We start from the raw sequence: 60,948 nt of genomic DNA, 5'->3' as shown, positions 1-60,948 counted from the left end.
AAAAAAGTTACAAAATGGCAGAGAGCCGTTTGGGTAAAAATCATTGTTTCTTTTATAAAACTAACGGTCAACAAAAAAACAATGTACGGGCCCCACTAACTTACGCCAAGGACCGTTGCAGTCTTGGCTGGTGTAACAACCCGACTTATACCGTTAACTTTTGTTAAATACTTAACAGTCGTTACTTAAATTCTATGATTTTCTATGTAATTTCTTTTAAACATATAAGGATATACTGTTTCAATATGTGCTACATATTACTTGACTTAGAAATATGCGTGAAACTTAGAAAACGTTAGCCGGCGCTACGGTTAGTGAAAACCGGAAAAAATGCCTTTTAAGACAACGAAAGGTACGGTTATTAAATTTTAAAAATTATTTTATAAAATTATTGAGTTTTAGGATTCCTTTTAATTATTGGAATTTTCCTAATTTAGAACCTGAGAAAATTAATTAAAACGTTCGATCAACGTTTCGGGTTTTGGTTTCGGTCAACGACACTTAATGGGTTTACATAGGAAATTATCTAGCAACAATTTAAAGTACATGGACTCCTCTAGACCCCTTTTGGTCAAAAATTCCCTCCCACCCTTGGTCCATTCGGCTTTATTTGGCCCATTCGTTTTAAGTTGCCCGACTTTCTTATTTTTGGTTAAAACTCACTAAAACCTCAAAACATAAAAAGCTTGATACGTATTATTCTCCTCTATTTTCTGGTCGTGGGCAGCCCCTTGAAGTCACCATCACCATCGACACCTTCTAGCTCCAAGAACACCATCCAAAGTAGCTTGATCGTTCAATAGATTGCGAATCCGTGCTCCCGTCGTCGTCTTCTACGCGATTGTACCATCAATTTTGCTATCTAGGGTATAATTTTTCAAACCCTAATCTATTATTTACTGATTTCATACATATTCATAGTGTAAAAAAAGCAGTCTAGAGCTCGATTCCTTGTATGTATACTTGATTTTAATCGTTCATCTGTCCGTTTAATGTTTTGTTGATAAATTCAGAATATGATTTGTGTGATACTGATATAAACATGTTATTTTTAGTTTATGAATTGTATTTAATTGAATAGATCTCGAAAAATAACTTTTCGTTTAAAAATCGCATGATTTCGATTCACGGATCGAAAAATATGACCATTTTGTTTTCGGTATGAAATTCGTATTTGATTTTGATAATCTAGAAAAAGTATTGAGTTATAACCAGGTCATGAAAGGTTTATAATTGAATTCTTCGTGAAAAAACATTGAAGTTTCATGTAGATATCATGTAATTTCGTTGTGCGAGTCAAAAGTTGTGATTAAAAAAAAATACGTTTTGTGTAGATTGAAAATGGTCGTTTTTGACACGATAAACGATGTGTAACTGGAAATCTGGGTTGATAGAATTGTTGGCATCGAAAACTTATTGAAATTGAACTTAAGAACCGAGTCGTTTCGTGTTGTCTTTAATCCTATTGATGTGCGAGAAGTGTCGTATAAATTGTCGTATAAAATAATATGGAAAATACCGATTAAAGATTTCTACACACTAACGGGCAGTGTACCCGATCGTGTAGTAGTATAGTAACTGGTTTAGTTCCGTGTATCGTTCCAAGGACAGTTGTATTAGCCAAACTAGAATTAGAAACTATATTATGATTAACTAAGTAAATGAAACTTAAAGGTACAAGTTTTATGTTTTGGTGGCCATTTAACGATTTAGCCAAATCAGAGAAGGTTAAATGTAAAAACAATATTTTTGGTCTTTTAAATTTATAAGATGAAAATAAATGCAAAGAAAGCAAGTAAGATAGTTTTAATTTAAATCAAAGAGATGAAATGTTCATCTAGATATTTTACCCTCGGTATTGGATGTAAGTTTTGATATTAAGGCCTGATTGAATAATTATGTGTGTAAGTTATCTAATAGGTTCACTAAGAGTTCTCTTGAATAAACACGCAAACACAATCACAAGATCAAGGGTTCCCTTTTCACTATGGTTCTTGTATTTGTAATCAAATAACTATTATAAGCATGCTAATCACCTAAATCGACCCGTCAAGAGTTCTCTTTAGCGAGTACTCAAACTAGAATTACTAAGTGAGGGTTCCCTATTACTTAGACCTTTTCGTTTGTGACTAGTTGATTAGCTAGATCAAAGACTTGAATAACAATTGTCTTTGCGTTCGCTCTACACAATTCATTCCTATTTTGTTTAACCATTTTAATCTAGTTTACCCCCTTGGTCCGGTTTAGTAAACAATCAATCTAAGACAAGTTGATTGTAAATCAATATGATACATCAACAAGAGTTCTCTTTATCAACAACATATCAATTAACTAGATACAAATGATTTTAACAGCAATAAGCATGGTTCTTAATTCAAGCTTTAATCTATCACACATAATACATTCAATCAATAAGATTACATCCAATACATTGGTTATTAATCTAGACAAACATTATAGAAACTAGCCAACAATCATGGTAACAGACAACATAACAATCAGATTAACAACTGAAATCATTGTTTTAGAACAAGGAATAACCTACAAGAACAAGGAGTTCTTGGATGATGAAGGTTTTGATCTTTGATGTCTTGATGTTGAGCCTCTTCCAAGAGCTTGGAGTTCTCCAATTTTGCTCCTAAAAATCGTCTCTGTACTCTCTGGTTCGTAAGTTATGAAACAGTCCCTCAAAACAGTAGTTTTAAAGTGGAGAAAGTAGGTAAAAAGCACAAAAGTCAGCTGAAACCTACTACGGGACGGCGTCCAAAAAGGCTGGACGGCGTCCCGTCCTTAAGAGCTAGACGGCGTCCTATAAATCCAGGACGGCGTCCTGTTTCAAGATGCTGGACGGCGTCCTATAATCCTGGACGGCGTCCAGATATGCTGAAATCCACTGTTTCGCTTTCTTTTCAATCCTCTTTTATTTGGACGAAGCCTAACACCTTGGAAGCTTTGTTTTACCATTTTAGAGCACTAAATAGACCTTAAGTCGTATCGGGATCAACCAATGTCATAAATCATCAAAACTCTTTGTAAATCACTCTTCCGATACAAATTTGCGCATCTTGGATTATCACTTGTAGAAACGCCTTCTGTGACGACCCGAAAATTTTCGACCAAATTTAAACTTTAATCTTTATATTATTCCGACACGATAAGTAAAGTTTGTTAAGTTAAATCTCAAGAATTTTAAACTGTGTTCATACATTCATTATAACCTCGACCAAATTCCGACGATTCACGAACCGTTATATATAAATAGATATGTATATGTATATATATATATTATAACTTGAGAATATTAATAAAGTATTAAACATATAATACTTTACACGAACGTATTTGTTTAAATATGATTTTCGACGAAATTAAAAAAAATATATTAAATGATTGAATTATCAGAAACATTGAATTATGATTACAAGTCTCTGTTGAGAGGTCCACTATGATTTGAGAAAATCTATTCTTCTTAACGATAATCAGAATAATTTGTAAAGCTATTTATAAATAAAAACAAAAAGTGTCATTTACGAAAGTTAGACAAAAGTTAGTGGAGAATTGATTTCCATAAAATTCTATTAATCTATTTTCAAACGTACAAAGACGTTTTCAGTTTGAAAAGAACTTTATTATTAAAACGTATATAACTTTTATAAATATCTAGAATCACTTTTGACAACTCATTACTTATTAGTATAATAAATATAACGATATTTATATTTTATTTCATTAAATATATATAACGATTTAAATTAATATTATATATATTTATACGCGTATTATACATACATAGTTTTTATACTTTTACTATACTTTAACTTTACCTTTACTTTACATTTACTTTACCTTTACTTTACTTTAACTTTAATAATTCACTTTAATAATTCATACTTTAATAATTCACTTTAATAATTCATACTTTAATAATTCACTTTAATAATTCATACTTTAATAATTCACTTTAATAATTCAAAAATCTATTATAAATAGAATTCAATAGGTTTCATTATTTCATAGAAACTTGAAAATATATTTCTCTAAACTCTCTCAATCGATTTATATATATATATATATATATATATTTGCTCTGTATTATTTCAAGATATTATTAGTATACATAAAATATTACGACGGAGTACTGTCCGAGTGATTTCAAAATAGTTTTTTTTTTAATGAGTCGAAGCTAAGGAAATTATGGGTTATAGCTATGGAGGTGATGAGTATGGTTCATTGGTATGCTCGTGAGGTCAATCTAGTGTTTATCATCTCCGTTGCGTCTACGTACTTTCCTGCAATATTGAATCTCAATATTGATACGTTCGTGAATCCGAGGCCAACCTTGCACTTGTTAAATGACGTTATACGTATTTTTACTACGAAATACAGTATTGTGAGTTTCATTTGCTCCCTTTTTAATTGCTTTTGCAATATATATTTTTGGGACTGAGAATACATGCGCTGTTTTTATAAATGTTTTACGAAATAGGCACAAGTACTAAAACTAATTCTACGTGGGTTTAAACCAGAAATATACCATTAGCTTGGTAACATTAAACTACTTGTCTATGTACGGTAGGCGCGAATCCTAAAGATAGATCTATTGGGCCTGACAAACCCCATCCAGACTATGGGATGCTTTAGTACTTCGAGGTTATTTTAAACACACTTGATTTGGTGTACTTCAGAGGGTAAAACATGAACGTTAAGGCTTGTTACCAGGTGCCTACAACTTATAGAATACTTTTATACACTTGCGAGTGTACATATATTTATAAACGAAAATCTTGTGGTCTATTAATATATTGAAATGATTGTTATGATAAACCTATGAACTCACCAACCTTTGGGTTGACACTTTAAAGCATGTTTATTCTCAGGTATTAAAGAAATCTTCCGCTGTGCATTAGCTCATTTTAAGGATATTACTTGGAGTCATTCATGACATATTTTGAAAGACGTTGCATTCGAGTCATTGAGTTCATCAAGATTATTATTAAGCCAATTATAGTTGGATGTACTATGAAATGGTGTGCATGCCGTCAACTTTCGTTGTAAAGAAAGTTTGTCTTTTAAAAACGAATGCAATGTTTGTAAAATGTATCATATAGAGGTCAAATACCTCGCGATGTAATCAACTATTGTGAATCGTTTATAATGTATATGAACGGGTCCTTTCAGTTGGTATCAGAGCGGTGGTCTTAGCGAACCAGGTCTGCATTAGTGTGTCTAACTGATAGTCGTTAGGATGCATTAGTGAGTCTGGACTTCGACCGTGTCTGCATGTCAAAAGTTTTGCTCATCATTTTTGTCGAAAATTACCTGCTTATCATTCTTAGTCTAGACACATCTTATTGCATTGATTGCATGAATAGTATATAGACAAAATTCATATCTTAGCGTATCTGCTAATTCATATCTTAGCGTATCTGTTACTGTAAACTTTGCCTGACATATTCAGTAAATTCCTCCGTAATCTACGAAACCTTTTACTCTATATAATTAGAATACCACCCGATAGCCGGAAAATCATTTCATATCGAAAAATTCTTTATTCAATCGTACGAAATGGAATTCGTCATTAGTTCAAGTCCCTCGGATTCCGAAATGGAATCCCACTCAAGTTCCGAAAGCAGTGTGACCGGAATGGATCAACCAATTAGTCATCATCTATTCTAGATGAATTGGGGATGGATTCGTAGCCTCCTTAATCATTGGAGACAAGAAGAAGGTGATCCCTTCCATCCACCACATTGCCCTCTTGGCGAAGAACCTGAAGCACTTACCGGCGAACCTATCCGAAACACCATTTTCTCTCTTATTTCTAGAGTATCTCGTCACGATTACATACTACACCAAATTCTAGATTTTATTTATCCGCTCGTCCGAACCGACAATCACCCCGGTGTAATAGAAGAAGTCAACGAGCTTCGCGCTCGGGTAGTGGCTTTGGAGAATATGGTGCAAAGGTTACAAACACCAGCAGCAGCACCAGCAGCATAAACAGTACCACCATCAGCAACACCAACAGTACCATCACCACCACCAACAACAACAACCACATCCCACACCGCAACATCACAATCTGTATCTCAAACATCAACGTCATACGCCCTGTAAATATCCAGGAATATCAACAACAACAAACGATGAAATATTAATTCATAAACTTCATTGAAGAGATATCTCTGCGGCAGTTATGTAATCTCCAAAATCTTAGAGATTATTTAATTCTGACCGTAAATCGGATGAGTGAACGGAGATGGTAGAGTAGAAACTTTGATCGAAAATGGTGTACGATTTATAAGCTAGATTTGTTTTACCAACAGCATCAACAGGACCGTAGCATCATCAATACAGTCAGTGCCGTCAGTATCGCCAGAATCAACATCACCTGTAACATCACAAACTCTGTCAGTTCAAGAATCATTGTGGACATCATTACGAATCAACAACAAATATATTGTATCAACGAGTTATGAAGTATTAACTCATTTCCAATCGAAAGATTTATATGTATATTTTATATGTATAAATTTTTAAACCATAATAAATCTTCCCGTACTAAGCTATTATGTGTGAATCTTAACTACTCAGTTAATTCATATTACAAATATGCAATGATGTACGTCCTTCGTCCGCAACTTAAACATCGTTAATTACAATCTCTGTCTCAATTCAATAAAATTCCAATTCAATAAAAATCAAGTGTATTATTCGAATATATGTTTGATTTTACACTTTCATCATCGATGTACTCGAAACTTTTCAAATAACATCATTCGTACCTTGCGAAGTTCATAAGAATTTCACGAAAACCAACAAATAACAAAGTAATGATTCATAATTTCAATATTATTGAAGAAATACTTATGCAATTTATAAAGTTTTAGGGATTACTCAATTCTAGTTCCAACCATAAAACAAATGAGTTTAATTTAATATTAACTCATTAAATCTATATTACATCTAAAGAAAATATACACATATATTTTCATAAAGACTGTAATAAACTTATGTTGTACAAAATATTAATTGTGAAATTTTTTTTAACGGGTAGGTAATACCCGAGAGATATATAAATTCACAATTAATATATTACATTTTTCGAAACTGATTCAGCAATCATCAACTATACTCTCTACTTTCACAACAATATCCATTCTTTCATATAAATCAAAACAATCATACTCATTCAAATTCAATTACATATTCTGATTTTGAAATCGCATAATTCAATTCGAAATATAACCAGTATCATCACTCTTAGATTCCTATATCTTTCAAAGCTATACTTTGACTTCAAAACTGTGTTAGAACATCATATGTATTAACGATTACAATATGTACTCAAACCCTTTGAAATTCCTGAAGACACTTCAACTAAGGAACAATTGTGATGATGATCCAACCACATGTTACCCACAGTTATACACCTGAAAAACTCTCAAAACCCAAGTCATAGTTCGACACGTATCCGTGTTAGACCCTTTGGCATTTACTAGCTAAAATAACTTTTCAATTCCGTTTCAAAATAGACAGTTTTGTCACAGCTCCAGCAAGTTAACTTCGACTTCTCAATCAAAACAGTCATATTATAACCTCAATAGATACGTTGCCCTTTCGCCAACGTTACCGGGGAATCGTTTATATTCACCACATTAGCAATAAACTTACCAACAACTTCACTGATCTTTGACTTTCAAAAAAAAAAATCATTATAATTATCGAAACCCTATCATATACTCATTCGTACCTTATAACAAGAATTGCCATACCAATTATTGAGAATCAGCAATCAGTATTTTGAAACCTCGCAGCATGTCTACATCAACAATTACATATACACACAACGTCTACCTCCAAGACTTACATTCTTTGAATGAGAAATTTCTGAAAAACATCCTAAACTGCGAACCAGTTCTCGAAATTTTGAAAAATGCTGATGAAGCAGCAAAAACTGTAAAAGACCTTAACAGTAAAAAGTTAGATGATAAAGGATAGTATATTGGCAAAGCTCAGAAAAAGAGAAGCTTTGGAACTGGAAAACGGATTGAGCAAAGTATGAAGGAGGCTGTGGACAAATCACAAAGGCTGAACCTGCCTTCAAAGAATCCAAATGATTCAGTACTTGCTGAAGTCATTAACGAATACCTTGCTCCTGACTCTAAACCCCTGCGGACAATATCCTTCATCATCCTCTGATATTAGACATTCTAAGATATCATCGTATCTTTCATTATAAATATCATCCATACTTCTAAAGATATTTTTATAATTATTCTTATCTGAAATCATTTACCTCTTCGCGCTATCTGTATTATATCATAAAAGAAAATATTTTAGTTTCTAAATTCTGAAACATTCGAGTTTAAAATAGGAATATTCTTGAAGAAGTGTTGGGAGCTGAAGCATGAGTTAGTATAATATAATGACACTTGATCAACGTGATTATATTACAGTAATTCATGCTGAGTTTCTAAATGGAACATGATGATTCACAGATCATAACGTCATCATGTGCTATGTTACATGACTCTTGTATTCTCTTTGATCTCTAAATATCAAGAAAATATTTCTTGATGATTCGGCCTTTTCCGAGGTATTCTGGTAATTTGACAAGTCAAGATCGTGCCATTACAATTTTCTTCCTAGAAAATTAACAATGTTCATTCCGAAATTTATATCTGCGAATTCTGGACCATTACAAGCGGTGCTTAATCGCAAGAAGAAGAAACGAAAGGACAAAGCTCCGAACTAGAAATGGGAGTATAAATCATAGCAAATAGAAGAGAGCATTAACTGTGGATGACAATGATTATAGAAGAAGCAAGGACTTTGAAATATAAGGGAAGATATAAAACCCAACAACAACCCAGAAATCACAAACCGTATATATCAATGCATATAGCAATATAAAGACACGGGAGAACTAAAAACACTATAAAACCAAGAGTATAGTAGAAGTAAATAGATTTTTCCGGAGGCAGATGAAAAAGAAGAGCGACAGATATGAAAGTGAGGAGTATATCAAGAATCAGCACTGGATGAAGCATATTGACAAATACTTTAAAATTTGAGTTGAGAAGGTGTGAGTTGTAAGAAAACAAAGGAGGTGGATTTATAGTGAAATATCCGACAGAGAAATCAAAATGGATTATCGCATTAATTCGAAGAGGAACATAATTTCCTTAATCGCCGAATAATCAAATCCAATATAGATTACAAAGATTTTCTTTTCGGAGATCAATCGTGATGACGTCAAAAGATACGACGAATCACTATTATCTTATTTCATTCATTTACGATAACTTCACTCACATGCTTCGTGTAATCGAATTATTTTATCCATGCTTCTTGAACATGATAAAACTCTATAATCGTTATAATAACATTCTCATTGTTAGTCATGACGACCTCTATCAAATTTCGGGACGAAATTTCTTTAACGGGTAGGTACTGTGACGACCCGAAAATTTTCGACCAAATTTAAACTTTAATCTTTATATTATTCCGACACGATAAGTAAAGTTTGTTAAGTTAAATCTCAAGAATTTTAAACTGTGTTCATACATTCATTATAACCTCGACCAAATTCCGACGATTCACGAACCGTTATATATAAATAGATATATATATGTATATATATATATATATATTATAACTTGAGAATATTAATAAAGTATTAAACATATAATACTTTACACGAACGTATTTGTTTCAATATGATTTTCGACGAAATTAAAAAAAATATATTAAATGATTGAATTATCAGAAACATTGAATTATGATTACAAGTCTCTGTTGAGAGGTCCACTATGATTTGAGAAAATCTATTCTTCTTAACGATAATCAGAATAATTTGTAAAGCTATTTATAAATAAAAACAAAAAATGTCATTTACGAAAGTTAGACAAAAGTTAGTGGAGAATTGATTTCCATAATATTCTATTAATCTATTTTCAAACGTACAAAGACGTTTTCAGTTTGAAAAGAACTTTATTATTAAAACGTATATAACTTTTATAAATATCTAGAATCACTTTTGACAACTCATTACTTAATTAGTATAATAAATATAACGATATTTATATTTTATTTCATTAAATATATATAACGATTTAAATTAATATTATATATATGTATACGCGTATTATACATACATAGTTTTTATACTTTTACTATACTTTAACTTTACCTTTACTTTACCTTTACTTTACTTTAACTTTAATAATTCACTTTAATAATTCATACTTTAATAATTCACTTTAATAATTCATACTTTAATAATTCACTTTAATAATTCATACTTTAATAATTCACTTTAATAATTCATACTTTAATAATTCACTTTAATAATTCAAAAATCTATTATAAATAGAATTCAATAGGTTTCATTATTTCATAGAAACTTGAAAATATATTTCTCTAAACTCTCTCAATCGATTTATATATATATATATATATATTTGCTCTGTATTATTTCAAGATATTATTAGTATACATAAAATATTACGACGGAGTACTGTCCGAGTGATTTCAAAATAGTTTTTTTTTTAATGAGTCGAAGCTAAGGAAATTATGGGTTATAGCTATGGAGGTGATGGGTATGGTTCATTGGTATGCTCGTGAGGTCAATCTAGTGTTTATCATCTCCGTTGCGTCTACGTACTTTCCTGCAATATTGAATCTCAATATTGATACGTTCGTGAATCCGAGGCCAACCTTGCACTTGTTAAATGACGTTATACGTATTTTTACTACGAAATACAGTATTGTGAGTTTCATTTGCTCCCTTTTTAATTGCTTTTGCAATATATATTTTTGGGACTGAGAATACATGCGCTGTTTTTATAAATGTTTTACGAAATAGGCACAAGTACTAAAACTAATTCTACGTGGGTTTAAACCAGAAATATACCCTTAGCTTGGTAACATTAAACTACTTGTCTATGTACGGTAGGCGCGAATCCTAAAGATAGATCTATTGGGCCTGACAAACCCCATCCTGACTATGGGATGCTTTAGTACTTCGAGGTTATTTTAAACACACTTGATTTGGTGTACTTCAGAGGGTAAAACATGAACGTTAAGGCTTGTTACCAGGTGCCTACAACTTATAGAATACTTTTATACACTTGCGAGTGTACATATATTTATAAACGAAAATCTTGTGGTCTATTAATATATTGAAATGATTGTTATGATAAACCTATGAACTCACCAACCTTTGGGTTGACACTTTAAAGCATGTTTATTCTCAGGTATTAAAGAAATCTTCCGCTGTGCATTAGCTCATTTTAAGGATATTACTTGGAGTCATTCATGACATATTTTGAAAGACGTTGCATTCGAGTCATTGAGTTCATCAAGATTATTATTAAGCCAATTATAGTTGGATGTATTATGAAATGGTGTGCATACCGTCAACTTTCGTTGTAAAGAAAGTTTGTCTTTTAAAAACGAATGCAATGTTTGTAAAATGTATCATATAGAGGTCAAATACCTCGCGATGTAATCAACTATTGTGAATCGTTTATAATGTATATGAACGGGTCCTTTCACCTTCATTATCCTCGATTCTAGAGCATTTTACACGATATTGCGATAAATATATATGATGTTATTGAGCAATATCACCTATACAGTTTTTAAAAGTTTGATGAGTTTTATATAAATGTTGTAACTTTTCACGGAAAATGATCGGGATGTGTGCACCCGACATCAGAATTCTGGGTTCACGGTTGCGTGCGCCTCAAAAAAATAATAAGTTTAGGCTTTTGAAACGACGTCATTTGCATACTTCTTGAATTAGTTATGAACCTTTAAAGCTTATGAAATCTATAGTTTTATTATAGAAGCCGATGGAATTTATGTGAAATGTCAAAATCGTATCGATCGCCATGGTCATTAAAATGCGAATTAACTTATGAAAAAATCATGCAGCAACTTTGTGACAAGGAGAAGCTTTCGGCTCTAGTCATTCGCTAATCCAAGTACCAAGGATGTTTCTGAAAATTGCTAAAGTGGGCAGTTTGGTCATTTTTGCAACATTTTGAGTTTTACATATTATTGACTCGTTCAACTACCGAGACTTGTACTACGACAATATAATTATATAATAAACATGTATGGGTTTTAAAAGTCATTTTTGGGCCATGTTGACTTTTGAGTTCACTGTTGACTATTGACTTTTTGAATAAGACGTTTTAAATTGACTTTTAAGATTGACTTTTTAAGTGACTTTTGTTAACCTTTTGTGTGTCAGACTCAAGCAATAGGATTATGTTTACACTATGACCCAACCTGATCGATATACACCTGGCCAACTTATTACTCTATGTTGAGTACCCGATCACCACATTCATTTCGAGTTTGCAAACTTGATACGCTTGCACCCTAAGGTGAGTTCACAGTCCCTTTTTACTATTTTGGGTGAGAAATCATGCATGCTTTTACTGTTTTACGCATAGACACGAGTACAAATTACTTACATTCTTACACATGAGTTGTAACCATAAATCCCTAGCTTGATATCGTTAATTAATGAGTTTGGTAAACGCGAACTGTTGTGAATAAATCTATTGAGACTGACAATATCCACCCGGGTTTAGTCTAACCTTTGACTACCGGTCATAAACGGGTGCATAATCGTTTGACCTCTAACACTTGGGTTACGAGTGTCTTGTATACGGGTGTGTGGTAACGTTCCACAAACAAGTTAAGCTTCAATATTGGGTGCTCATTATTTAGAATGCCTTTACAAACATTTCTTAACGATGAAAATCTTGTGGTCTATATCTAATAAAAATGTTATTCAAACCTGTGAATTCACCGACTTTATGTTGACCCTTTTAGCATGTATTTCTTAAGTACTTAACTTTTGCTTCCGCACGCGCATATAGGAGTGAGCATGCTACGTCATAGGATCATGGCGCCATTTTGTTTATGCAACTTATTTAATTCGTATTCTTTTTACTATTGGTGCTTTTATTTAAATATTGGTACTGTTTTGTGACGGTTTAGTCATACTTTCTACTTTAGAAAATCTTCTATTTTGGTTTGAAACTCACTAACTTTAAAACCTTTTGAATAAACGAATGCGAACTTTGCGAAATATCTCACGTAGAGGGCATAACCATGTAATGGGAACGTTTGTTAACGGTTGCGTCAATAGCGATTTTGATGTGTCGTCACAAATGGCTTGGTTGTTGACGGTGTCGCTCCCTACCCACGCCACCAAGAGGCGCCGCTCACCTGCCCTTACTCACCATAGATAAGGATCAGCCTAACCCTCATTGATTACTGTCCAATTTGTCCTGAAATGTCTTTTCACCATTTTCTTAAGGTATTCTGGTCATCTTTCATCTACACTTAGGTGTTGTTTGTTTTTCTGTCTGCAGATCTTATTATGTCTTATATCTTCGCGTCCGCAGTCAGTTTATTTTTTTGAAGACATAAAATAAAATAATGTCTTATTAATTCTGCAGCCTCGCTGACTTAGAAATATGATTCTAAGTGCTTTAAACAGAATTACGTTATTTTACATACATAAAAACAAACAGTCTTCACTATTCAGCATACAGACATTTAGACTACATCTTCTTTACAGACATGGTGCGCAGATCTTCAGGCTAAAACATCTTAAAAAACAAACAGGAGCTTACCTTCACATACGTTTGTTCTTACGTCCTTCTTGGAATCAACGTTTCTTCACCCTCACGCTTCCGCATGTGGCCTTCATCCCCGTCACTTAACCTATGTGTCAGTTTCCTCCTCAAACGCAACACGGTTTTTAACTTACTATTTTTTATGCCGCTGATTGTTTCTGCCGATGGTTGTTCCGACGGTTGTTCTGGTGGAATTTAGGTGTCGGATTTTTATTAGGGTTTCTTTTTTGTTCCGGTGTAACGACATCAAGTCAACATATCCACTGATTATCAAAGTTTCATCCTTTAAAATTTGTTGCTGCTACTGTTATTATTATTATTATTATTATTATTATTATTATTATTATTATTATTATTATTATTATTAAATAATTTTTATTAACGACAACATTTAGAGTTGTCATTAACGCGCTTAAAACATTTGTATTATTAGGCCATCATCATCATAAAGTTAATACCCAAGTGTTATGTACAAGTATTTTAAACGTATTAATAACAATTTTAAGGGGCTACATTTAACAAAATCCATGTTAAAAACGCAATATCTTTAGAATGATGTGTCTAAAATACAAGAGTAATAATAGCATGGGGTCTCTTAAATCTGATGATAAGTGAGAAACTTTCAGTTAATTTTTTTTTTTGGAAAACCTATAAGTTAAATAAAGGGATTTTTATAAATTGTCATTGATTTTAAAAATAATGTTAATGTTAAATTGATCTAACTAGTTGTTGAACTCTCGCTTCGCGCCGGGGTTCGGCTTTCAATTTATTTTATTGCGTTTAGTTTGTAAAATTATTTCGTGGCTAAAGAATGATGTCGTTGAAGCGCAACTCGAGTCGAACTAAAAGGTATAACCCGTGAAAGATTTAAATGTTATTTTAAATTAACAATATATGTTCATCTCCGCGTTTAGCTATGTAAGTATCGACTTTTAAAAATTTAACGCAAAATCAACGTGTATGAAAAGTACCACAAATATTTAGCGTTTTTAAAAAAGCGTCCGTTTTGCGTATAGTTAGTGACATTGTGTTCCTAAAATTATTTCGAGAGTAACGATGGTGTCGGAAAAATTTAACTCGTTGAGAGCGAGAAGATATGACCCGTTGAATATTTGGGTGGAGCTTATTTAAGATTTTTTATGAAAATAGTTATTTGACACTTTACCCCCCCGTTTGGGGGGTTGATTTGAATATTTGAAAAAAGTGTGGAAGTCTTTGTTGGTGTAGTGATTTAATTAAAATTTAAAAAAAAAAAGAAAGGACGAAAATACCCTTAGTTACTATTCACCTTTTTTGTCTATTAGATAATATAGTAACAGTAATTAGACAAACCTAAACATTAACCAGATTCACTTTGTATATTTCACTCCAATTACGCGCAACTTTTATGTTTATGAAATTAGGTCTATATCCAATTTCTCATAGACAAGTTTGGATGTCACCACCCACCATACATTCCATTCGTCATTAAATTACAATCCGACTGAACATATCGTCCTAAACTCACATGCTAAAACCCAAAAGTGTATGCTCTATACTTTGTGGTCTTGACGTGTGATGAGCTTTAAGACACTCAAGAATCAGAGTTTTGCGAGGGTTGCAACAAGTTTAACAAATTACCCAACACGCCAAAGTACTTAACTAAGTTTTCAAAGCATGTAAAATAAAATTGTTATCTACTAATATCGCTTTTCAGATTAAGAGTGTGTTTGATAAAACTGATTGATTAAGCATTGAATGGTTTTTAATCTGAATGATTCAAAAGTTCTGAACGAAGTTTTTCTGAATGACAATAACCTGTTTAAAAATCATTTTGAACGAATAATATGAATGATATAAGATTATCTTATTAAACTTTGACATGAACAAAAATTACAACATAGTTATTTAATAAGTGTTCTTGATATAATTATGATATAATATAAAGATAATATTATATAAACTTTATGTGCTAAATGGTTAAGATAGTATTCCAACTCTGAATGATTCAGCACCGAATGTTGAACTATTCAGCACCATTTTTCATTCTGAGGTTAGAAAAACGCGTTAAATACTGAATGGTTCAGAATTCAACGTTGAACTATTCAATTAAGAGTTAAACAAACGCACCATAAGATTTCACTCCCTTGATAATTAGCTTTTCAAAAAGATTTGAGATAAAAAACCAGATATACAAAATTTTACAAATATATTTCGTCCAAAACGTTAAGATATCAAAAGTTTTTGCCATAAAAAACATCAATCTAATAAGGAAAAAAAACCGTTAAAAACAATCATATTATTACAAATATATTTTTGGCTATAAAACCATCACTCTAATAAGCAAAAAACTTACACACCCTAACACAAACCTTTTTAACGAATATATACTCGTTAAAAAGGTAATGGCTCTAGTTATTGAGTCGACAGCAATCGTCGATTTATTGGCGACTTGACTGACTCTTTGAGCCTAAATTAAATTTCAGGCAAGATTTAAAAACCATGGAAATTTGATTTTACCATTTTCATGGCATCACAAATTTATTTTTAATTTTATTTTATTTATTTTTTTAAAAAATTCTTACTTATTAGCTGGAGGTCCACTCGGAAGCAATCTCTCTATCCGTTGAATAGAGATAGGGATGATTTTCTCTACTTTTGAGAGTGTTTTCACTTTGGGTGGAGAGATGACTTGTCTTTATTTTCGGATAGAGGAAGGATCGTCTACATCTCACTTCCCTCATACACCACTTATCTGGTATTGGGTTTTGTTGTTGTTGTATACTCGTTAAAAATGTTTGTATTAGGTTGTGTAAGTTTTTTGCTTATTACAATGATATACCCTAAACCAAAGTTGTAAAAGTCACTAATAGGGGAATCGTAAGGATCTTAGCGGGGACGAGTTAAGCGTTTACCAAAGTTGACATTTAGTTATAGATAAATTAAACATAGGGGTAAAATATTATATTACCCTATTAACCATCTATAGTTACATATATACTAACCAAAATAACATAATATTTGGCATACTAAATTTGAGTATTAAAACTCTCATATTTACCCATTTCATTATAAAATTCAATTTTTATAAAATCATAAATACAATATAAAAACTAAACTTTAAACTCAATACCTTAAACCCTAAAACCTTGAACAATATAAACTTTAAACCCTAACTGTCAATACGCTCTAAACCCTAATAAACTATAAACTCCAAACCCTAAATACAATATAAACAAACCACAATGGTCAATAAACCCTAAACTCTAAACACTAATGGGTTGAAAGTTTATTGACCATTAAAGTTTAGGGTTTAAGATATAGATTTTAGGTTTTATGATTTAGAGTTTATATTGTATTTAACGTTTTATTAAAATTAAATCTTTTAAAAAGATGGGTAAATATGAGAGTTTTAATACTTAATTTGGGTATCTAAGAATTATTTCATTTAGTTGAGTATATATGCAATTATAGATGGTTAAGTGCGAGATATATGATTATTAGTTGAATATATGTGATTATATGTGGTTAAAAATATATTACTTAAGGCGTTTTTGAGCAACTTGGGACATGCCAACCCGAAAACCAATGTGTCGGCCAACTATTACAACGGTACCCTGATTTGAACCAATAACCACGTTATTAAAGAGGCACCTTAATACCGGCAAGTTAAGAGGCGAAGCCACTTGATGAGGACTGGTCAATTGGGTTGGGCATAATAACATAGATTGGGGTAGAGGTAGTTATTTTCATTCGCAGTAACTCAGTGTACACAGTCTGCTAAAAACCAAATTAAGAATAGTAACGTGATGAAAGGCCATGAAAGAAGTCTTGCAAGATATTGTTATTGTTATTAATTTTGGGGTGGGAGGAGGGTGGTACGGAAGGAACGGACACCGCAAACGCCTCCTTATCCGGGGTCCCCTAAGGAATGGCTGGTTGGATTGAAGGAATTCATACTCCCGGCCGGAGAGCCTCCAAGACAAGGAGGTGACGATCAACCATCCACTCTCGAGCCTCCTGTGGCAACATTGTGGGGTGTCAAAGGCTGTTGCCCCGTGGCCAACTCAGAGGAGCCGAAGTTCGACGTTATTCTTTAAAAATATAGTAAGTGTTATGTGGGGGACGATACAGGAAGCAACCGACCTGCTGTGGCGGTAATGCAACCTTCATTTTTCTCATTCATGGAGTTGTATTTAGTACATGATTTTACCTATGCTGAAAGGAGCTTACCAAGCCACCCACTTGAGAAGTTGGTCGCTAGCGGCGAGGAAGCGAAGCTGTCGCTCCGCCATCCATTCCAAGTGTAGGACCCAATATATTGTTATTATTACTTTTTGGGGGTTGGAGGGCACATTTTCTTAAGAATTTGTCAAAATACACCATTAGTTCAAACGTGTGACCGGTATTTCTAAGACCGTGACAAGAAAAAACTTTTTAGGTACCCATGTATTGAACTCGAACGTGTTCCATCTCGAGTTCGGGTGCAACAAGACACGTTCGAGTTAGTTCTTTCGATGAGCTAGTCGCAAACTATTTTCCGATCACCGGGAATCACATGAATTCGCGTTAGAGCACATTAGTGGTCTAACTCGCTCGAGTCCAGTACTCTGTCACGTAATACTTTTCCAGTTACGATCTTGGAAAAAACAGATGAGTTAAACCAAATTTTGTATACATTTAAAGGAATGGTGTATTTTTAACAAAAAAAAAAATTAAAAATTAAAATGTATTTTTAAAAAAAAAATTAAAATGTGTATTTTAACCAATTTTCGTATAATACTAATTCGTATTATAGAGCGTATAAAACTTAAAAAAGACGAAAAGTCCATTTGCCTATACCAAAATATATGTCGGCTTTTTTAGTAGATGGTAACTTGGTTATGTTTATACTTGATACTTAAAATAATTGATTTTTTTGACTTGATATATTTAGGTATTATTTTGTATTATCAACTATATAAATGTGTGGCTTCGCCATTAGCTAGGCCAATGCCCATAGGTCATATCTATAGTTTCTATTAAAATCCTATAATGATGATGTCATTATTAGTCTAATTCTTTTGTTAAAAATAATTAAAAAACAAAAGAAAAAAATCTAAGCATGATAGGTGATATCATTAATCTAAATAATTTTGATTTTGAATTAAAATTAAATCTTATTAATTAATTATTATTATTAAATCTTATTAATAATAATTATTTTAATTATTAAAATTAAATAATTTTAAATTATTTTAATTAATTATTTTGAATTGAGTACGAGAAGGTATAATAGTTAGGTAGAAGAAAACCAATACTAAATTTATATTTTAATTTACACTTTTAAAATAAAATGACAACCAATATTATCTCTTATGATTGGATGTGAATTGTTTAATATACATTTTAGGTGTTTGATGAAATGTTCAGCTGACGAGTTTCTTAATCGGACTCTGTGGTTCCACGGGTCATTAAACTAAATGACTTTAACATTTACGTTCACTTAATACCTAAAACATATCATTAAACTGCTTCGTTTAAACAAACCCGTGATTCCACGGGTCATTTCACTAGTTATAATAATCTAACTAGTGTTTTAAATCTTTTCTTAAAATAACCCGCAAGCCCTCTTTTAAAATCTCATGCCTAGATACTTAACTAAAAAAATATCTATAACTTACTATTATTATTCTTATTTTGTATAAAAAAAAAAAAAAAAAAAAAAAATGTCAGTAACTTATAAAGGTTTTCTTTAATATAATAAAGGAGTATTCAATAAAAAGCTAATGATAAAATCAACATTAAAACTTATAGATCCATGATCTTTATCTATTGACAGGTTGTACACTGCAACTAAACCTAGCAATTAGGTCGGGTTGGGTCTAGGGATGGCAATGGATCGGATATGGGTCGGGTGACGCCGTATCCACATCCATATCCATTTAAATTCTGTTCAGCCATATCCATATCCATATCCATTTAGTTTCAGGTCATCCATCTATATCCATATCCAGTGGATTAAGCGGGTTAATGGATATCCAATGGATATTAGAATTTTGTTATAATATTTTCTAATATGCGATTAAAATAAAAACGCAGTATAACAAAAATGAATATAACATGACATATTAAAATCTATCCGTAAGAATGTGTAATCTTTGTCGAAGATATAACAAAAATTGTTAAATTAAAAATTAAATATGAAATTTGTAAGTTTGTTTTGTTATATATACGTGTATTATTGTAATATATTATAGTTATTTTATTATAGGGTTTAAAACATAATGTAAATCTAACGATAAATAAATTTGTAATAGTATATATGCAAGCATACATCTATATTTATGTATTTGTATATGTATTTCGGGTGGTAATGGATATATCCATGGACGACACTTTTCATCCATGTCCATATCCATCTAGGTTCATCCATATCCGTATCCATATCCATTTAGGTTCATCCATATCCATCACGAAGCGGGTGGATCGGATGGATATCCATCGGATCGGGTGGCCATTGTCATCCCTAGTTGGGTCGGGTCGAGTCGAAATAGGTTTGGGTCCAAACAGACCGGGTCTAAATGGGCCAGATTCTTTAAACATGTCAAACGGGTAGTTTCAAAAGTTGGGTTGGTCAGGTCGGGTCGAGAACCATTTATTTTTTGGTGGGTCGGATCAAGACCTATTTTCTTCATAAAGCTTTTTTCTTTACTTAAAGATCCGTCTAAATGGTTGACCAGCTTGTTGACCCTTGAAAATATATATATACTTAAATAAAAGTTTCCATTCATCATTTAGCATGTAAAGGATGGAATGTGTCAAAAGAATTGAAATTCGAAGGAGTTTGAATTGATTAATTCCATATATGATATGAAAAAATGTGTTTTTTTATTGACATGTAATGAAATTAAATTCCATCTTACAAAATAACTAAAAAGTTGTACAAAAAACTTTTACGTTTCCAATTTTCGTTTTCATTATCATACTCGCGTTTCGATTTGAAGTTTTCAAGTTCGAGAATCGAAAACGCGAATGAAACACACTATGAAAATGCGCAAAGAAAGAAAGCTTCGGAAACGCACAGTGAAAATGGGATGCGAAAACTCGCTGCAAAAATTCGTTTTGAAAAAGCGCTTCGAAACGCGCTGCGAAAACGGGGCGTGAAGACGCGTGCCGAAACCCACAAAGAAAACGCGCGACGATAACGAGCTGCTATAACGCGCTGCGAAAACTCGTGTGGAAAAAGCGCATCGACAACCCGTTGCAAAACGCGCTACGAAAATGGGCGGCGATAACGCGTTGTGATAACGCGCATCGAAAAAGCTCGTCGAAAACGCGTGTTGAAAACCGAATGCGAAAACCGAGTCAAAAACGCCGAAAACACAATGCCTAAACGCGCGTCGAAAACTAATGAAATTTGGAGCATTTTTTAGCCCTACCAATTGAAGCCCTAAAACCTAGGGATGAAAAAAAATAATACTAAAAATGCAAAAAACGTACTGATACTGTACTAGTACCGAAATACTATACCAATGGCAATCTGTGTCGATATCGGTTCCTAATTTACACAAAAAGTGGTTTAGGTACTTTTTGGAAAGATACAAGTTCGGTACCGGTAATCATAAAACTGAAATATGAAATACAAAATGAATATAAAAGTTATTATATAGCATGTTCGGAAAAAGAAAAAAAACATATAGCATAGAAAACTTAAATTACTATCTTTTCACTTCGAGAAAAACATATGGTTTAGGAGCTTTACTAATGTCTTTGCTTTCCTTATTACTTACTCCGTATTGGATAAGTCTGCACTTGTCACATTCGAGAGATTTTATGTGGTGGACAGATAAATTTGAATACGTTCATATTAATGAATTATAGGGTTAGTTTAGCTACTTTAAGAATTTTGAGTCAATTTGGTGAGCTAACAACGACCAAGCAAAGTTTAACTAGGCATGTGCATGTAAGATTTCAGTACTATGTAATATTGGTACCGAAAAATCAGCATCGATACCTGGTACCCAAAGGACATAGTTAATTCAGTACGGTATTCAAGAATGGGTTTGATCTTTTTCGGTATCGATACTATACGGTTCGGTACGGTATTGGTACCGATATCATCCTTGCTGAAAAAAAAAAAAAAAAACCCTCGACCCTATAGTTAAAAAAAAAAAAAAAAAAAAAACCTAAAAACCAATTTTGTTTTCATCTCCATCTCCCCACTTCTACTCTCTTCTTTACACAATCACGAGGCAAACAATAGAACGAAATAAAAGAGAGAGCAGAAAAGCAAACAAAACAGAGAAAATTGCGTCGAATGGGCGACGAGAGTCGAAACATAGTGACACCGTAGTCTCACGCCATGTGCTCTAATGGGGAGAGAGCGAAAAAAAAAACTCAAGTGGCTATCACACAAAATCTTCCTCTCCTTTCCCTGACCCTCCTTAGTCCTTACCATTACTTTAACACTGTTATATTGAATTGTACTTGAACCACGAAGTGTAATTTTCTTTTTTGTCAAGTGAAATAACATGTTTTATTTTTCTTTTCCTTGTTCAAATACATTAAAATTTTAATTTTGATATCATAAAAAGTAGCCTGAAAATGACTGTACCACCCAAAAAAAAGAAGAAGATTTCTAATCGGAAATAACTCAATCGAAATTGCCCTGAATAGCCTTGTTGAACTACTACAACTCTAACCCACAGGCCAAATTAGTTTCTTTGCTAGTAAGTACCGACCCAACAAACTTGCAATAGTTTTTTGATAAACAAGAACCTATGCTATGTGACAATTCAAGATGCATAGTATGCCGACCAACTTCGTCCATGGAGTACAACCTCTAAAATAACACTCCTCTAACCCATAGACTTCGGAAATTTTGACTAAATCTGGTATATGTAACAGTCTTGACAAAGAAACTTATAAATCTTTGTCCACTAATGTTGATTATTTAAAAATAATTATGATTATGACAAGTAGGAATGGCAATAGTAAACGGAAGAGGTTTGAACCTGAGACCTCTTGTGAGAATAAGAGAACGTCAACCACTAGGCCTATCATGTGATGGGTATGAATGGTAATAGTATAATAACTTCTAATATAAGGGACTTTGGATGATCAGAAAAAGGTAGGCGTCTTCCCAATATTTTATCTAATTAAATAGAATGAATTAGAAGGAAATAAGACAGCTAGAATCGGAAAAAAAAATTATAGCTCACTTATGAGCAACTTTGGGTGTTTTTACTAGTCCAAACAGGTGAGTGTTTAGGAGCCATAATTGGCAAACTGAACCGTCAAAAACATATGGTCTTTAGCCAAAGGATATCGGAAAGAACTAATGGTCGCAGAGAATTGGTGATTCGGTGAGTAGCTAAGAGACTCCACCTACGACTGACACTTTGTAGGAACATGGGTAGATATTACTCAATGAAGACTATAAAAAAGTTATAACTACGATCTGACACTCTTTTGTTTAAACCAATTAAACGAAATCATTAAGACAATAAAGCTAAAACATACCTCGGTTAGCTTTGATAGGTCTTCTGAATTTTGATCAGCGAGTGTAAGCAGCCCACAAAAGAATATTACCCAAGTGGTTTGCTAATCCACACTTCAAAGTAAAAAACATGAGGAGTGGACTCCAATATTTCTGTCATTACGTTTGAGCGGCCAGTATCAGCAGCCAGAAGCTATGGTAATATAACCAAATTCCAAAAGGCTAATTTTTAGTGTAACTGACACACTTCTTGGTGAAGACATCAAAAGCGTTAGTTAACAAAAGTTAAAAAAGCTTTAATGTCCAACAGCTGACCACACTATAAGATCTGTACCAGAAAGCAAAACAAGATTATAATCAGATACCAACAAACCCTAATTGTGTCTCCTGTCTAGGTACTTTAATGGTTGATACAACCAACTGTTTATATAATTGCTTATTAAGATTATAGACCATAACAGCTTACCAAAACCAAATTAATACAAACATAATAACCACTCGTAATGAAAATGTACCCGGTAGATTGACTAAGTCTATTGTGCAGCTTCAGATACATATTTACCGTGAAAGCATTCCAGTTTGTTGCTCTAGTGTACTCTTTTCCTCTTGTGGTGATAGTCGTAATCTGAATCATCTTCCATATATCTCCTTTTAACATCTTTTTCTTTATTTATTTGATGACGGCTAAAACTACAGTCACTGCCTGAATGCTCCCTGCTATTATGATGTTGTCTGGAGCTTTCATGGTGTTTTTTATTTTTATACCTCGGTTCATCATACCTATAGCTACCACTATGCACATCCTCTACTCCTGAAACTGATCTATCTGTATGAGATGAACCATGATCTCTCTTATCATGCGTTGAATGTGAATGCTTATCATATCTTCCATGACCAGATCTGTCCCTTTGATCTAAATTCTTGTCATATAAATAATCCTTCTGCAACTTTCTCCCGTAGCTTTCTTCAGAATTGCTCAGACCTTTTCCCCTGTCTGTATGAGATTTATATTCAGATGATCTTTCAGGGCCGTGGTAGTCGTGCCTTTTCTGGATACTGTCATCTTCATAATCAGATGACCTTCGTCTAGCAAAAAGAACTCGTGTAAGTCCAAACACAAGAAAATAGATATTGATATTAATACATTGATTATTGAATCTAATAGTGCTGTTGAATCAGTAAAAAAAAAAAAAAAAAGGCTACCTCTTTTCATGAGAATATTTCACTTGATTGTCACTATTCTGATAATCCAAATTCTCTGAGTGCCTTGAGGGTTGTTCAAATCTCGCCCCCATAGGTGCCATGCCCCCATTAAGTCCACTGAAAGATTGTTTATAGCACCATATTAGGTACGTAAAATTGCAGGAGCTGGACAATAAACAGTGATTCTAAATTCTGAATATGAATAAAAAATATATACAACAAAGGTCACCTAGGAACAGGTAAGGTGCCATATGCAGATGGAACATATGGTGAGATCCCATAAGGTGTAACAGGGACCATAGTAGGACTAAAAGGCATCATCCCTGGGTTTCCATACATATTCATGTAAGGATTTACAGGGGGGAAGCTAGTTGCGTTCCAATAGGGCATCATCGCATGACCTGGCATACCTCCTTGATATATATGATCTCCTGAAACCCACATAAATTGGTCACAAGATGACCTTAATATGCTTTTATAACTCATGAAAGAAAGCAAATTTTACCTGCATGATACATAGTATGTTCACTAGAAGACATTGGGCAGTCTCTTATAAAATGGCTGGGAGAGCCACACCTGTAACAAGTACGCCCCGCCTGATAACATCGGGTAAAAGATGAGCATCTATCCACTTATACTAATAATATGCAAATTCAGTAGTAAATGTATGTATGTACATGTTAATTATGACTTTCCTTTTATATATAAGTTAAATTAAAAGTTAGATTAGATTATAAGTTTTTTTCTCTCCTTTTTTCAAAGCTATACCCATTTTCAAAACCCATCTACAAACCAAACACATCACTAACAGAATCAACGATGTTTTTCTCATTCGCATGGAATTAAGATGTAACGATGTCATGGTCTTGAATACCTTTCTATTTCTGTTGTCAATTGCGTAACTTCGATCACCACCTGACAAAAAATAATGATAATATTAAAGGATCAAATAATGTACACAGAATGCAGTTGATATCCTCAGGCAGGTTTATACCTCCAGAGTTGACCCACAACCCCCTTTTCCTGCTGGTGGAATCGGCTGGAAACAAAAATCAACCAAAGATATTTAATGTTGGTAGAGATAAAAATAAAGAGGCAAAATATAATTGTCTATTCATCCAAGATCAGACTTCAAATTTAGCTTTTATATCTGTAAGTTACTGTTTGAAAGGCAAAGAGATACCGCTATTGTGTTGGCTGTACATTCAGATAAGGATTACTAAATATAACTATAACAGCATGTTATGATAGCCAGATAAACCATGTTAGGTTTATACTTGAAGAATTGAATAAGAAACAAAAATAAATGAAGACAGATCAAATTAAAATTTAATTTTAAGCTCATATGCATGCAATTTTGGAGCATATGAAGTATGTTTTGACATTGTAAACGTATCAGGAATGAGAAATACCTTCATCAGGCATGCATACTTGGGGCACAACAGGCTGGTTTTCACCTTGCGAGTCCGTAGAAGGTCTCAAATTTTCTTGCTTATTAATACCTCCATTATTATTATTATTATTATTAGGAGTTGAATTCAGGAGGTTAATTGCACATGATTTGCCAGTATTAAATCCTGCACCCTCGAAGAAAACAGACTCCGCCATATTCTGATTTGATCCTTTCTCCGTTGCAGATGTAGGATAAAGCAAATCCAGCTTCCTTTTAGTTACGGTTGAAACCTCCTTCCCCTGAATACAAGATTCTCCATCTAAAAAGAAAGTTGAAATTCATCACATGTGTAATGAGGGATATAAATTATTTACTTTTGGCCTAGTAAAAGTAATTGGACTTACCTGGGACGTATTTCTGCAGATCATTTTCTGGAGTAGTAGCAAGAATCTGGGATTCCATAAAATGCTCAATAGCATGCCTAAGAGATAAATTTGGTAGCAAGTGCTCTACCCTGTGCTTGGTAGAAGAGCATTTAGGACACCTAGCGGTCCGTGGAAGTAATTCACAGATGCCTGTGAACACACAAAAAGCATGTCAATTATGTGTGTGCACGCGCACACACACAGATATACATATACATATATACATAGAAAAGAAAAGAGAAATAGAGAAACTGAGAGAGAGCAAGGGGACTTTACTTATGCCTACAGTATAATAGATTAATATCAACATCAACAACCAGGTCTTACATTTTTTACAAAAGCTATGCTGACAGCACGGTATCATCACAGCCTCCTTGAAATATGTGCTGCAAATTGGACATCTTAGTTCTGATGGCAAGTCAACTTTTTCCAAATCAATCCCCTTCGTGTTAGCCACTCTATTATGTTGAATCAAAATTTCAAGAAGAAACAAAAAGATTGTTAAATAAGCCTGCATTAATAAGTTACAGAAAACCAAAAAGATCGTAAGGGGCATATTTTACCTTTCCAATTTTATGTGTTCACGATCTTCAGGGGCAAGCTTCTTCTCTTGAACTATTTCTTCTGGTTTACTGAGATCCATACCTATAACTGTAAACGAAATATACAATAGTTAAAATGGTACATAAAAATACACTAGTTCGTTGCTTTATAATGATATGCACCTTTAGGAACACCCCCACTAGGCTCACCAGGTTCAAGCTTATGATGTCTTAATCTGGAGAAAGCAGAATATCAAAATACAAAATTCAGAGCAAGAAAAACAGAGATAGATAAACTATAAGATAAATAGACGACACAATATATACGATAATAGAAACAGTAAGTATCCCTAGTAGGCTAGTGTGCTTCTGAAAATTTATTATACATTAGTCATTTGACTGAAATATCAAGAAAGAAAAAAAACTTGGCTTAAAGTCACGTAAATAATAAATAAATAGATATTAATAACAAATATAACAATAAAACATCTGTGATTTGTGTAACATCTGTAACTTCATGAGATCCGTTCGTATTTCATACCCATGTCTTTGTAGCACTCCCTCTCATTCATGTATTTAAACTAACTGATAAGCTTATATGGTCTGTCTATACCTCTCTTACTACAAGTTCAAGTCTCAAGGGGGCTGTAAGTCAATAACAACATAAATGATCATTATACATATATACACCTTTTTGCCAAGTGGAACTTGAAATCACAACTACTTGGTTACTTGGCTATAGATACACCTTGAATACCACTAAAGTCCAAATGCCGGATGATAAGTAATCCAATAACATTTGTTCATACACTAAGTGATGGCCATATAAGATAACCAAACAGCCTCCAAACTCATTTCACTTATATTACAATAATCCTTCAATCTATTACAGATTCAGAAAGTAGGTAATTAGTCTTAAACTTTTCAGTTGATTATTCATTAATTAATCTGCAAGCAATAGAAAATGCACTGTTCTGCTACAAAGTTCTGCTAATAGCCTAATACAGCATGAATTTGGAGAAAGCTTATTGAAAAAAGCAAATTAAAACACACAATTAAAATCGTACAGCTAAGCGATACATTAACAGAACAGTATATGTAGAATTGAACTGAAACTTACATAGGTGAAGCAACTGGTTCAGCTGGAACTCTCTTGATGATCACACTTGAACCACTAGGTATCTTAAATTCATCGTCATTATATTCTAATAATAACAAATTACAAGTCAATACACATGCACAGATGCCATAAGTAAGTAAATACATATTATATTATGTAATTAACAAAGATTAGGATTGTAAATTAAGTAGAATACGAATACGAATATAACCTTGGCCGGTGAGGTGATCGAAGAAAACGAGATCGAAATCTTTATGACCTACGCCGTTTAATTTCTTTTGTAACAATATTTTAGATCTGAGCTGTGCAACCGATATGTAGGGTTTATTATCGTCGATATCGATTGAATCGAAGTTGACGGAGCTTCTAAATTTGAATCTGATTGACATGAATATAATTTTGTTTCTGATTAATTGAAATTGATTATGATTATGCGTTGAATTTGTTTATGGTTTGATGATTTTCAACTCAGGTTGTTGGGAAAGATTAAAACGGAAGAGTTGAAAAGAAAAAAAGTTACGAAAGTGTGATGTTGAAAGAGGAGAAGAGATGAGATGGTGCATGTCACGTGACACCTGATTAAATCATTGGTGCCGGTTTTGATGAATAAAAAAGATAAAATTACGTGGTTGGTCCTAATGAATTGTGCATACTGCGCGGATGAGTTTTAGATTTTACTTTTTTGACATGAATGATACTTAACGAAAACTTTTAACGTTCGTCATATACAAGTACCAAGCGTGTAACAAATCCAAACATTGGGTTAGGGACCAACCGCGTAAATTTGTCAGTAAAAGGCAAAAAGAATAAACAAAACTAAAACTCGAATTCAAAACTGATTGAAACCAATAATACGGAGTTGTTATAATTCTAGTAGTTTATAACTACCTTTAGTAATGTAGTCACTAATTAGAGAATAATAGAAAGAAGAGAGAAAGAGAGAGTATATGTATAAGTAAACATATATATTTTCTTAAGTGCATCTTCTATAAACTACATCTTCATATATTTATAGTACAAAATAAATCACTGTGTGATTAGGTAGGAAATTTGTAGATTTGGCTACGCATTATTGACTTTCATAACACTTCCCTTTGGATGACAATTTTTGTTTCATTAAGATCAACTACAAGTTACTGCCTCGTTAAAAACATTGCTAAAGAAAATCCAGTGAGAAAAAACTTTAGCTAAGGGAAAAAGAGTGCAGCATGAGTTAACTCCCCCTCAAGTAGACATCACTGAGCTGTTACACCCTTTTAACATGTCTCATGCCAATATTGTGAACATGCGTTCTGAAAATAACAGTTGGAAGTGCTTTAGTATAAAGATCAGCAGAGTTGTTGATTGAACGTATCTCATTTCAATCTGGTTGGCCTTTATGAGATCTTGAGTATATGAAAAGAATCCGAGGTTTTCATCTGAAACTGTATCATCTAAATCTTTTATGTACAAGTTTAGCCCGTGTGATTTGTCTACAATCTCCTTCAAGGTTAGCTCAACGTTGTTTCAATTCCTATTCCCTTTCAGTCTTTTTCTAAGCTTTACCTACATACCGTTCTTTCTCATCAAACTTATGACCACTAAGACCATCTATGGCTTTAGCATCTTGTCTGCATTTATATTTTATTCTGTCACTTTTGATACTCTTCTTTCATTTGTACTATGCAAGCTGCATTATCTTCATATATAGTTGTTGGTGAAGATAGTTGTTGGTCTTTTTATAGCGTTCTCCATTTAGGAATACATATCGAGTTTGAGATTTATCTTTATGAGGATTTGATGAATGACCTACATATACATAATCAACCAAATCTTGTTTTGAAGCGTTAGAATAAAATAATTTTAAATCAGCCGTTCCTCAAGAGTATCAAAATATCTGCTTGATCCCATTTCAATTTCTTTTTGTAGGGGTTGAGCTGAACCTTGTCAACAAATTAACTGCAAAAGAAATGTCAGGTCTTGTTCAATTTGTAAAATATATAATAGCTCCAATTGCACTAATATATGGAACTTCTGGTCCAAGAATATCTTCATGATCTTCACATGGACGAAATGGATCAGCTTCAACATTGAGTGATCTAATAACCATAGGAGTACTTAATGGTTTTGCCTTGTCCATATTGAAACGTTTCAAAATCTTTTCAGTATATGTTGTTTGATGTACAAGTAAACCATTAGGCATATGCTCAATTTGTAAACTAAGGCAATACTTGGTTTTCCGAGATCTTTCATTTCAAATTCTTTCTTTAGAAGTTGAATGGCTTCATGAATCTCTTTATTTGTACCTATGATGTTAAGATCATCAACATAAACAGCTATGATCACATATCCGGATGTTGTTTTCTTAATGAAAACACATGGGCAAATAAGATTATTGGTATACCCTTTGCTTATCAAGTAATCACTTAATCGTTTATACCACGTGCGACCCGATTGTTTCAACCCATATAAAGACCTTTGTAACTTAATTGAGTACATATCTTTGAGTTTTGCATTGGTTGCTTCTGATACCTTAAATCCTTCAGGTATCTTCATATATATATATATATATATATATAACTATCAAGTGATCCATATAGATAAGCAGTCACAACATCCATGAGATGCATTTCTAAATTTTTTAGAAACTGCCAGGCTGATTAAGTATCTAAAAGTAATTGCATTTATAACAGGAGAATAAGTTTTCTCATAATCAATTCCTCGTCTTTGAGAAAAACCATGAGCTACAAGTCTAGCTTTATACCTTGTAACTTCATTTTTTTCATTTCTCTTTCGCACAAAAACCCATATATATCCCACAGGTTTCACATCTTTAGGTGTGAGAATGATACATTCGAAAACTTTTCTTTTATTGAGAGGATTCAAATTCAGCTCGTATTGCTCCTTTCCAATTATTCCAATCATGTCTATGTTGACATTCCATGACAGATTTTGGTTATGGATCATCATCTTTGATGACCCGGAAATTTCTGACCAAATTTAAACTTAATCTTTGTATGATTAACGTTTCCGACACGATAAGCAAAGTCTGTAAAACTGAATCTCAATATTTTTGAACTACTTTCACATGTTCAATTACCCATTGACTGTTCTCGACGTTTCGCGAACAATTATATGTAAATAGATACATATATAGACTATAACTTGAAAGCGTAACAAGTATTAATTGTATGAATAGCTTGCGACGTATATTTAAAAACGTGTTTATAAATATTGAGAATAGATATTAACTTGGTTATGAAACGTTTGATAAATACTATTATATTAATAAATTACGAGACGATGATTTATAAAAGTAAATGACCAAAACACTCAAATGTATTAGTTATATTTTGAGTGATACAGTTTATGGATAATTTAAGTCTATATTTTGACAAAGGTACGAGTCACTAAACTTATAGTGTTAGTTTTCTAAGCGTACGAAGTAACGTTCGAAAAACCGGTACCGGGACATAAGTCGAGTAACGACGTACGACTTATCGGAACAAAAATTACAAATCAACTATGCACGGGAATATAATATAATATATAATTAATTAATTTAAATTATATATATTATATTAATATTTAATTATGTCGACAAGCTAAATTACAAACAAGTGTGAGCTGGCAGGAGCAGCCATGCGATCGCATGGCATATAGGCACAGAACCCATGCGATCGCATGGGGTCTGAATTCAGGAGACATCTATAAAAGCTCGATCAGTTTACTTCACAAACACACACATCTATCTATCTTTACTCCGTATTATTATTTATATTATTATTATTATTTTTATTATTATTATTATTATTATTATTATTATTATTATTATTATTATTATTAAGATTAATATTATTATTATTATTATTAATCTTATTATTATTATTAGTAGTATTATATTATTATACATAAAATACTACGACGAGGTCATGAGCGTGTCACTTTCAAAATGGGTTCTCAAACGGGTTAAAGCTAAGGAAATTATGGGTTATAGCTATGGAGGTTATGGGTAATGTTCATGGGTATTATTTGCAAGTCAAACTAGTGTTTATCGTCTCCGTTACGTCTACGTACTTTCCTGCAATATTGAATCGCAATATTGATACGTGAGCATTCATATCTTATCTTTTATATATTAATAGTGCATCCCTGACTAGTGCTTGAGTATATATGTTTATGCATGTTTGTATATAAAATTTAGTCGTTAATGAATCACGAATTTAATACATATATTACTGATAAAAGGTACACGATATGCATGTTTTTGGAAAGCTGGCGAAAAATCAATAACTTTTCATTTAGAAATCGCGTAATTTCGATGAACGAATTAAAAGATATGGTCAACTGAATTATGATTAATGTTAATTGAAATTACTTTTGAATCTGCAATTAAGATTTAAACAACTTGTTTATAAGATTGATTAATTGGATTTTCAAATATTACTAATCGAGTAAATGAATTTATATATAAGGCACGTCTCGTCTTGTTGAGCAATTGTCAAAATTGATTATTTTATCATATTCTAAAGCCTTATAAAAACTATAGTCTAATTTTACAAGAATTGGAAAACTATGTGAAATGTTAAAATGTTTCGATTGCCATGATCATTCAACTATAGTATTGAGTCAGATTGACATTTTGAAATGAATTTTGATAACTTTTGTATGTCGATCTCGAGCATTAGGATTGTGATACACTATGACCAGACCTAGCTTGATAAGACATTTATCGACCAACATATGTTCTCTAGGTTGAGATATACGGTTAATTAGTATTCCGAGTTTCGGTCACGTTTCGGTGAACGACTTTATGTGCTGCTAAGGTGAGTTTCATTTGCTCCCTTTTTAAATGTTTTTGCAATATATATTTTTGGGCTGAGAATACATGCACTTTATTTTAAATGCAATGGACACAAGTACATACTTAATTCTACACTGAGTTTGAACCAAAAATCCCTTAGCTTTGGTAACTAGTAACTACTTGTTATAAGAACTGGTGGGCGCGAGTAGTAGTATATGGATCCATAGGGCTTGACATCCCCGTCTGTTCCAGGTATAGAAACCCTAGCCTGAACTATAAAACAGACGTATGCTATTTGAGTTTAGTACACGTTGGATTGCGTGTATTGTACATGTTGGTTGCATGTATGTTAAAACATGGGTACTTATTATAACGTTAAAGTTTAGTTACCATGGTGCTCAATTTCGTAGAATATCTTGATAAACGTTTATGGATGAAACAACTGAAAACTTGTGATTCACCTTTATGTACAGATTATGCAAAACATTAAAACTATGAGCTCACCAACCTTTGTGTTGACACTTGTTAGCATGTTTTTTCTCAGGTTCCCTAGAAGTCTTCCGCTGTTTGCTTATATGTTAGACAAGCTATGTGCATGGAGTCTTACATGGCATATTTTTCAAGGAAACGTTGCATTCACCAAATCATCACCATGTATCTTATTTTGACTGCATTGTCAACGGAAGTACTATTGTAAACTATTATTTACGGTGATTGTCTATATGTAGAAATCATCAGATGTCGAAAACCTTTGATTTAAATATTCATTTATGGTGTGCCTTTTCAAAAGAATGCAATGTTTACAAAACGTATCATATAGAGCTCAAATACCTCGCAATGAAATCGATGAATGACGTGTTCGTCCATATGGAATTGGAGCAATTGTCACAGTTGGTATCAGAGCGTTGGTCCTAGCGAACCAGGTCTTGCATAAGTGTGTCTAACTGATAGTTGTTAGGATGCATTAGTAAGTCTGGACTTCGACCGTGTCTGCATGTTAAAAGTTTTGTTTATCATTTCTTGTCGGAAATTACATGCTTATCATTCTTAAGTTTAGACAAGTTTTCCTGCATTTATTGCATAAATGGTGTATAGACAAAAATTCATATCTTAGCGTATCTGTTACTGTAAACTTTTCCTGACATCTTCCGAAAATTTCTTCGTGATTTATGGAATTTGGTATTATATATACATATGTAAATTATGTATTGAAGAATACCAAACTAAATTCTATAATCTAATTCATATAAAAAAACATCATCCTAATTATACAAGATGGATCTCGTATCTAGTTCAAATTCCTTAAACTCCGACAGCTATTCCGATATGGATATTCACCTGAATTCCGAAGATAGTGTAACCGGAATGGATCAACCAATCAGCCATCACCTATTCTGGATGAATTGGGGATGAGTTCATAGCTTACTTAATCATTGGAGACAAGAAGAAGGCGATCTCTTCCGTCCACGACATTGCCCTCTTGGAGAAGAACCTGAAGCACTTACTGGCGAACCTGTTCGTAATACCATTTTCTCTCTCATCTCTAGAGTATCTCGTCATGATTATATACTCTCTCAAATTCTGGATCTTATTCATCCGCTCGTCCGAACCGCCAATCATCCCGGTGTAGTAGAAGAAGTCAACGAGCTTCGCACTCGGGTAGTGGCTTTGGAGAATATGGTGCAAAGGTTACAAGCACCAGCAGCATCACCGGCATCAACAGTACCACCGACAACAACACCAACAGTACCATTACCACCACCAACAACATCCGCACCGCAAGCCTCAACATCACAATATGTACCTCGAACATCAACGTCATACGCACCATAGATACCAAGGAGTACCAACACCAATAACCGATGAAGTATTGATTCATAACTTCATTGGAGAAATATTCTGCGGTGATTATGTAATCTCTAAAGTCATAGAGATAATCTATTCCAACAGTAACCGTAAATCAGATGAGTGGACCGAAATGATAGAAGGAGGAGTAGAAACCCTGACTGGAATGGTGCACGATTTACAAGCTAGACTTGTTTTACCAGCAGCATCAACAGTACCATCAGTATCACCAACACCGGCAAAACCTGTAGCACTACAAGTTCCACCAATTTCATAATCACCAACAAATCAACAACGCGTATATTGTATCAACGAGTTATGAAGTATTAACTCATTTCCCCTTAAGAAATTATATGTATATTTTATATATATATATATATATATATATATATATATATATATATATATATATATATATATATATATATATATATATATATATATATATATATATATGTGTGTGTGTGAAATTTGAAATCAAAATAAATCTTTTCGTACTAAGCTATTACATGTGAATCATAACTGGTAGGTACTACTCGGTTAGTTCATGTTACTAATATGCTATACATCCTCCGTTAATGACTTAACAATCATTAACTATAATCTCTGCTTCGACTTAATAGATTCCATTTCATAATAAATCAAGTGTATTATTCAAATACATGATTGATTTTACACTTTTATTTTCGATGTACTTGAAACTTTTCAGAAAACATCATTCGTACATTGCGAAGTTAGCAAGAGTTCCATAAGCACCAACATGATTCACTGAGGAAATATCAATAAAACTGAATAACAAAGTATTGATTACATTAGTGAAATACTCCGCGAAGATTATGAAATCTTTAATGTTTTAGAGATTATTCATTTCTAATCCAGCCGAAAATTAAATGAGCTTAATATGATATTAACTCATTAAATCTGTATTACATCTGAAGAAAATATTCATACATATATTTTCATAAAGACTGTAGTAAAATTCTTCTGTACAAAATATTACTTGTGAAATTTTTTAACGGATAGGTAATATCCGGGAAATATATGAGTTCACAATTAATATGTTACACTGTACATTCTTCAATTTTGATTCAAAAATTATTGACTATACCCACTACTTTCACAATGCTATACATTCGTTCATAGAAATCTAAACAACCATTCTTATTCAAATTCAATTACATATTCTAACAGAACAGAATCCAAGTCAAGATTTAACAAGTGACATCATTCTTAGATCTCTACATCTTTCAAAGCTATACTTTGACTTCAAAACTGTGAAAGATCCTTTAGCATTGTTATTACCGAAAATAATCTTACAATCCTTTTCAAAGTATCCAGTTTTATCACACTTCTAACCAGCCAACTTCGACTTTTCAAATTAGCCTTATTGTAACTATTGACATATACGTTCTTGTTACCGGAGAACCTTTCATGTTCCACCACATTAGCAGTAAACTTACCAGCAATTTCATTACTCATTGGTTTAAGTCTCTCCGAAAAACTATTATAATTGTTCATTGAAACCCTATCATGTACTCATCCACATCTTGTAACAATAATTGTCATACCAACTACCAGGAATTAGCAATCAGTATTTCGAATTTTGCAGCAATTCTACGCCAACAGTTATATATATACATATAATGTCTATCTCCTAGACTTACTTACTTCGAATGTGAAGTTTCTGAAAAACAATCCAAACTGCGAAACTAGTTCTCCGAATTTTGGAAAAATGCTGATGAAGCAGCAAAAACTGTAAACGACTTTAAACAGTCAAAAGTTTGATGATAAAGAGTATTGTGTTGGAAAAGCACAGAAAAAGAGAAAATTTGGTACTGAAAAACGAATTGAGCAAACCATGAAGGAGGCTGTGGACAAATCACAAAGAATAAACCTACCTTCAACGAATCCAAATGATTCAGTGTCTGTTGAAGTCATTAACGAATACCTTGCTCCTGAATCTAAACCTTTACGAACAAATCTTCTTCATAATCCTTCAATATTAGAAATTCTAAGATATCATCGTATCTTTCATTATAAATATCTTCGATATTCCTGAAGATATTTTCACAACTATTCTTATCTGAAATCATTTATCTCTTTGCGCTATCTGTATTACATCATAAAAGAAACTATTTTAGTTTCTAAATCCTGAAAATTTCGAAAAATGGATGTTTTTGAAGTAGTATTGGGAATTGAAGCATGAGTTAGTATAATATAATGACACTTGATCAACGTGATTATATTACAGTAAGGGCCTGTTTACCATTTTCTCCATTAAGTCACATATGGATATAGATGTCAGTATGGATATTGAATAACTATATGTAGTAATCAGTAAAATAATATTGTTGTTTACTTTTTATGCTGAATGAACTGCCTGAATAACTAAAATGACTATTTTACCCTAAAAGGAAAAAACATTAAATTAACCACCATTTTTATATTCAACATTTCACGTCAGTACCTCATTTAATATCCCACTTTCTCAAATTCTCAATACAACAAACTTAATATTATCAAAATTTATTTCAGTTATACTAGTGATAAAAATATCGAACCATGTGTATTTCGTTGGATCTTATAATTGTGGTGACGGATTTAGAGATCAACGCAGCATCTATTGACTGTTGATCGGAGTATTTTTCCAGTTTAAATCCTTCATATTTTTCCAAGATCTGTAATGACCGACATCATCACATCATTGACGGAGCTCCTCTCTGCTTCATTTGAACAAACGGATCCAAAATCGAAAGAAAAAGAACGTGAAAGGTCAGTTGAGAAATATACAGAACAAACACCGATCTATTATTCGAAGTTGATTATGTAGTGGATGATGTTTGTAAAATTTGGGCAGAAGATGAAACAATGAATGAAAGAGAGAGGGTATTTTAGTAAAATGATATCATTAATTCCATCCATATGGGGAGGACATCACTTTTCTACCTGGATCATAAATCACTCCATTTAAATGTGGTGAATGAATAAGTCCTAAGTAAACAACTAAATAGATGACCGAGTAATTTTTCTAGACAATTAATCTCATAAAGCTGCAAGTAAACAGGCCCTAAGTCATGCTGAGTTTCTAATGGAACGTGATAAAGGTTCACAGATCACACCCTCATCATGAACCATGTTACATAACTCTTTCATTCTATTTAACCTCTAAACATATCAAGAAAATAATTTTCTTGATGATTCGGTCTTTTCCGAATATTCTAGTAATTTGACAAATCAAGATCGTGCCATTACAATTTCTTTCTTAGACCATTAGTTATGTTCATCCAAAACTTCATACCTACGAATTCTGGACAATTACTTACCGTACTTAAGGTCGAGAAGAGAAGACAAAAACATGAAGCTTCGAAATATAAGGAGGAGTATAAATCACAGTAAATTGGAGAGAGCATTAACTATGGATGATAATGAATATAGAAGACAGCAGCAGGGACTCCGAAAAATAAGGAAATATATAAACTCCAATAACGACCCAGAAATTACAAACCGTGTATATCAATGCGTATATCAATATAAAGACACGGGAAAATGAAAAACACTATAACCCCATGGTAATAATAGAAGAAAATAACCTCCTCTGGTGGCAGATGAAAAAGAAGAATGAAGGATACGATAGCCAAGAAAATATCAAGAATCAGAACTGGATTAAGCATTTTCACAATCTATTAAGAAGTATGAAATAAGGAAGAAGATTATAGGAGTTGTAAAAATAAATGAAACGGAAGAGGTTAATTTATAGCGAAATAACAGACAGAGCAATCGAGGCAGGTGACCGCATCTAATTAAAGAAGATCTTAATATCCTTAATTCCCGAAGAATCAAATCTTATTTAGATTATAAAGATTTTCTATTTCTTAAATTCCGAAAATCAATCGTGACTACATCAAAAGATAAGACGAATCTCCATTTCACTCTTTTACGATAACTTCTCTCATACGCTTCGAGTAATCGGATTGTTTTATCCATATTATTCAACGGTGATAAAATTCTATTTATCAACTCATATTCGTCATGAAAACATTTTTATTGTTAGCCATGACGACCTCACTCAAATTTCGAGACGAAATTTCTTTAACGGGTAGGTACTGTGATGACCCGGAAATTTCTGACCAAATTTAAACTTAATCTTTGTATGATTAACGTTTCCGACACGATAAGCAAAGTCTGTAAAACTGAATCTCAATATTTTTGAACTACTTTCATATGTTCAATTACCCATTGACTGTTCTCGACGTTTCGCGAACAATTATATGTAAATAGATACATATATAGACTATAACTTGAAAGCGTAGCAAGTATTAATTGTATGAATAGCTTGCGACGTATATTTAAAAAAGTGTTTATAAATATTGAGAATAGATATTAACTTGGTTATGAAACGTTTGATAAATAATATTATATTAATAAATTACGAGACGATGATTTATAGAAGTAAATGACCAAAACACTCAAATGTATTAGTTATATTTTGAGTGGTATAGTTTATGGATAATTTAAGTCTATATTTTGACAAAGGTACGAGTCACTAAACGTATAGTGCTAGTTTTCTAAGCGTATGAAGTAACGTTCGAAAAACCGGAACCGGGACATAAGTCGAGTAACGACGTACGACTTATCGGAACAAAAATTACAAATCAACTATGCACGAGAATATAATATAATATATAATTAATTAATTTAAATTATATATATTATATTAATATTTAATATTTAATTATGTCGACGAGCTAAATTACAAAACAAATGTGAGCTGGTAGGAGCAGCCATGCGATCGCATGGCATATAGGCACAGAACCCATGCGATCGCATGGGGTCTGAATTCAGGAGACATCTATAAAAGCTCGATCAGTTTACTTCACGAACACACACATCTATCTATCTTTACTCCGTATTATTATTTATATTATTATCATTATTATTATTATTATTATTATTATTATTATTATTATTATTATTATTAAGATATTATTATTATTATTATTATTATTATTATTAATCTTATAATTATTATTAGTAGTATTATATTATTATACATAAAATACTACGACGAGGTCATGAGCGTGTCACTTTCAAAATGGGTTCTCAAACGGGTTAAAGTTAAGGAAATTATGGGTTATAGCTATGGAGGTTATGGGTAATGTTCATGGGTATTATTTGCAAGTCAAACTAGTGTTTATCATCTCCGTTACGTCTACGTACTTTCATGCAATATTGAATTGCAATATTGATACGTGAGCATTCATATCTTATCTTTTATATATTAATAGTGCATCCCTGACTAGTGCTTGTGTAACACCCTGTTTTTCCCCGTACATGTTTTATAGGTGTAAAGCGTACATACGACTAGTGGATGAAAGGTTCGAGACTTATTCGTGTGTTGATGTGGTACGCGAGAAAAATGAATCAGGAGAGGCATGATGTCGCGGCGCGACAAAGAGGGCCGCGGCGCGGCGTTTCGAGTAAATCCAGACCAGAAGTGCGATTAAAAATGATCCCAGTTCAAGGCAATCGTCGCGGCGTGACGAATTAGGCCACGGCGCGGCAGACAGTGCAGACTGGTACCGAATTCTTGTGATTTTAAATAAGGATCAAGGGCAATTTGGTCATTTTGCGTTTGAGCCAGATTTGGGGTTTTAACCTCATCCACTCATTCATTTTCTTATTTTCTTTTTGCTTTTCTTTTCATTTTCTCTCAAGAAACTCAATTTCCCCAAGTGATTCAAGTGGGATTTTGGAAAGGAAGTAGCGGGTTTTGATCTTTGGCGTAGTTGACAAGTTTGTTCTCCTCGTTCTTAGCTACACGGTGATACTAGTGGTAAGCTCTAACTCCGAAATTCATTTTTGTGTTCTTCATTCAAATTTAGGGCTTTTGATTGTATGATTAATAGATGGAACCCATTTAGTTGTTAATTGGAGATTAACACCAAGATTCAGGTTTGTAAGTGTTAAAGGCGGGTTTTGGGTTGGTTAACGATTTAACCATGTTTAAGACTTGTAAATGGTGTACAATCACTAGCATTAGTGATTATTGGTGTTTTGGAGACTTTTAGGGTTTTCGTGGTTGACTAATTTTGACTAGAGTCAAAATTAGGGTTTGTTGAGGATTATGACCCGAATGTCGATTCGATGCGGTTTGTAAACTTAAAATGGATTAAGTTGAAGTATAAAACCGAGTTAAACATGTTTTGGTGTCAAAACTTGTAAATGGTGAGATTTTGACCTTATGGGTCAAAATTAGGGTTTATGGGCGATTTTGAGAACGATAAGTGTTTAACACTTGTGATTGGGTTTAATTGGCATATTAGGACCATTCTCACTTGTGCTAATGATTATTGGTTAGTTTGGGCACGGTTTGTGCTTGGAAGTGCAATTGGGTCGAAATTGCACTAAGTGTAAATTGGGTTGGTTTGTAAATCCACCCTAATTGTGTTATTGTATTTGTGATAATGGAATAGGTACATTCCATCGGCGAGTTGCGGATTGTTGGAAGCATTCATCAAGGCGACAAGGTGAGTGTTAATATCCTATGTGCATATGTATGTGTAGGATGGGTGCGGGTCGGGTGAAGTGATTCTCGGCTATAGAGCTCACTTCACATATAGGTGGATTTGATGGACTTGTGTATGGGTCCAATTGGCACGGTTGTGCATTTTGGTTGACCACCTTTGGCGAAGTACACACTTTGGGTGTACGTTATCACACGTGGTTGTGAGTGGAATAAGTATACATGTATGTATATAATGTATTTATTTGTAGGAACGGATATGTGTTGTCCAAGTTAGTGATATATGTGTTGTACGCTAACGGTTTTAAGAACAGATATATGTTGTCCAATTTAGTGTTATATGTGTTGTACACTAATGATTTATGAATGGATATGTGTTGTCCGATTTAGTGTTATATGTGTTGTACACTAACGATTTTATAAACGGATATGTGTTGTCCAAGGGTTAGTGATATATGTGTTGTGCACTAACGGTTGTTACGAACACCGATGGGAAATTTGAGTACCATTCCTTTGTACGATTGGTTAACCTTGGGCGGTTTTACGCTATGTTATATATATATATTAATGTATTGTTGTGATGTAGTTAACCCTCCGGGTGTAGCTTATTGGCGTTGTTCACATCGTCGTTGGTGACTTACTTTATGGTTGTTGTTACTAGCTTGTTGCTTAGTGATTATATGGTATGCTTAGCTTAGCTTGCCTTTATGCTTGGATGCTCCGGTATGCGGTATTTGGATATTTGTGTGGCGTGTCCATTTTATGCATATATATGTATGTAGTATATTCTCACTCACTAAGCGTTAGCTTACCCTCTCGTTGTTGATATTTTTATAGGTTCGCATGCTTGGCGGCTCGGGTAAGCTTGGGGATTAGAGATATTGGCTAGGTTGCTTAGAAGATCTTGCTTTTGTATTCGATTGGGATTTGGGTAGCGTAGTCCCAAATCACCATTCTCGGTTTTGTTGGAAACTAAACTAGTCGGGTCGTGTATGTCCGTTTGGACAATTAACTAATGTATTAAATGTTTTAAGGTTTATTAAACCTTCTATTGTATTAAAGATGTTTATGGAAACACAATTGGGACCTAAAGTATTATTTAACGCGTATTAAAAGGAAAAAAAAATTATGGGCCGGTCTTATTACGGGTTGGGTGGTTACAAGTGGTATCAGAGCATGGTCTAAGGGATTTAGATGAATTGAGATAGGTGCCTAGACTTAGACTTTTGTGTGTGCTTAATTTGTTGCGGGACTTGTAGGATTACGGGTCGAAATGGGTTTAGTTAGTGCCTTGTTTATAGGTTGACTAACGTTTATATTAGTAATGCGGATATTATTAATATATGATTGTGTTGTGATAATAATTCCCGCGTTTGTTTATATCGCGTAGAATTTCGTTTGTGTTGGTTATATCATCGAGCGAGGCGGTCATTGTACTAACGAGTTGAGACGACGTGTGTGCGTAATAAGGACTTGCAAACCTTATTACGGGTGCAAATCGTGTCTAACAAGTGATGTACGACAAGTGTTGAGCAAGATGGGGCGGTGTTATGCGTGTTGTTTTATACGTTCGTGGACTAATCGTTTTGCATTCTTTAGAATGACGACGCGAAACGAGATTGAGACGAATGACGAGGAGTTTAACTCTAGAGTTGCGGCAGCCGTTGCGGAGCAAATGAGTGCGTTTCGAGAAGAAACGGATAGGAAGTATTTCGAATTTCGGGGTAGTAGTGAAATGGAGCGTTGTCTTAAGAGCTTCATGAGGACTAAACCCCCGATGTATGACGGGAAACCGGATCCTTTGGTAAGCACAACTTGGATCTCGGATGTTGAAGGGTGTTTTCGTACTATTGAATGCCGTCCTGAGAAGAAGACGAGACTCGCTACTAATTTGTTGCGGGGTAGGGCAAAGGATTGGTTGGATGGTAAGATTGATCTTGTCGGTGGTGAACCATTTATGGCATTATCATGGGAGGAGTTTAAGAAGGAATTCTTTGAGGAATTCCGAACTTCAGCCGATTTGTCAGAAATGCGTAATGAGTTGCGAAATTTGCAACAAGGTTTTATGGATTTGAATACTCTCAAGACGACCTTTATGGCGAAGGCTCGTTTTTGCCCGGAGTATTTGGGGAATGATCATTTGTTGATGCAGGATTTCTATCGAACCTTAAATGATGACTTGAAGAGTAAGATTAGTAGAGTTCAGGCGAAATCGTTTGCGGAGTTATTCGCCGCGGCTAGAGGTTTCGAGTCGTATTCGCGATCGAAGGTTGGTGAACCTTCAAGTGAGAGAAGGGTTGTTTCTTATGGTGCTCTGAGTAATAGGACTAAGGGTCCGAGTGTGAGCACGGGTGGTACGCGGACGGGTATACCGGATTCTAGTGCATCTAGATGTTACAATTGTGGCATGAGGGGTCACAAGTCTTGGGAATGTTCGGTACCAAAGGGTGATGGTATGGTGTGTTTCAATTGCCAAGAAGAAGGACATCGTAAGTCGGAATGTCCCAAGTTAGCGGGGACGGGTGTGGCAAGGAGACGTTAAGGTACGTTTCCTTTTAATAAATATGCCCTTTGATTGTTTATTAAGTGCCGTTTGAATTTGAGTTGATTAAATGCCTTGTGTTGTTCATATTGTTGTTATGGGTGACATTCCTAATGGAAGTACCCAATGGTGATGTTTGATTGTCGGGCGAAGGGCGTAAGACTTGGTGCAACCAAGCATTCCTTAGTATTTGGGAAATGTTTTTACCAAGCCATGGAAATGGGTTTTGGTGTTTGGTTGTTAAGCGCGTGTTCGCTTTCGTGTTGAAGTTGATGAGCCATGAGGTTCGACGGGTGGAATGAAACCTGAGAAATCGAGTGTTGATCTCGATGTATGTTGGTAAAGGAGTCTACGTGACGCGATATTAGGTGCCTCTTTTATACCAACTAGCGTGGTGTTCGACTCCGATTGTGTTGTGGTTACATTGTACTTAGGGTACCGGAGTGAAACCCTTAGGTACATGAGTGACTAGGTGGAAATTGACAAACTAGAGCAATTGGATGATTTCGAGGGTGTGGTTTGTGTAATCGTGGTACACTTTTTGTTCGAAGTGTTTAAGGATTGATTGAAATCCTTCGTGTGCTCAAGGCTGGAGCAAGATATGGTGATGGGTCGTGTGAGCCCAATCGTTTGTAAAGTCTACCTTTGGTAGCATTGTACGGTTCTACGAGTTGTGGATATGGGACGTAGTTCCAAGTGGGGGAGTTACACTCCCGCACGAGGAAGTTTTTGTGTGAGATTTCGGATGATGCTTTTGGTAGATCCGGAAAATATTGTCGAGACCTGGTTTTGGTCAATTTGTGGTAGATTACAATTTCGGATAAATTGTACTTATGGTTTGGATTTGAATTATCACCGAGGTGGTAATGTGGTAAATCTCGTTGAGAGATAATGGACGTGTTTGGTGAGCAGGGTGAAATCCTTCGGTTAAGGGAGGTGTGTGCTGAATTCTCTTCTAGAGAATTATTGTTTTGTGCCTATGTTTGATATAGGTGGTTCTTGCTCGAGTGTGTGAATGGTTAGTGGTATCCGTTAGGATTCACTATGGCGTAGCAGAGCGCGATGTTACGCTACTCGTCGTTCGAGGCCAAAAGGGCGTTGATTGATGAAGCATGACTTTCGGAGTCTGCTGACTTCATCATGGTATTGGTGATTAATGAAGCATGACCTTTAGGGTCCGCTGACTTCATCATGGGAGTATGCGATTGGTGGAGCATGACCTTCGGGGTCCGCTGACTTCATCATGAGCGTGGTGTTATATCTGTGAAGCATGACTTTCGGGGTCCGCTGACTTCATCCGGTGTTGAGATTGGTGGAGCATGACCTTCGGGGTCCGCTGACTTCATCAAGGGAGTAGTGTTATGTCGTCATGGCATAACATTATCGGGAAATGCGAGTACCGGTGGGAAATGAGAGTACCATTCATGAGTTATGTTGTGGGACGTGAATATCGGGTTGTTCGTATTCACAATATTTCGGGTTGTTTCGGCCATGTTGTGTTGTGATCTATTGGTTGTTTTATACACCAATGGTGGGGTCGTAAGGACCGTGTGGTGTGATCTATCGGTTGTTTTATACGCCGATGGTGGGGTCGTGAGGACCATGTTGTATGATTAGAGATGCAATAGCCGCGCTTCGCTCACGTGTTGTTACGGGTGTGACAATAGTCGATTTTGTACACCTTGGGTTAGCGTCGCCATGGTTGTTTTGGGTGCTAACGGTTTTAGCCGTTGCTTGTGATGTTGTACGGTAGTTGCATATTGGTCGTATTGCGCACTACAAGGAATGTTTAGTGATTTGGTGTTATCCGTAAGGATTCGCTTTATTTCGGTCTTCTTCGGTTGATGGTTGACCTTGTCTTGGTTTGTGGTTGTTACTAGCGATGTACTTGTTATGGTACGCTAGGAGTTGAAATCTCGGTACGAAATTTGTAGGTGTAAAGCGTACATACGACTAGTGGATGAAAGGTTCGAGACTTATTCGTGTGTTGATGTGGTACGCGAGAAAAATGAATCAGGAGAGGCATGGTGTCGCGGCGCGACAAAGAGGGCCGCGGCGCGGCGTTTCGAGTAAATCCAGACTAGAAGTGCGATTAAAAATGATCCCAGTTCAAGGCAATCGTCGCGGCGCGACGAATTAGGCCGCGGCGCGGCAGACAGTGCAGACTGGTACCGAATTCTTGTGATTTTAAATAAGGATCAAGGGCAATTTGGTCATTTTGCGTTTGAGCCAGATTTGGGGTTTTAACCTCATCCACTCATTCATTTTTTTATTTTCTTTTTGCTTTTCTTTTCATTTTCTCTCAAGAAACTCAATTTCCCCAAGTGATTCAAGTGGGATTTTGGAAAGGAAGAAGCGGGTTTTGATCTTTGGCGTAGTAAACAAGTTTGTTCTCCTCGTTCTTAGCTACACGGTGATACTAGTGGTAAGCTCTAACTCCGAAATTCATTTTTGTGTTCTTCATTCAAATTTAGGGCTTTTGATTGTATGATTCATAGATGGAACCCATTTAGTTGTTAATTGGAGATTAACACCAAGATTCGGGTTTGTAAGTGTTAAAGGCGGGTTTTGGGTTGGTTAATGATTTAACCATGTTTAAGACTTGTAAATGGTGTACAATCACTAGCATTAGTGATTATTGGTGTTTTGGAGACTTTTAGGGTTTTCGTGGTTGACTAATTTTGACTAGAGTCAAAATTAGGGTTTGTTGAGGATTATGACCCGAATGTCGATTCGATGCGGTTTGTAAACTTAAAATGGATTAAGTTGAAGTATAAAATCGAGTTAAACATGTTTTGGTGTCAAAACTTGTAAATGGTGAGATTTTGACCTTATGGGTCAAAATTAGGGTTTATGGGCGATTTTGAGAACGATAAGTGTTTAACACTTGTGATTGGGTTTAATTGGCATATTAGGACCATTCTCACTTGTGCTAGTGATTATTGGTTAGTTTGGGCACGGTTTGTGCTTGGAAGTGCAATTGGGTCGAAATTGCACTAAGTGTAAATTGGGTTGGTTTGTAAATCCACCCTAATTGTGTTATTGTATTTGTGATAATGGAATAGGTACATTCCATCGGCGAGTTGCGGATTGTTGGAAGCATTCATCAAGGCGACAAGGTGAGTGTTAATATCCTATGTGCATATGTATGTGTAGGATGGGTGCGGGTCGGGTGAAGTGATTCTCGGCTATAGAGCTCACTTCACATATAGGTGGATTTGATGGACTTGTGTATGGGTCCAATTGGCACGGTTGTGCATTTTGGTTGACCACCTTTGGCGAAGTACACACTTTGGGTGTACGTTATCACACGTGGTTGTGAGTGGAATAAGTATACATGTATGTATATAATGTATTTATTTGTAGGAACGGATATGTGTTGTCCAAGTTAGTGATATATGTGTTGTACGCTAACGGTTTTAAGAACGGATATATGTTGTCCAATTTAGTGTTATATGTGCTGTACACTAATGATTTATGAATGGATATGTGTTGTCCGATTTAGTGTTATATGTGTTGTACACTAACGATTTTATAAACGGATATGTGTTGTCCAAGGGTTAGTGATATATGTGTTGTGCACTAACGGTTGTTACGAACATCGATGGGAAATTCGAGTACCATTCCTTTGTACGATTGGTTAACCTTGGGCGGTTTTACGCTATGTTATATATATATATATATATATATATATATATATATATATATATATATATATATATATATATATATATATATATATATATATATATTAATGTATTGTTGTGATGTAGCTAACCCTCCGGGTGTAGCTTATTGGCGTTGTTCACATCGTCGTTGGTGACTTACTTTATGGTTGTTGTTACTAGCTTGTTGCTTAGTGATTATATGGTATGCTTAGCTTAGCTTGCCTTTATGCTTGGATGCTCCGGTATGCGGTATTTGGATATTTGTGTGGCGTGTCCATTTTATGCATATATATGTATGTAGTATATTCTCACTCACTAAGCGTTAGCTTACCCTCTCGTTGTTGATATTTTTATAGGTTCGCATGCTTGGCGGCTCGGGTAAGCTTGGGGATTAGAGATCTTGGTTAGGTTACTTAGAAGATCTTGCTTTTGTATTCGATTAGGATTTGGGTAGCATAGTCCCAAATCACCATGCTCGGTTTTATTTGGAAACTAAACTAGTCGGGTCGTGTATGTCCGTTTGGACAATTAACTAATGTATTAAATGTTTTAAGGTTTATTAAACCTTCTAATGTATTAAAGATGTTTATGGAAACACAATTGGGACCTAAAGTATTATTTAACGCGTATTAAAAGGAAAAAAAATTATGGGCCGGTCTTATTACGGGTTGGGTCGTTACAGCTTGAGTATATATGTTTATGCATGTTTGTATGTTAAATTTAGTCGTTAATGAATCACGAATTTAATACATATATTACTAATAAAAGGTACATGATATGCATGTTTTTGAAAAGCTGGCGAAAAATCAATAACTTTTCATTTAGAAATCGCGTAATTTCGATGAACGAATTAAAAGATATGGTCAACTGAATTATGATTAACGTTAATTGAAATTACTTTTGAATCTGCAATTAAGATTTAAATAACTTGTTTATAAGATTGATTAATTGGATTTTCAAATATTACTAATCGAGTAAATGAATTTCTATATAAGGCACGTCTCGTCTTGTTGAGCAATTGTCAAAATTGATTGTTTTATCATATTCTAAAGCCTTATAAAAACTATAGTCTAATTTTACAAGAATTGGAAAACTATGTGAAGTGTTAAAATGTTTCGATTGCCATGATCATTCAACTATAGTATTGAGTCAGATTGACATTTTGAAATGACTTTTGATAACTTTTGTATGTCGATCTCGAGCATTAGGATTGTGATACACTATGACCAGACCTAGCTTGATAAGACATTTATTGACCAACATATTTTTTCTAGGTTGAGATCTACGGTTAATTGGTATTCCGAGTTTCGGTCACGTTTCGGTGAACGACTTTATGTGCTGCTAAGGTGAGTTTCATTTGCTCCCTTTTTAAATGCTTTTGCAATATATATTTTTGGGCTGAGAATACATGCACTTTATTTTAAATGCAATGGACACAAGTACATACTTAATTCTACACTGAGTTTGAACCGAAAATCCCTTAGCTTTGGTAACTAGTAACTACCTGTTATAAGAACTGGTGGGCGCGAGTAGTAGTATATGGATCCATAGGGCTTGACATCCCTGTCTGTTCCAGGTATAGAAACCCTAGCCTGAACTATAAAACAGACGTATGCTATTTGAGTTTAGTACACGTTGAATTGTGTGTATTGTACATGTTGGTTGCATGTATGTTAAAACAGGGGTACTTATTATAACGTTAAAGTTTAGTTACCAGGGTGCTCAATTTCGTAGAATATCTTGATAAACGTTTATGGATGATGTAGTGACCCGAACTTTTCCATGTTTATATATATTAATTGAGATTGATATTTACATGACTAAATGTTTCCAACGTGTTAAGCAATCAAACTTGTTAAGACTTGATTAAATGGAATAAGTTTCATATAGACAATTGATCACCCAAGTTGACCGGCGATTCACGAACGTTACAAAATTGTAAAAACTACATGTTGTGGTATATATGGACATATATATATGATTGACATAAGATTATGATGAGTAAGTATCTCGCTAAATATATTAACAATGTGTGATATACATAAGAAATGAGATTACTAAGTTAAGAAACTCGAAATGATATATATAACGATTATCGTTATCATAACGTCTACTAAATACATATGTATCATATTAAGATATTGATACACTATATTTAACATGATAAAATGATATTTAAATATATCATTAAGTGTGTTAACAATGAACTACATATGTAAAAACAAGACTACTAACTCAAGAATTACGAAATGAGACTTATATGTAACTATTATCGTTGTAACGATATTTTAATGTATATATCATATTAAGAGATATTCATACATCATAATATCATGATAATATAATAATTTAACATCTCATTTGATATAATAAACATTGGGTTAACAACATTAATTGAGATCGTTAACTTAAAGGTTTCAAAACAACACTTACATGTAACGACTAACGAAGACTTAACGACTCCATTAGAATGTATATACATGTTGTGTTTTGATATGTATTCTTACACTTTTGAAAGACTTCAAGACACATATCAAAGTACTTCTACTTAACAAAAATGCTTACAATTACATCCTCGTTCAGTTTCATCAACAATTCTACTCGTATGCACCCGTATTCGTACTCGTACAATACACAGCTTTTAGATGTATGTACTATTGGTATATACACTCCAATTATCAGCTCTTAGCAGCCCATGTGATTCACCTAACACATGTGGGAACCATCATTTGGCAACTAGCATGAAATATCTCATAAAATTACAAAAATATTAGTAATCATTCATGACTTATTTACATGAAAATAAAATTACATAACCTTTATATCTAATCCATATACCAACGACCAAAAACACCTACAAACACTTTCACTCTTCAATTTTATTCATATAATTGATCTCTCTCAAGTTCTATCTTCAAGTTCTAAGTGTTCTTCATAAATTCCATAAGTATAGTTTCATAAAAATCAAGAATACTTCAAAGTTTGCAAGTCTACTTCCAAGCTTTCTAGTCCATTCCAAGTAATCATCTAAGATCAAGGAACCTTTGTTATTTATAGTAGGTTATCTTTATAATTCAAGGTAATATTCATATTCAAACTTTGATTCAATTTCTACAACTATAACAATCTTATTTCGAGTGAAAATCTTACTTGAACTGTTTTCGTGTCATGATTCTGCTTCAAGAACTTTCAAGCCATCCAAGGATCCTTTGAAGCTAGATCCATTTTTCTCATTTCCAGTAGTTTTATCCAGAAAACTTGAGGTAGTAATGATGTTCATAACATCATTCGATTCATACATATAAAGCTATCTTATTCGAAGGTTTAAACTTGTAATCACTAGAACATAGTTTAGTTAATTCTAAACTTGTTCGCAAACAAAAGTTAATCCTTCTAAATTGACTTTTAAAATCAACTAAACACATGTTCTATATCTATATGATATGCTAACTTAATGATTTAAAACCTGGAAACACGATGAACACCATAAAATCGGATATACGCCGTCGTAGTGAAACCGGGGGCTGTTTTGGTTTGGATAATTAAAAACCATGATAAACTTTGATTTACAAGTTGTTCTTCTGGGAAAATGATTTTTCATATGAACATGAAACTATATCCAAAAATCTTGGTTAAACTCAAAGTGAAAGTATGTTTTTCAAAATGGTCATCAAGATGTCGTTCTTTCGACGAAAATGACTACCTCTTTAGTAATTGACACGTAACTTAAATTTCCGACTATAAACCTATATTTTTTCTGTTTGGATTCTTAAATTAGAGTTCAATATGAAACCATAGCAATTTGATTCACTCAAAATGGATTTAAAATGAAGAAGTTATGGGTAAAACAAGATTGGATATTTTTGATCTTTTTAGCTACGGGAAATGTTTAACAAATCTATACAAATCATATCCTAGCTAACTTATATTGTATTATACATGTATTCTAATATATTATGTAATCTTGGGATACCATAGACACGTATGCAAATGTTTTGACATATCATATCGACCCATGTATATATATTATTTGAAACAACCATAGCCACTCTATATGCAGTAATGTTGGAGTTAGCTATACATGGTTGAGGTTGATTCTAAAAATATATATACTTTGAGTTGTGATCTAGCCTGAGACGTGTATACACCGGGCCGTGGATTGATTCAAGATAATATATATCGATTTATTTTTGTACATCTAACTGTGGACAACTAGTTGTAGGTTACTAACGAGGACAGCTGACTTAATACACTCAAATTTGTATAGGTACATATTTGTATAGGTTCGTGAATCGATTCGTGGCCAAGTCTTATTTTCGAGGAAGGAAATATCTGTGAAAGTGAGTTATAGTCCCACTTTTAAAATCTAATATTTTTGGGATGAGAATACATGCAGGTTATATAAATGATTTACAAAATAGACACAAGTACGTGAAACTACATTCTATGGTTGAATTATCGAAATCGAATATGCCCCTTTTTATTAAGTCTGGTAATCTAAGAATTAGGGAACATACACCCTAATTGACGCGAATCCTAAAGATAGATCTATTGGGCCTAACAAACCCCATCCAAAGTACCGGATGCTTTAGTACTTCGAAATTTATATCATATCCGAAGGGTGTCCCGGAATGATGGAGATATTCTTATATATGCATCTTGTTAATGTCGGTTACCAGGTGTTCACCATATAAATGATTTTTATCTCTATGTATGGGATGTGTATTGAAATATGAAATCTTGTGGTCTATTGTTACGATTTGATATATATAGGTTAAACCTGTAACTCACCAACATTTTTGTTGACGTTTAAAGCATGTTTATTCTCAGGTGAATACTAAGAGCTTCCGGTGTTGCATACTAAAATAAGGACAAGATTTGGAGTCCATGTTTGTATGATATTGTGTAAAAGCTGCATTCAAGAAACATATGTCGATGTAATATATTTCTATTGTAAACCATTATGTAATGGTCGTGTGTAAACAGTATATTTTAGATTATCATTATTTGATAATCTACGTAATATTTTTAAAACCTTTATTGATAAAATAAAGGTTATGGTTGTTTTAAAAATGAATGCAGTCTTTGAAAAACGTCTCATATAGAGGTCAAAACCTCGCAACGAAATCAATTAATATGGAACGTTTATAATCAATATGAACGGGGCATTTCAGTTGGTATCCAAGCGTTGGTATTAGAGAACCAGAAAATTTTCATTATTGTGTCTTATTGAGTTTGTTAGGATGCATTAGTGAGTCTGGACTTCGAGCGTGTTTTCTTTAAAAATGATTGCTTAACATTTTTGTTGGAAACTATATATTATTAACATGTAAATATTATGTAATATATTAATCTCTTAACATGTTTGATATTGTGTGATAGATGTCTACCTTTAGCACAAATCCCATTGACTCACCTAATAATAACGAAGAGTCGAATATATATTGGCAAGATTCACAAGTTCCCGAAGAACAGGAAGAAGATGAAACGGAACCGGAAGAAGAGGAACCGAAAGAAGAGGAACCGGAAGAAGAGGAACCGGAAGAAGAAGAAGAGGTTCCAGAGGGGGGAATAGTAGGAACCACAGAAAACCGGTCAAATAAAAGAAAATCCTCAACCAATGGACCAAAATTAATAATGGTCAATGGTGTTTCCGCTAAGGAAGCAAAATATTGGGAAAATTACCAATTTTCTGATGAATCGGATCCTGATGAGGATTCCGATGACGTTATAGAAATTACCCCGACCCAATTTAATGAGGCAAAAGAAAATAATAAGGGAAAAGGCATCAAAATAGAGAAATCTGATTTCGACCCCGATGAACTTTATATGTACCGTCAACACCCGTATTTTCAATATCGTGATAATAACCCGGGAACCTCTAAACCACCAGGTTTTTCTAAACCAATGTGGAAAATGACGACTCGTATTAGAAGAACATCATATATCCCTAGAAGATTAGGAAAAAGAACCAAGTCCGAAGAAGAAGAAACCAGTATTCAGATTAGAGGGGTGTGAGCATGTTGTGTAATAAATGTATTGTAGTGTGCTTGTACTTTTATGTTCTATGTAAAAATTGCTTGTATTGTTTGTTATTACGAATCTAATCCATGTCTATTTTACAGTATAAAAACAAAATGGACGTTAAGGGTAGACAACCGAATATTTTAGAAGACCTACCAGAGGATATGATTGAGGAAATCTTGTCTAGAGTCGGTCAGAATTCATCAGCACATTTAGTTATGGCGAAATTAACTTCTCAAACATTTGAAAGACTTTCCAGAAATGCCTTAGTTTATAAAAGGCTTTCCTTTGATAGGTGGGGTATATCACATTGGGGAGACTTTAAGTTACGCCGTGTTTTCTTTAAAGCGTTAAATGCGGGGAACCCAAATGCAATTTTACACTACGGGTTAAGAACCTATTTTGACTCAACATATCCCAACATAGGATTTCGTGAATTAGAAAGAGCTTCTAACATGCAACATAAAGAAGCATGTTATGCTTATGGGTTAGTGATGTTCGCTTCTTACCAAAGTGAGAAAAAGAACATCGGATTGCAGCTTTTAAATAAAACTTTCCCACAAGTGACGGATTTAGTAGTTGGGGTAAGAAACAAGGTTTTTATATTATTATGGGGCTGTTGGACATTACGAAACCCTCGTCCTTTTGACGACATTACAACATGCTGCCTAGCCAATGGTCATAACGGTTATTTTCTACAAGACCAAGGATGGGAAGTCGTCTTAGTAAAACCAGAATGCATGACTTGTTTCTGGACTTATGAATTACGTGTCTTTATTTTCTTTGCTGAACAACTTGCGTATTAACTATATTTATCTTCAAAACTGTCCTGTATCATAGTGTACTATATTTCATGTTATATGTAATATAGCGAAGTTGTAAGTTTGAAGAATATTTGTATGTGATATATTATTATAATCAATTTTTTATATGGAATTGTAGTAGTTGAATTGTATATTAGCTACTAAGTATGAACTTAACGGGTAGGTAGTACCCGAATTTAAACTTATAAAACCCTAATATGAAGAAAAAGCTTTTATAAATGAGTTCATATTATCTACGAGATACTATTGACTACTCTTAATATTCTGTATGATTAACTTGTTTCATTTGGCTATTTTGAAGGAAATGGCACCGACTACTCGACACACCTTGAATATGAGTGAAGAGGAATTTCGTGCCTTTCTTGCTTCAAACATAGCCGCAGTACAGGCCGCGCTACATACCAACAATAACTCTGAATCTAGCAATACAGCTAACGGCGCAAGAAATCGTATAGGATGCTCCTACAAGGAATTCACTGCCTGCAAACCTTCAGAATTTGATGGGACCGAAGGACCAATCGGATTGAAACGGTGGACCGAGAAAGTTGAATCGGTGTTTGCCATAAGTAAGTGTGCTGAAGGAGACAAAGTGAAGTATGCTACGCATACCTTCACAGGTATTGCCTTAACATGGTGGAATACCTATCTAGAGCAAGTGGGACAAGATGCTGCTTACGCGCTACCGTGGTCAGCATTCAAGCACTTGATGAACGAGAAGTACCGTCCCAGAACCGAGGTCAATAAGCTCAAGTCAGAACTTAGAGGGTTACGAAAACAGGGATTCGATATTACTTCGTACGAAAGACAATTCACAGAATTGTGCCTATTGTGTCCGAGAGCATTCGAAGATGAGGAAGAGAAGATCGACGCGTTTGTGAAAGGGTTACCGGAGAGAATCCAAGAAGATATAAGTTCACACGAGCCTGCCTCCATATAAAAGGCATGTAGAATGGCTCACAAACTAGTGACCAGATTAAGGGAAGAATTAAAGAACAGGCAGCCGAAGAGGCCAACGTGAAGTTAGTCAAAAGAAAGTGGGAGGAAAACGGTGATAAGAGTCACCAAAACAACAACAACTATCCCAACAATCGCAACATCAATCGCAACTACAACAAACGGCACAACAACAACAACAACTACAACAATCACCCCAACAACAATAACAACCGCAACAACAACAACAACAATCAGAAGCAGCTATGCCAAAGGTGTGAAAAGTATCACTCGGGGTTCTGCACCAAATTTTGCAACAAGTGTAAAAGAAATGGTCATAGCGTGGTGAAGTGTGAGGTTTACGGACCAGGGGTTAACAGAACGAAAGGAACAAATGGTGTCGGAATGAGTAATGGCGGAGCAAGTAGTGTCGGAGCAAGTTATGCCAATGTAGTTTGTTATAAATGTGGAAAACCAGGCCACATTATTAGAAATTACCCGAACCAGGAGAACACGAATGGACAAGGCGGTGAAAGAGTTTTCAATATTAATGCGGCAGAGGCACAGGAAGACTCGGAGCTTGTTACGGGTACGTTTCTTATTGACAATAAATCTGCTTACGTTTTATTTGATTCAGGTGCGGATAGAAGCTATATGAGTAGAGATTTTTGTGCTAAATTAAGTTATCCATTGACGTCGTTGGATAGTTAATTTTTACTTGAATTAGCAAACGGTAAATTAGTTTCAGTAGATTATATATGCCGGAATCGAGAAATTAAACTAGGTAGCGAAATATTTAAGATTGATTTGATACCTGTAGAGTTAGGGAGTTTTGATGTAATAGTTGGCATGGACTGGCTGAAGGAGATGAAAGCAGAGATCGTATGTTACAAAAATGCAATTCGCATTGTACGAGAAGAAGGAGAACCCTTAATGGTGTACGAAGAAAAGGGCAACATGAAGCTACATCTTATTAGTAATTTAAAGGCACAAAAACTAATAAGAAAAGGTTGCTATGCTATTCTAGCACACGTCGAGACAGTACAAACTGAAGTAAAGAGCATCAATGATTTTCCCGTCGCAAAAGAATTTCCCGATGTATTTCCAAAAGAATTACCGGGACTACCTCCACATTGATCTGTTGAATTTCAAATAGATCTTGTACCAGGAGCTGCACCAATAGCTCGTGCTCCTTACAGACTCGCACCCAGCGAGATGAAAGAACTGCAAAGCCAACTGCAAGAACTATTAGAACGTGGTTTCATTTGACCAAGCACATCACCATGGGGAGCTCCTGTTTTGTTTGTCAAGAAGAAGGATGGTACATTTAGGTTGTGCATTGACTACAGAGAGTTGAATAAACTTACCATCAAAAACCGTTATCCACTGCCGAGAATTGACAACTTATTTGATAAATTACAAGGCTCGTCGGTTTATTCGAAAATCGATTTACGTTCTGGATATCATCAAATGCAAGTAAAGGAGGATGATATTCCAAAAACTGCTTTTAGGACGCGTTATGGTCATTACGAGTTTATGGTTATGCCGTTTGGATTGACTAACGCACCAGCTGTGTTCATGGACCTTATGAACCAAGTGTGTGGGCCATATCTTGACAAGTTTGTCATTGTTTTCATCGATGACATACTTATTTACTCAAAGAATGATCAAGAGCATGAAGAACATTTGAGAAAAGTGCTAGAAGTATTGAGGAAAGAGAAACTGTATGCTAAGTTTTCAAAGTGTGCATTTTGGTTGGAAGAAGTTCAATTCCTCGGTCACATAGTGAACAAAGAAGGTATCCAGATGGACCCGACAAAGATCGAAACCATTGAAAAGTGGGAAACCCCAAAAACTCCGAAGCATATACGTCAATTTTTAGGATTGTCTGGTTACTATAGAAGATTCATCCAAGATTTCTCCAAAATAGCAAAACCCTTGACTGCATTAACGCATAAAGAGAAGAAATTTGAATGGAAGAATGAACAAGAGAAGGCGTTTCAGTTATTGAAGAAAAAGCTAACTACGGCACCTATATTGTCATTGCCTGAAGGGAATGATGATTTTGTGATTTATTGTGACGCATCAAAGCAAGGTCTCAGTTGTGTATTAATGCAACGAACGAAGGTGATTGCTTATGCGTCTAGACAATTGAAGATTCACGAGCAAAATTATACAACTCACGATTTGGAATTGGGTGCTGTTGTTTTTGCATTAAAGACTTGGAGGCATTATTTATATGGAGTCAAAAGTATTATATATACCTACCACAAAAGTCTCCAACATATATTTAATCAGAAGCAACTGAATATGAGACAACGCAGGTGGATTGAACTGTTGAATGATTATGATTTTGAGATTCGATACCACCCGGGGAAGGCGAATGTGGTAGCCGAAACTTTGAGTAGAAAGGACAGAGAACCTATACGGGTAAAAGCTATGAATATAATTATTCGTACTAACCTTACTACTCAAATAAAGGAGGCGCAACAGGGGGTTGTAAAAGAAGGAAAGTTGAAGAATGAGATACCCAAAGGATCAGAGAAACATCTTAATATTCGGGAAGACGGAACCCGATATAGGGCTGATAGAATTTGAGTACCAAAGTTTGGAGATGTGAGAGAAATGGTACTTAAAGAAGCACATAAAACCAGATATTCAATACATCCCGGAGCGGGGAAGATGTATAAAGATCTTAAGAAATACTTTTGGTGGCCGGGTATGAAAGCCGATATTGCTAAATATGTAGGAGAATGTTTAACGTGTTCTAAGGTCAAAGCTGAACATCAGAAACCATCAGGTCTACTATAACAACCTGAAATCCCGAAATGGAAATGGGAAAAACATTACCATGGATTTCATTACTAAATTGCCAAAGACTGCAAGTGGTTATGATACTATTTGGGTAATAGTTGATCGTCTCACCAAGTCAGCACACTTCCTGCCAATGAGAGAAGATGACAAAATGGAGAAGTTGGCGCGATTGTATTTGAAGGAGGTTGTCTCCAGACATGGAATACCAGTCTCTATTATCTCTGATAGGGATGGTAGATTTATTTCAAGGTTCTGGCAGACGTTACAACAAGCATTGGGGACTCGTCTAGACATGAGTACTGCCTATCATCCACAAACTGATGGGCATAGTGAAAGGACGATACAAACTCATGAAGACATGCTACTAGCATGTGTTATTAATTTCGGAAACAATTGGGATCGACACCTACCGTTAGCAGAATTTTCCTACAACAACAGTTATCATTCTAGTATTGAGATGGCGCCGTTTGAGGCACTTTATGGTAGAAAGTGCAGGTCTCTGATTTGTTGGAATGAAGTGGGGGATAGACAGATTACGGGTCAGGAGATAATACAAGAAACTACCGAGAAAATTATCCAAATTCAACAACGATTGAAAACCGCCCAGAGTCGACAAAAGAGCTACGAGGACAGTAAAAGAAAAGATATAGAGTTTAAAATTGAAGAAATGGTCATACTTAAGGTTTCACCTTGGAAAGGCGTTGTTCGATTTGTTAAACGGTGGAAACTAAATCCAAGGTACATTGGACCATTCAAGATTATAGATCGTGTCGGACCAGTAGCTTACCAACTGGAGCTACCTCAACAACTCACGGCTGTACATAACACTTTCCACGTCTCGAATTTGAAAAAATATTTTGCTAAAGAAGATCTCACTATTCCGTTGGACGAAATCCAAATCAATGAAAAACTTCAATTCATTGAAGAACCCGTCGAAATAATGGATCGTGAGGTTAAGAGACTTAAGGAAAACAAGATACCAATTGTTAAGGTTCGATGGAATGCTCGTAGAGGACCTGAGTTCACCTGGGAGAGTGAAGATCAGATGAAGAAGAAATACCCGTATCTATTTCCAGAAGATTCGTCAACACCTTCAACAGCTTAAAATTTCGGGACGAAATTTATTTAACGGGTAGGTACTGCAGTGACCCGAACTTTTCCATGTTTATATATATTAATTGAGATTGATATTTACATGACTAAATGTTTCCAACGTGTTAAGCAATCAAACTTGTTAAGACTTGATTAAATGAAATAAGTTTCATATAGACAATTGATCACCCAAGTTGACCGGCGATTCACGAACGTTACAAAATTGTAAAAACTACATGTTGTGGTATATATGGACATATATATATGGTTGACATAAGATTATAATGAGTAAGTATCTCGCTAAATATATTAACAATGTGTGATATACATAAGAAATGAGATTACTAAGTTAAGAAACTCGAAATGATATATATAACGATTATCGTTATGATAACGTCTACTAAATACATATGTATCATATTAAGATATTGATACACTATATTTAACATGATAAAATGATATTTAAATATATCATTAAGTGTGTTAACAATGAACTACATATGTAAAAACAAGACTACTAACTCAAGAATTACGAAATGAGACTTATATGTAACGATTATCATTGTAACGATATTTTAATGTATATATCATATTAAGAGATATTCATACATCATAATATCATGATAATATAATAATTTAACATCTCATTTGATATAATAAACATTGGGTTAACAACATTAATTGAGATCGTTAACTTAAAGGTTTCAAAACAACACTTACATGTAACGACTAACGAAGACTTAACGACTCCATTAGAATGTATATACATGTTGTGTTTTGATATGTATTCTTACACTTTTGAAAGACTTCAAGACACATATCAAAGTACTTCTACTTAACAAAAATGCTTACAATTACATCCTGTTTCAGTTTCATCAACAATTCTACTCGTATGCACCCGTATTCGTACTCGTACAATACACAGCTTTTAGATGTATGTACTATTGGTATATACACTCCAATTATCAGCTCTTAGCAGCCCATGTGAGTCACCTAACACATGTGAGAACCATCATTTGGCAACTAGCATGAAATATCTCATAAAATTACAAAAATATTAGTAATCATTCATGACTTATTTACATGAAAATAAAATTACATAACCTTTATATCTAATCCATATACCAACGACCAAAAACACCTACAAACACTTTCACTCTTCAATTTTCTTCATCTAATTGATCTCTCTCAAGTTCTATCTTCAAGTTCTAAGTGTTCTTCATAAATTCCATAAGTATAGTTTCATAAAAATCAAGAATACTTCCAAGTTTGCAAGTCTACTTCCAAGCTTTCTAATCCATTCCAAGTAATCATCTAAGATCAAGGAACCTTTGTTATTTACAGTAGGTTATATTTCTAATTCAAGGTAATATTCATATTCAAACTTTGATTCAATTTCTACAACTATAACAATCTTATTTCGAGTGAAAATCTTACTTGAACTGTTTTCGTGTCATGATTCTGCTTCAAGAACTTTCAAGCCATCCAAGGATCCTTTGAAGCTAGATCCATTTTTATCATTTCCAGTAGTTTTATCCAGAAAACTTGAGGTAGTAATGATGTTCATAACATCATTCGATTCATACATATAAAGCTATCTTATTCGAAGGTTTAAACTTGTAATCACTAGAACATAGTTTAGTTAATTCTAAACTTGTTCACAAACAAAAGTTAATCCTTCTAACTTGACTTTTAAAATCAACTAAACACATGTTCTATATCTATATGATATGCTAACTTAATGATTTAAAACCTGGAAACACGATGAACTGTAGCGACCCGACCAAATCATGTTTGACGGCGCCGACTACTTCGGTCCCGTTGCGTGGTCATAAGTCTTTATTATGACTTTTGACCAAAATATGTCGCATTTATTTTATAAGAAAAAGGATGTTTCAAGTTTACAAATGTAGTTCGAAAGACTAGTTACATTACAATGTTTAACGTACGAATGAAACCTATGCGACACAATTTAAAGTAGTCAAAAGACGCTCCATCTATGCATGTATACTCGACATCCAAGCAAGTATCAAAAAGAGTGCGGAAGCATGTATCAAGTAGCTTTCAAGGACCTGAGAAAATATATAGAA

The 60,948-nt window shown here is 34.2% G+C and overlaps 1 protein-coding gene across 4 annotated transcripts; it reads right to left on the bottom strand.

Moving 5' to 3' along the window:
• Positions 1-6,040: 6,040 nt before the first annotated feature.
• On the bottom strand, positions 6,041-28,291 carry LOC139885601 (uncharacterized). 4 transcript variants are annotated; one of them, XR_011772009.1, is made up of 15 exons: positions 28,022-28,291; positions 27,811-27,895; positions 26,874-26,926; positions 26,712-26,799; positions 26,476-26,606; positions 26,128-26,298; positions 25,743-26,042; positions 25,325-25,369; positions 25,205-25,245; positions 24,836-24,926; positions 24,560-24,761; positions 24,331-24,447; positions 23,643-24,213; positions 23,151-23,455; positions 6,041-6,391 (listed from the first exon to the last, which is right to left on the bottom strand). XR_011772009.1 is itself a non-coding variant. In XM_071869352.1 (14 exons), the coding sequence occupies exons 1-13, from the start codon at positions 28,197-28,199 to the stop codon at positions 23,715-23,717; spliced, it is 2,001 nt and encodes a 666-aa protein (XP_071725453.1). In that variant the 5' UTR covers positions 28,200-28,291; the 3' UTR covers positions 21,508-23,455; positions 23,690-23,714. The 4 variants fall into 4 exon arrangements, 2 of the variants coding, with proteins under 2 accessions (XP_071725453.1, XP_071725452.1); XR_011772008.1 differs by lacking the exon at positions 6,041-6,391 and adding an exon at positions 21,242-21,434; XM_071869352.1 differs by lacking the exon at positions 6,041-6,391 and having other exon boundaries at positions 21,508-23,455; positions 23,690-24,213.
• Between the last annotated feature and the right edge of the window lie 32,657 nt (positions 28,292-60,948).

This window comes from Rutidosis leptorrhynchoides, chromosome 1 (assembly GCF_046630445.1).
Source record: "Rutidosis leptorrhynchoides isolate AG116_Rl617_1_P2 chromosome 1, CSIRO_AGI_Rlap_v1, whole genome shotgun sequence".
Taxonomy (NCBI): Eukaryota; Viridiplantae; Streptophyta; class Magnoliopsida; order Asterales; family Asteraceae; genus Rutidosis; species Rutidosis leptorrhynchoides.
Note: the sequence above shows the minus strand (reverse complement) of the source record. Positions and strands in the feature narration are given on the sequence as shown.

Bases quoted from the DNA above. Each gene is read 5' to 3' on its own strand.
- LOC139885601 (XM_071869352.1), bottom strand. From the start codon at position 28,199: ATGTCAATCAGATTCAAATTTAGAAGCTCCGTCAACTTCGATTCAATC. The intron at 26,299-26,475 runs GTAAGACCTGGT...GTGTGTTCACAG, and splicing joins GCATAGCTTTTGTAAAAAAT to GCATCTGTGAATTACTTCCA. The intron at 24,214-24,330 runs GTAGCCTTTTTT...TCTTTTTGCTAG, and splicing joins AAATATTCTCATGAAAAGAG to ACGAAGGTCATCTGATTATG.